The sequence below is a fragment of the Tachypleus tridentatus genome, unplaced genomic scaffold (genome assembly GCF_004210375.1).
Source record: "Tachypleus tridentatus isolate NWPU-2018 unplaced genomic scaffold, ASM421037v1 Hic_cluster_2, whole genome shotgun sequence".
In the NCBI taxonomy this organism is placed as follows: domain Eukaryota; kingdom Metazoa; phylum Arthropoda; class Merostomata; order Xiphosura; family Limulidae; genus Tachypleus; species Tachypleus tridentatus.
Genome location: NW_027467782.1, coordinates 38680984 through 38742025, shown reverse-complemented (window position 1 = coordinate 38742025; position 61042 = coordinate 38680984). Strand labels below are relative to the sequence as shown.

Below are 61042 nucleotides of genomic sequence, written 5' to 3'. Positions count from 1 at the left end.
TTTTTCTGATTCCCTCTTTGTCTTCTCTCTCTATTTTCTGTTCAGGTTAATTACCACAGATTCCAGTGGTACCAGATGTTTATTTAACATGAGGAACAATGAAACAAGTTGGTGATCAGTTATCTTAATGGTGACTCTTTAACATAGGTCCAACCATAACTGTATCTTTAGGTGCCATTTAGGTTGTCTCTTTCTTGATTGGTATCTGTAAATCATTGTGGAGCTGTAATTTCCCAACTAAAAAGGACAGTGGTTCAATGATGAACTTTCTAGAAAAGTTTATTTTTTATTATTTTACATTTAACTTTGAAAAGTGAAAATTGCTTGATTCTGCAGAACACTTTAAGGCATTATAAACAAGGGAGAAAATACAAAAGATTAATAATTGGTGCAGCTATGTGTATTTTAATAGTCAATATAGTTTCAGTTAAAAGGTAATAAATGAAGTTCATTCTAAGAATGTGTATATTTTTGCCTGCTAATTGTTCCATGTTACCTGTACCTTAGTACAGTTTTGTAACTCCGTTTTTTATTTATCAAATTTTTAGCAGATTTCTTCTGATAACTGGGGAGTTGCAGTTGGAAAAATTCTTCTTTCTGTTAAAGAAAAGGTATGAGAAACTTTTAATAACTAATATATAGTCATTTATATAACAAGTTTAATATGTAGTAACTTATGGATGACACTTTTTTGCCAAGTGCCCTTGTTTCTTAATTAGTAGTTGTAAAAATTACTAATTAAGAAAGTAAATTTTAAAGTTAGCTTATTTACAACAAACAAACATACTTATCTCACATAATAAGAACGTTTATGTTGATCTTTCCAGTGATGGATTAAAGGTTGTATGTGCATAGTGGCTAATAATCTTTGAGGGTCCTACAATGGGCCTACATTAAGACCATAAGCCCTAGGGCTGAGCCTCTTCTAGCCCCAACCTAAATGACCCATTGGATCTTTCAATTTAAATTATATTGTAGACTTTAAGAAAATGTTTATTGTGTTGCACTCTTGGTTTCACTCAGTGTCAAGCCTCTAACATATTTGTACCACACACTGCAAAAGTAATTGTTGAGCATTTTAGTCATCCTAAGTGGTGCTCAGCAATAACATATGGTAAATGTACATTTTTATTCTTTAAGTTATGTTACATTTTGAAATTTGAATGACAGTATGATTACTTTCTAACATTTAATGTAGAATATCCTGTTTGTGAAATAAAATTTGGCATCAACATTATCCATGTCTGTTCTTCTGTAATTTCAAAAGTAAATGTTGAGTTTTGTTTCTTTGTGCAACTTTTCAAACTGGAGACAGGCAAATGATTGAACAGAGACCACTATTTGCAATATATGATGTATGGTCAAAAAGTTCTAAGACTTCACTTTTATTGCACAGAACAATGTACATACATCAGTATTATATTATATCCCGTTCAAAGTAATCCCTCCAGCTAATACACACTTGTCCTGATGTTCCTGCCATTTTCGAAAGCCTTCAACTTTTGTGTGACTAAGTTCTGCTTTCACATAATTGTGGATGGTTGGAATGTCATCAAATCACCTTCCTTTCAACTTAATTTTGATTTTGGGAACAGAACAAAATCACATGTGGCAAGATTGGGAGATTACAGGGGTGTGGTATCACAGGAATGTTTCTTTCTGCCAAACGTTCTTGAACAGATACAGCACTATGTGAAGGTGCATTGTCGTGACAGAGAAACCAATAATCATTTTCCACAGCTCGCAGCAGTTTCTTCTAATTTCTTCCTTCAAGCAAATTAGGACCTTTTTATAAAATGCTTGGTTAACTGTCTGGCCATTAGGCAGGCATTCATGATGAACAATACCTTGAACATCAAAAAACACGATCAACATTGTCTTTACATTTGATCAAGACTGTCATGTTTTTTTGGAAGTGGTGATGATGGAGATTTCCACTGGGGTGACTGAAATTCCGTTTCAGGGTCATAACTGTGTACCCATGACTCAATAACCAGTGATAATGATGTTGATGAAATTTGGATCAATTTCTGGCCTTCTTTTCAGATCCTCACACACTTGTTGATGGTGAAACTTTTGGTCAACCATCAACAGCCTTGGAAAAAATTTTGCAGACACTTGACACATGCAGAGTTTTTCAGTTAAAATCACATGACATAATGCAGAGGAAATGTTCAGTTTGTCAGCAATTTCATGATGCAAAATTTGATGCAAACATGTTGCTTTTATTTTCTGTCCATTTATATTTCAACAGAAGCAAGAGATGCTTCTGTCTTTGAACACGGGTATAAGGTCTGGATAAGTGGTTTATCCGTGAGGTAGATCACTATTTGTACTTTGTACACACCTCAGTAAAGCTTACTGCCTCTGTACTGGCACCTGTAACAGAAGAAATCTTTTTGATCAGAACTCATATATAAGATATATCAAGTTGTTTATGAGTTATGTTTGGAATATTATTGTGTGAGTAAACATTCAAATAATAAATAATATATATTAAAACAAGAACACTTGAGTTCATGTCCTTTTTAAGTCACACAGTTTGAAAAATTATGAGTTCTCTTACATAGTAAAAGTTGAGCTAAGATTGTCCATTTCATTGATTCCATAAACTGTAGTGGAAAACTATTTTGTAATTTTAAAAACAAATCGTCTTTTTTTTTGCTATTACTTATTAGTCAAGAAAATATAATATCAACAAAAGTATCATATTTTGTAATTGTTATTGTATGTATGTATATATATTATCTACACTGTATGAATATTCAAGCTAAATCTACATCATGGGAAAAGAAAATGGTTCCCCTTAAAGAAATGTACATCTACTTATTGTAGTTGTTGTATATAGTTGAAATCTAGTCATTTATTTGAAAGGGATGAAAATAAGTATGTGTATCTGTATCATAGTAATAGTTCTTAGTTTAAATTTAGCTATTTATTTGAAACAGATTAAAATAAGTATGTGCATTTGTTTATCCTAGTTATGGCTTTTATTTTAAATCTAGCTATTTATTTGGAACAGGTGACATAGAGATTTGCATCTGTTTACCTTGTTTGTTGTCAGGGTGTTTTAGTTTATTGTATATATAAATATATATATGTATATATAAATATATATATGTATAAATATATATATGTATATATGGGCTGGATTCTTTGTAGTTGGTGTCTGGGACTTGGCAACAAATTTCAATAACAAACAAACAGCATACAGTTCTCTTGTTTCAGGTAATAATGTATTAAAACAATTAAAATGTATAAACAAATGTTTTTTTCATTATTTGCTAGCACAGTTGTATCTAGAGCATTAAATACTTATCTTCTTTTCATCAAAATCCACATAGCCTGGTCCAGTTACTTTAGAATCCAATTCACAAAACAAATTAATTCTTGTCTTCTATGTTGTTACAATATAGTTTGTGATAATTTCAAGTTAGAAATCACCAATATATGCTTTTTATGGCTAAACTCACAATCACACAGGCTAGATCTATCTGTTCAATCAAACTAACCCAAACTACATTTTTGACACACATTTATAACCTCACAGAGGTCTTAAACATTCTTCACATTATGAGTTATTGTGATAAAATAATATTCAATCAAAACAATGAGAAAAATTTTGAAGTTTCAAGCAAAATAATGCAATAGTACAGCAAGTATAAATCACAGTCTGTGATTCATACACAGAAAAGTAATTATAAACTACTGCTACTAAAAATAACTAAATTGAACACTCTCTCTTATACTACTTAAGTAATAACACTTACATTAAACTTAAACACTTGTGTGGATATAACAATAAGCTTCTCTTTAAGAAACGTATTTACAATTATTTTTTGTACTATATACAAAGACTGTTTCCAGTTCATCCAAAAAGGTCTACTCATACAGTCTTGCACCAACATTTGCAGTCCTCTTGTTGGATTCAATGTGGGACCAGAAGTTCTTGGGGTACAATACCTAACTCATGATTATTGCACAGTCAGTTTTATACTTCTGGATCTTTGCAAGTGGTTGATGATTCATTTGGGTGATGAACTCCTTCCATACAGACTGTTCAAGAAGTTCCAAATGTCAGTATGGTGGCCAAACACTTCTTGAGTCACAGATCTCACTGCTCAGTGTCTTTCTGAACAGATCCTTGAGTTTCTTCAGATGGTTACATCATACACGATGTTGGTGTTTTTTTTTGCAACATTTTTCTCATCAAGAAGTTGAATGCTGCTGCTGAATTGATTAATCCAGATGGCATCTTTCTTGAATTGGTGCCATTCATCAGGTGTCAAAGAGGCTGTCTTCTCTTTAAACTTTGCCAATACACTTTTCTGAGACTGACCTTAGTGAAGAACTTGGGCCCATTTATTTTCACTGCAATAGCATCTGGGTTGCCCATAGGTTTGGAGCCAAATTCTGTCATAAAGTTTATTTTCTGGAAATCTGTACAGATGGTTGTGAGACATTCATGGTCTTCATGATTACCACCAGTGAATAGTAAACTTAATTTAAAGGCCCAGTTATTCCAGCTTCTAACATTACTTTAACTTCTAGCTTAATCAGGCTTTTATTATGTAGAACATTTGGTAGGGCTTCACTTTGACTGAGTTCTTGGTCATGGTCACAGTCTGTCTGGCTTTATCTGTCTGTGGAGACAGATGCACACTGCTACTTCTTTCTTCAATTTGTCATTAATTTCTTCATTGATGTTGACACTTTTGTACATGTCATCTACACCCAGTGGTCTCAGATTTTCATTTTTTTTGTGTGTGAAAATTACTAACCTTCAGATGAGTTTGTTGTGTCTTTAAGGAACAGAAACCTTCTTTCTGAAATGTTAATCCTTGGACTTCTTATCATAGAAGCATTTCTGTCTGACATCGGCTGCATACAAACTTGTTTGAGTGAGTTGACAAGTCGTCTACAGTTGGTTTCTTAGGTCGAACACATATTGGTATATGTGCATCACTTCTGACTCTTCTTCTTCTGTGAACAGTTTTCACAGTATCTGCATTGGACCTCATACTGCTCTTCCATGCAGTAACATGAATACTGAAAGTCTTATATTTACGTACGAGAATTATTAATAAGCAAATACTACTGCCTTGAGGTACTTGTCCTGGTCACGTGGTCTTTTCTCGAACATTTTCATCATGCTCTTTAGGACGTCATCAACTGTCTTGCAAAGAACTGCTTAGTGCTGATGAGTCTGCACACCTCTTGAATCAATTTTGAGGTAAACTAGGTCCCTCTGTCACTTGAGACTTCTTTTTAAAACCCTTCTCTGCAGAACACTTATAAGGAAGGTTTCTGCGAGTTTCTCTGTCTTTGGTAGTGCTATGGCTTCTGGGTAATGTGTTACATAGCTACTATCATCACATACATATTGCTCATGTCAGGTGTAAGTTGTCCAATCAAGTCCATGGCAACTGTGTTGGATAGCACTCCCATAAGAGACATTTCATCTCATGGCTCTATGGCTACATTCATTCTAGGTAGAGTCCCTTTATTTTGTATGCCATCTTCTTTATTCCTTGGTGTCATTTCACAAGTTACTTGTTGGCCATTACTTGAGTCTAGTGCTTTGTTGGTACAATGATCTGTTTAACTTCTGGTAGAAGTGCTTTGATAGATCTGATACAGCACTTTCTTCTGATTCTCTGTTCTGTATATCCTTTTTTTCCTCAGTTTTGTGCTCAATTGTCTCTTAGACATTGTTTCAAAGTTTCATCATTGAAGGGTCTTTCTTCTGTGCTTTCTTCAATTCCCATAGACATACATACACAATGTCACTTTTTGAGATTTTCAGAGGGTTGATGTTTTGCTTTTATTTTTTGAATTCTTGTGGTGACTGCAGATACTTCATCAGTCTCCTTTCTGTCTAGTTCTTTCAAATTTCTGTTGTCAGGTATATTGCTGATTACCATGTCATAGATGGGTGCTTTCTTATGTGTTGTCTCAAGGTCTCCCACATAGTATGGAGTTTCCCCTTTATTGTTACTATAGGAAACTTTCTCACTGCCCCATCAGTCAGCACACATATATGTACTTTTGCCATTATCTGGTCATTTGATACTAGAGTAATTCTCATTACTGCTCCCAGTGTTTCATTTCACTGTCATGTTCTTGTTGCCAAACATAGTGTTCACCTACTGATAAGTTGTGATTGATCCGTTTGTTAATTTGAACTGACTGTCATTCAAGTACTGTTTAATCATGAATTATTTTATGTGATTTCTGGCAACAGTGACAATCATTCTTCTCTAGTATCTTACTAGCACCATCTTTGTAGGTAACTCTAACTGCTTGATTTGAGATTCTTGTTGGTTGCAAACTTGCAATCATATCACAATATGTCTCATTTTCTAACAAGTGTAGTATCTCCCATTTGTCTGACGACTTCTTGTCACCTGTGGTGGCATCCTGCTTGCAATCCCTCTTCTTGGCTTTGAATGGTTATGATTGGATTTGCCTGTTATGTTCTCCCCATGGGCTTCCACATTCTATTTTGCCAGCTTGATCATCTTTATCATGTCATTTGGTGCTCTTTCTGGTACAAAAAATGACATGTAAGTGGAGTACATGATAATGAATTATTCATCTGTTAGTAGGATTACCAGTCCTTCAAAACTATCTTCACACTTGGCCATGTAAATTCACCTTGTGAAATATTGCTGTAGACATGCCACAAACTGAAATATAGTTTCTCTAGTGTCAACTTTGCCTTTTCTAAATTCTAACAAAAACCATCCTATGTAATTTCATTGCATTTCAGCAAGGCAATTTTTAACATATTCTAGTCCATGGCATCTTCTGATATTACACCTACACACACTTGTAGTCCTTTTACTGTGAAAAGGATTGTCCCAGTTTTGACCTTGAGGGGTGAATCTTTCACTTCTCATTAGATCATTCATGTTGTCTTTCTATTCATCAAGTTTTGTCAGCCCATTGTTAATGATCCTTCAATTTGCTTGTTAAACTTAGTGACTTCAAGTTGTACTGTTATATTCTCTTTGTTTTTTAGTCTCTCCTCTCTCTCAGTTTCCAGTTTTTCATTTCTTTTTTCAGCCTTTCTTTTTCTTCTCTTTTTTGTTGTTTGTTTCTCTCTTTATGTCTTGTTGTTGTGTAACAAACTCTCATATATCACCATCTTTAAGGCTAAGTTATTTGCCCTTCACCATCCACTTATCAAAGCCAGTTAAAATGGTGTATATGTGGCCTCTACAATATTTATTCTATTGCTTCAGCTGTGAATTTATAGGCCTATGCTTTACAGTAAGTGTCTGACTTGTTGGCATTTCAACAGTGAAGAAACAGCATAGAGTTCACTTTTTTTAAATAATAGTAAATTAAAACAAGTCAAACATATTCAAATGTTCATTACACTGTTGGCTATTACAGTTGTATCCAAATCTTTAAATTGTTGTCTCCTTTTCTTAAAGCTCGCACAATCTTGTTCATATTATATAATTTTTACTTTGTTGTTACAATACAGTCTGTGATAATTTCACTTCAGAAATAGCCAGAATACACTCTTTATGGCTAAACTCCCACTCAGACTGTCTAGATATATCTAAGTGACCAACTCAAAGTGCATTTTGGATGCATATTTGTTGTCTGAAAGAGGCCTCAGTTGCTTTACACAATGGTTTTCATGGGATATTATGATGCAATAATTTGTGATAGTGTGAAAATCTTGGAAGGTTCTACTGACATGATTCAGCAATATACAACAAGTGCCAATTCACAACAATTTAATCAAAATATGATACATGCACAGCTACGTAACAAACCTGTGGTAAACCATCTCCACAAAAAATAAGTGAATTTAACACCAAAGATGTATTCAAACTGTTTAAATCTACCTGTTCATTGAGAGCATATGAAAATAAGTTCATACCATGAATGTGATGTTATGTAGAAGATCTTGTAACATAAATTTTCAATTAATTTTGATTTTTGCCATTGGTTATAATCATACACAACATTATAGCAAAGTTCTTGAGAAAAACTTAGTTTCTTTCCTGAGTTTTAAAGTATAATCATGGTATAAATAAACTTTTGTATCTCCATAAGAAAATAAATGCTTTAATTAGCAAAGATGTATTTCCAACATTCAAGTGCAATACATATTTTTTTATATGTTAGTAATGTAAATGTATTTGGAAGAAGTGAAGAGGCATGTCACTTAAAGATTATTCATGTCTCTAGGAAATATTCAAAATGCTTTTTGGATTGATGTGGTAAATTTTGTTCCACCATTGACTATCTCACATAGGAAAATGAGAAAATATTGGAACACCTGAAAATTGTAAGAACTCAGCAGATGGGACCTTTATCAGCAGCCTCCATGGAAAATGGTGCATACCAGCGTGGATGCAGTCACGTTCTCAGGTAATTATATTAAATCTCCATTTATATAAAAGTATAAATCACCATACATGTTATCATGTTCTTCAGTAATTTTTTATATCTACTTACAAGGGAATAGTTAATACCAGTGTGGATTCCACCATGGTTTCAAGTGATTGCAATTAATTTTATTTCTATTTACAAGATAAATTGTGTGTACCAGGGTAGATATAATGTTCTCACGTAACTGTTTTATCAAATTATAAGAAAAGTGATGCATTTCATGCTTACAGAATTAAGAAATAAGAGTTTAAATGAAAGTAACTAACAAAGGATTAATAATCATATTGACAAAAGTCTTAAAGTAATGGGGACAAAATAAACTGAAGAAGCAAAAATATAAAAGTTCTGAGGTTACATGGAGAATGGTACATATCATTGTGGATATCTTTGAAGTAATTGTTTTAATGTCTAATTACATGGAGAATGGTACATATCATTGTGGATATCTTTGAAGTAATTGTTTTAATGTCTAATTACATGGAGAATGGTACATATCATTGTGGATATCTTTGAAGTAATTGTTTTAATGTCTAATTACATGGAGAATGGTACATATCATTGTGGATATCTTTGAAGTAATTGTTTTAATGTCTAATTACATGGAGAATGGTACATATCATTGTGGATATCTTTGAAGTAATTGTTTTAATGTCTAATTACATGGAGAATGGTACATATCATTGTGGATATCTTTGAAGTAATTGTTTTAATGTCTAATTACATGGAGAATGGTATATCATTGTGATATCTTTGAAGTAATTGTTTTAATGTCTAATTACATGGAGAATGGTACATATCATTGTGGATATCTTTGAAGTAATTGTTTTAATGTCTAATTACATGGAGAATGGTACATATCATTGTGGATATCTTTGAAGTAATTGTTTTAATGTCTAATTACATGGAGAATGGTACATATCATTGTGGATATCTTTGAAGTAATTGTTTTAATGTCTAATTACATGGAGAATGGTACATATCATTGTGGATATCTTTGAAGTAATTGTTTTAATGTCTAATTACATGGAGAATGGTACATATGTGGATATCTTTGAAGTAATTGTTTTAATGTCTAATTACAAATGGTACATATCATTGTGGATATCTTGAAGTAATGTCTAATTACATGGAGAATGGTACATATATTGTGGATATCTTTGAAGTAATTGTTTTAATGTCTAATTACATGGAGAATGGTACATATCATTGTGGATATCTTTGAAGTAATTGTTTTAATGTCTAATTACATGGAGAATGGTACATATCATTGTGGATATCTTTGAAGTAATTGTTTTAATGTCTAATTACATGGAGAATGGTACATATCATTGTGGATATCTTTGAAGTAATTGTTTTAATGTCTAATTACATGGAGAATGGTACATATCATTTTGAAGTAATTGTTTTAATGTCTAATTACATGGAGAATGGTACATATCATTGTGGATATCTTTGAAGTAATTGTTTTAATGTCTAATTACATGGATGGAGAATGTACATTTGTGGATATCTTTGAAGTAATTGTTTTAATGTCTAATTACATGGAGAATGGTACATATCATTGTGGATATCTTTGAAGTAATTGTTTTAATGTCTAATTACATGGAGAATGGTACATATCATTGTGGATATCTTTGAAGTAATTGTTTTAATGTCTAATTACATGGAGAATGGTACATATCATTGTGGATATCTTTGAAGTAATTGTTTTAATGTCTAATTACATGGAGAATGGTACATATCATTGTGGATATCTTTGAAGTAATTGTTTTAATGTCTAATTACATGGAGAATGGTACATATCATTGTGGATATCTTTGAAGTAATTGTTTTAATGTCTAATTACATGGAGAATGGTACATATCATTGTGGATATCTTTGAAGTAATTGTTTTAATGTCTAATTACATGGAGAATGGTACATATCATTGTGGATATCTTTGAAGTAATTGTTTTAATGTCTAATTACATGGAGAATGGTACATATCATTGTGGATATCTTGAAGTAATTGTTTTAATGTCTAATTACATGGAGAATGGTACATATCATTGTGGATATCTTTGAAGTAATTGTTTTAATGTCTAATTACATGGAGAATGGTACATATCATTGTGGATATCTTTGAAGTAATTGTTTTAATGTCTAATTACATGGAGAATGGTACATATCATTGTGGATATCTTTGAAGTAATTGTTTTAATGTCTAATTACATGGAGAATGGTACATATCATTGTGGATATCTTTGAAGTAATTGTTTTAATGTCTAATTACATGGAGAATGGTACATATCATTGTGGATATCTTTGAAGTAATTGTTTTAATGTCTAATTACATGGAGAATGGTACATATCATTGTGGATATCTTTGAAGTAATTGTTTTAATGTCTAATTACATGGAGAATGGTACATATCATTGTGGATATCTTTGAAGTAATTGTTTTAATGTCTAATTACATGGAGAATGGTACATATCATTGTGGATATCTTTGAAGTAATTGTTTTAATGTCTAATTACATGGAGAATGGTACATATCATTGTGGATATCTTTGAAGTAATTGTTTTAATGTCTAATTACATGGAGAATGGTACATATCATTGTGGATATCTTTGAAGTAATTGTTTTAATGTCTAATTACATGGAGAATGGTACATATCATTGTGGATATCTTTGAAGTAATTGTTTTAATGTCTAATTACATGGAGAATGGTACATATCATTGTGGATATCTTTGAAGTAATTGTTTTAATGTCTAATTACATGGAGAATGGTACATATCATTGTGGATATCTTTGAAGTAATTGTTTTAATGTCTAATTACATGGAGAATGGTACATATCATTGTGGATATCTTTGAAGTAATTGTTTTAATGTCTAATTACATGGAGAATGGTACATATCATTGTGGATATCTTTGAAGTAATTGTTTTAATGTCTAATTACATGGAGAATGGTACATATCATTGTGGATATCTTTGAAGTAATTGTTTTAATGTCTAATTACATGGAGAATGGTACATATCATTGTGGATATCTTTGAAGTAATTGTTTTAATGTCTAATTACATGGAGAATGGTACATATCATTGTGGATATCTTTGAAGTAATTGTTTTAATGTCTAATTACATGGAGAATGGTACATATCATTGTGGATATCTTTGAAGTAATTGTTTTAATGTCTAATTACATGGAGAATGGTACATATCATTGTGGATATCTTTGAAGTAATTGTTTTAATGTCTAATTACATGGAGAATGGTACATATCATTGTGGATATCTTTGAAGTAATTGTTTTAATGTCTAATTACATGGAGAATGGTACATATCATTGTGGATATCTTTGAAGTAATTGTTTTAATGTCTAATTACATGGAGAATGGTACATATCATTGTGGATATCTTTGAAGTAATTGTTTTAATGTCTAATTACATGGAGAATGGTACATATCATTGTGGATATCTTTGAAGTAATTGTTTTAATGTCTAATTACATGGAGAATGGTACATATCATTGTGGATATCTTTGAAGTAATTGTTTTAATGTCTAATTACATGGAGAATGGTACATATCATTGTGGATATCTTTGAAGTAATTGTTTTAATGTCTAATTACATGGAGAATGGTACATATCATTGTGGATATCTTTGAAGTAATTGTTTTAATGTCTAATTACATGGAGAATGGTACATATCATTGTGGATATCTTTGAAGTAATTGTTTTAATGTCTAATTACATGGAGAATGGTACATATCATTGTGGATATCTTTGAAGTAATTGTTTTAATGTCTAATTACATGGAGAATGGTACATATCATTGTGGATATCTTTGAAGTAATTGTTTTAATGTCTAATTACATGGAGAATGGTACATATCATTGTGGATATCTTTGAAGTAATTGTTTTAATGTCTAATTACATGGAGAATGGTACATATCATTGTGGATATCTTTGAAGTAATTGTTTTAATGTCTAATTACATGGAGAATGGTACATATCATTGTGGATATCTTTGAAGTAATTGTTTTAATGTCTAATTACATGGAGAATGGTACATATCATTGTGGATATCTTTGAAGTAATTGTTTTAATGTCTAATTACATGGAGAATGGTACATATCATTGTGGATATCTTTGAAGTAATTGTTTTAATGTCTAATTACATGGAGAATGGTACATATCATTGTGGATATCTTTGAAGTAATTGTTTTAATGTCTAATTACATGGAGAATGGTACATATCATTGTGGATATCTTTGAAGTAATTGTTTTAATGTCTAATTACATGGAGAATGGTACATATCATTGTGGATATCTTTGAAGTAATTGTTTTAATGTCTAATTACATGGAGAATGGTACATATCATTGTGGATATCTTTGAAGTAATTGTTTTAATGTCTAATTACATGGAGAATGGTACATATCATTGTGGATATCTTTGAAGTAATTGTTTTAATGTCTAATTACATGGAGAATGGTACATATCATTGTGGATATCTTTGAAGTAATTGTTTTAATGTCTAATTACATGGAGAATGGTACATATCATTGTGGATATCTTTGAAGTAATTGTTTTAATGTCTAATTACATGGAGAATGGTACATATCATTGTGGATATCTTTGAAGTAATTGTTTTAATGTCTAATTACATGGAGAATGGTACATATCATTGTGGATATCTTTGAAGTAATTGTTTTAATGTCTAATTACATGGATAATGGTACATATCATTGTGGATATCTTTGAAGTAATTGTTTTAATGTCTAATTACATGGAGAATGGTACATATCATTGTGGATATCTTTGAAGTAATTGTTTTAATGTCTAATTACATGGAGAATGGTACATATCATTGTGGATATCTTTGAAGTAATTGTTTTAATGTCTAATTACATGGAGAATGGTACATATCATTGTGGATATCTTTGAAGTAATTGTTTTAATGTCTAATTACATGGATAATGGTACATATCATTGTGGATATCTTTGAAGTAATTGTTTTAATGTCTAATTACATGGAGAATGGTACATATCATTGTGGATATCTTTGAAGTAATTGTTTTAATGTCTAATTACATGGATAATGGTACATATCATTGTGGATATCTTTGAAGTAATTGTTTTAATGTCTAATTACATGGAGAATGGTACATATCATTGTGGATATCTTTGAAGTATTTGTTTTAATGTCTAATTACATGGAGAATGGCACATATCATTGTGGATATCTTTGAAGTAATTGTTTTAATGTCTAATTACATGGATAATGGTACATATCATTGTGGATATCTTTGAAGTAATTGTTTTAATGTCTAATTACATGGAGAATGGTATATCATTTTGGATATCTTTGAAGTAATTGTTTTAATGTCTAATTACATGGAGAATGGTACATATCATTGTGGATATCTTTGAAGTAATTGTTTTAATGTCTAATTACATGGAGAATGGTACATATTGTGGATATCTTTGAAGTAATTGTTTTAATGTCTAATTACATGGAGAATGGTACATATCTTTGAAGTTATTGTTTTAATGTATAATTACATGGAGAATGGTAATTGTTTTATATCATTGTGGATATCTTTGAAGTAATTGTTTTAATGTCTAATTACATGGAGAATGGTACATATCATTGTGGATATCTTTGAAGTAATTGTTTTAATGTCTAATTACATGGAGAATGGTACATATCATTGTGGATATCTTTGAAGTAATTGTTTTAATGTCTAATTACATGGAGAATGGTACATATCATTGTGGATATCTTTGAAGTAATTGTTTTAATGTCTAATTACATGGATAATGGTACATATCATTGTGGATATCTTTGAAGTAATTGTTTTAATGTCTAATTACATGGAGAATGGTACATATCATTGTGGATATCTTTGAAGTAATTGTTTTAATGTCTAATTACATGGAGAATGGTATATCATTGTGGATATCTTTGAAGTAATTGTTTTAATGTCTAATTACATGGAGAATGGTACATATCATTGTGGATATCTTTGAAGTAATTGTTTTAATGTCTAATTACATGGATAATGGTACATATTATTGTGGATATTTTGAAGTAATTGTTTTAATGTCTAATTACATGGAGAATGGTACATATCATTGTGGATATCTTTGAAGTAATTGTTTTAGTGTCTAATTACATAGAGAATGGTACATATCATTGTGGATATCTTTAAGTAATTTTTATGCAAAAAAAACGTCTCCTTTGGGTTGAAAAATATTTTACATGGAAGAAACAACGTTTCGACCTTCTTTCGGTCATCATCAGGTTCACCATATATAATTACATCTTTGAAGTAATTGTTTTAATGTATAATTACATGGAGAATGGAAGATATCACTGGATATTTTTGAAGTAATTGTTTTAATGTCTAATTACATGGAGAATGGTACATATTGTGGATATCTTGAAGTAATTGTTTTAATGTCTAATTACATGGAGAATGGTACATATCATTGTGGATATCTTTGAAGTAATTGTTTTAATGTCTAATTACATGGAGAATGGTACATATCATTGTGGATATCTTTGAAGTAATTGTTTTAATGTCTAATTACATGGAGAATGGTACATATCATTGTGGATATCTTTGAAGTAATTGTTTTAATGTCTAATTACATGGAGAATGGTACATATCATTGTGGATATCTTTGAAGTAATTGTTTTAATGTCTAATTACAAGGAGAAAGGCACATATCATTGTGGATATCTTTCAAGTTATTGTTTTAGTGTTTGATTGCATGGAGAATGGTACATATCATTGTGGATATCTTTGAAGTAATTGTTTTAATGTCTAATTACAAGGAGAAAGGCACATCATTGTGGATATCTTTGAAGTAATTGTTTTAATGTCTAATTACAAGGAGAAAGGCACATATCATTGTGGATATCTTGAAGTAATTGTTTTCATGTGTAGTTACATGATGAATAATATTTACCATTGTGGATTTCTTCAGGTAGTTGTTCCCCTCATTCTGGATTCCTGTGATTTGTGAGGGGACCTCCCAGGGGAGGTTCTGTTCTTTTAGTTTACCTCTTTTGGGATCTAAAGATCCACCAACATGTGTGTTGTGCATGGTGACCCATGAAGAGGAGGAGAAGATCCTGATGGTTGAGGGGTCCAACCTTAACATACCACTGTGGCCTTGAATTTCTGTAGATGGGCAATCCCTGGGTTGCTCCCCTTGGGTCAGTTGGCTGGTTTACTTGGCCTAGGGTTAACCAAGTACCAGTGTTGGATGTTCTCAGCAGGTGTTGTGGACATTGTACCTGATGCTGGTGTTTGGGTATAGTGCTCATGAAACCCTGGTGTTGCTGCAGTGTTCTTGTTTGGCATTGTAATGCATCCACTCATAGGGCTTTATGGTGGGTGGGGACAGTGGACACCGAAAAATTCTTTTTTATTATGGACCATCCAAATAAAAAGTTAACCAAAATAGTGAAAAACAGTTTATGAGTAAACAATCACATTTTGAAGATTCTGAGCAGCAATCTTTAACATTTGTAACTTCTGTACCTTCTTTTATTATACTACATTTTCTTTCAGACAAACCTTTAGGGCAAATGTCTCCCTTTTTCATTCAGAAGGGACCAGAAGGTCTCACTGGCTCTCCAAAGTTGGTCAGAAGGATTCGCTCTTGTGACATATTGGTAGAAATATCCACATCTCGAGCACAGTGAATTCCTTTTACATTCCAAGGCAATATACCTATTGAGGTTATGCCTCATTCAACTTTGAATTCGTAACAAGAAGTTTTTGTTGATAAAAGGAGTTGAAGAACATCCTGAGTCAGAGATTCCCACTGGTTTCTCCCACCACAAGGAGTTTCTTCAGTAAGGTGTATCTCCACTCCCAAAGATGGAATTATGATGCCGATCAATGTCCTCATTTTAACATTTACATCACAGCATCCACCTGCTACCAACAAGGCAGGTTATTTTAACTGCAAGGTACGGCCATACATTCCAAACCCTCTCGGATAGTTCCAGTGTCAGCCATTTGATCACTCGGAGACATCATGTCTTGGTTCCTTTACATGTGCTCGTTGCAGTGGCAAGGATTATGGTGTCTATGAGTATGAAACAGACCCTTGTTGCATCACTTGCAATGGCTCTCACCCATCTTACTTTTATTCTTGCCTAAATGGTTGGAAGGAATAAAAGGTACAGTGTTTAAAGACGATTCAAAATATTACTTGCCCTGAGGCTTGAAAATTGCTATCTACCACTTTATGTTGGACTTATGCTGATGCACTTCATTCCACTACTACAGTGGGAGTACAGACAGATCTCTCTGTACCTCCAAAAGAATCATTCTCAAAACAAACAGAAAGTCTTCTGACATCCATGGTTAAAAAAGTTAATGAATCAATGTCAACACCCATCTTTGTCTCTAACATTAATTTCAGCAAACCCCAATATCTGCTTCCTTTGGTTTTGGTTACACTTTCTTCTCCTTTCCCAAGGTGCAAAATGATCATTTGTTTGCACCCTAAGTCACTGGAATCCTCTTCTAACAACAAAGACTTGCCCAATCAACCCAGGGTAGGATCCATTGAGGTTGGTAAACCTCCCTCGAATAAAGACAATAAAGAAATAAAACATGGTCTGCACCCAATTTGCCTACACGTAAATAAAAGTAGCCACCTTGATACAATGGAACTGTTGAAGTTTACATTCTAATCTGGGTGACATCAAAACACTTATTTCTTTCTACCATCCTGTATGTCTTTCCTTACAGGAAATCTTTCTGAAACTTGCTGATACAATCACCTTTCAGCAGTTTTCTTTGTACAGAAATGACAGGCTGTGTGATGGACAAGTGCATGGAGGGGTAGCACTGTTGGTTGATCAGCATGTGCTTACCCTGTCTTTGTTACTCAACACACCCTTGGAGGCTGTAGCCATTTGTGTTTCTTTGTGTCGTACCATCACTGTTTGTTCTCTCTACCTGTTGACTAGAGAGACCTATGATCAATCAGACCTTGATGCTCTCATTAAACAGTTGCCATCTCCATTTTTTAATGCTGGGGGCTTTAATGGAAATCGTCCCCTCTGAGGAAGTGCTGATATTGATGGGAGGGTCACTCCATAGAGTGTATGCTCTCAGATCACAACTTTTCTCTCTTCAATAGTGGTTCTTATACTTATTTTCATGCATCTAGTCAGTTCTTTACTGCTTTTGATCTCTCCATTTACTCCCCTTCACTATTCTCCCACTTTTCGTGGAGGGTTGACAATAACCCATGCAGCAGTGATAATTTTTCTACAATTTTGAGAGAGACTGGCTGTGGTCAATGCCACCCAACCCATGTGCACCAATGGAAAAAGGATCAAGCAAACTTGCTCTCTTTCACTGTTCTTACAGAACTTGATCCTGCCATCATCTGTATGCCATCAATAGACGACTGTGTGACAGCAATAACTGACTGTATTGTACAGAAAGCTGCTCAAAGTATTCCTAAAGCCTTGACATGTTTTCCACAATATCATCATCTGTGGTGGAATCTTGCCTGCCACATGGCACAGAAGACTCAAAAATGGACGTGGGATACTTTTCATAGGTATCCCACATTCTCGAATCGCATCGCTTTCCAACAGGGCCATGCACATGCTTGGTGGGTAATATGTCAAAGCCAGAAGGACTCTTGGATTAAGTTCACAATCAACATATCACCAGTTGGGCAGAGTGATTACTTCTTTCCTTTGAGCTGATTGTCTCTGTGACTATAATCGTCCCCTTACACTGGCTCTTCATCAGTCTGTCAGTACATTCGGTTGGACCTGATGATGTGCTCTATGAAATGCTGTGCTATCTCTCTCCTGCTTCTCTTGCTGTTTTTCTGATTGTTTTCAACCAGATGTGGCAGGAGAATGTTTTCCTGATGCCTGGCACTGAGCTATATTCCTATCTTTCTCTAAGCCTGGGAAGGATCCGAAGATTCCTTCAAACTACCATCCAATTGCTTTGATGAAATGTCTCTGTAACACCTTAGAGAGGATAGTTAAAGCTCGTCTTGTTTGGTTCCTTGAAGACAATAACCTCCTTTCGCCCACCCAGTGTGTGTTCTAACGACAGTGCTCCACCATGGACCACTTGATTCGACCTGAAACATTAATCAGAGAAGCTTTTCTCAAATGACAAAATCTTGTATCAATATTCTTTGATATTGAGAAGGCTTGTGACACAACATGGAGGTATGGCATTTCGCTAGACCTCCATATATATGGGTTACTTAGCCATTTACCCATGTTTATTAAAAAATTTTTAATGGACAGGTGATTCCAAGTTCATGTGGGTTCAACACATTCCAGTTTTTATCTACAGGAACTTGGAGTTCTTCAGGGCTGTGTTTTGAGTGACACATTTTTCAGTATAAAGATTAATGCCATCACTGAACTACTCCCTCTTACTGTTGCATACGGTCTCTTTGTCAATGACTTTCACATTTCATGTCAATCATCAAACATGCAGTATATTGAGCGACAGCTACAAACTGCCCTCAATTGTTTTCTGAAGTGAATCACTGCAAACAGTTTTAATTCTCTCTCTCTAAAACTGTTTGTATGCACTTTTGCCACCAATGGGGTATTCACCCTGATCCTGAACTCAATATTGGTGAAGTTGTGCTTACTGTGGTCCCTGAAACAAAGTTCTTTGGGCTTATCTTTGACTGTAAGCTAAGCTTCATACCACACATCAAACAGCTACAGGTCAAATGTACAAGAGCACTGAACATCCTCCATGTCCACTCTTTCACATCTTGGGAAGTGGATCAATGTTCTTTGCTAAAGATATATCAGGCTATTACTTGTTCAAAACTGGAGTATGGATCACTGGTCTATGGCTCTGCCAGCACCTTGGCCTTCAAGATCATCATCAGGGACTTCAGCTCTGCACCAGGGCTTTCAGCACTTCCCCTGTTCATAGCTTATACGTAGAATCTCATGAACCTTCTTTGCACCTCTGCCGTTTGCAACTGTCTTTACTGTATTCTTCAAAACTTCAGTCCTTACCATAACATTCCACCTGGGATTATGTTTTCCTTCCTCAGTGGGCCATGCTTTTGTAAAACAGACAGTCAGCCATTGCTCCTTTTGGCCTTTGTATCCAAGTACAGTTGGATGAATTGGGTCTATCCTTGGATAACATTTGCTGTATCCACTGGTCAGCTCATCCTACCATGGCTTATTACAGTCCCAAGATGTAACCTTTCTTTAAGTCATCTGAGAAAAGCAGACACTCCTGATTGGAAATACTGTATGTTATTTGCAGAACATCTTTCAAACCACCCTTCCATTCCAGATGGTTCAAAATCAGGTGACTCTGTGGGCTCAGCCATGGTTTGGTGGTTGTGCACAGAATCCTCTCTACAGTTTCTGTGTTCACTGCTGAACTGTATGTCATTTCTCTTGTCCTGTATCACACAGAAGCTAAGCAGTACTCAAATTGTACTATTTATACTGACTCGCTTAGTTCTCTACTGGTCCTTGAATTGTTTCATCTTAGTTCTTACTGATATTCAAAATCGACTGGCCCATTTCTCTTTAACATCTACTTCTGTCCAGTGTTTCTAGATACTGGGCCACATTGGTATTTGCAGGAACGAGCTTGGTGACACTGCAGATAAATCTGTCTGCTCTGGCTCTATCACTGCTGTTTCTGTTCCATACGTGGACTATGGTCCTGTATTCAAGGCTCAGCTTCATGCCAGTTAGCAGTCGACTTGGGTGAGCAACGTGAAAACAAGCTTTTCTAAATAAAACGTGCTATTGGACTTTGGCTATCTTGCTTTCTTAAGGACCAAAAATGGAAAGAGGAAAATGTCCTAACTAGACTACACATTGGTCACAGTTTTTTAATTCATCGTTTTCTTTTATCTGGGACTGATGAACCAATGTATTGTCTGTTACATTAAGCCACATTTTACTGTTTCGGTGTCATTACGACTTAATTATGGCACCATTTTAAACATGTTTTGTCCCAAGGTTTATTTGTTAGACATTGTTATTGGCAATGGTGACATTGTCCACCTTTGAAATGTTTTTAGTTGTTTAAAGTCTATTAATCTTTTAATGCTATTTAAGTTTGTTTTTTTTTTTTACTTTATATATTTGACATTTTTTGATGTGATTCACTTTTAAGAATCAAAGTACATCTAGTTCGATCTAAAATTAGAAAATGGCCATAACATCCAATAACTTGAAACCAGGAATGGAAAGACCAACTTCAGGTGACTGATGCTACTTTTTAACTACCTGTTGGTCATTCTGGCAAGTTATGATAATTATAATTATGCTGTAAAAGTCCTTCACAACTTGTATTACTGTAGTTTTTTTTCTTACTGCTGTAGACTAGATGTAAAAGTTGGATTTAATGCTATTTGTGTTTTTAATTCAAAATGTAACTTTGTTTTGTTTTATTTTAATTTCCTTTAATGAATTTTAATAATTTTACTTTACTTTTAACTTTTAACCAGATGTTTGGTGCACATAGCCTGGTTGCTAGAACACCAAATCAACCAGCCATCCATGTAATTGTTTCCATGTCTAGTTGCATGGAAATGTTACATTATATTTGGGGGTATCATCATATCATCAGATATTATTCTTTTATCTTAGTAACAGTGAATTAGAAGTATGTTTTTTTATTATGCTGCTTTCAGCTGTGTTTTCTTTTCATGCTAAAAAATGTTTAAATGGTTTAGAAAGATATTTAACATGATTCTCTATCTCAGTTGTGTTTTTCTTTTGTTTACTTTTTTTATATATATATATACTAGTTTTTCTGTATTCGTCAGACACTGAAATGTAGTTTGTTAAGATTTTAGGGAGTATGTGTTTGTTTTTCTTCCAGACTACACATGTTGACAGATATGGAGAAAGCAGTCTAAGTTTTTACAGGTCTCTGCCCTTCATTTCAAGGAAGCTACTCCTCAGTCAGTAGATTGAACTCCACTCTTAGAAGAGTGGAGAGGAAGAAGAAAATTGGTTCAAGTATGTGTTTCAGGTTTTACTTTTATTGCAAATAGAATATATAAAACTGCAGTCTCAAAAGCTAGGAATGATTTTTTTATCTAATGATATTGATAATTTAACTTATAGTTTGTATACATTACTGATTATTTCTTTAAAGCTTTAAAGATACCAAATGAGATGTGAAGAGAAAAATAGAAAGCACTTATCATTCTTGTTTTTAAAAAAAAGTGTCTCATTATATATCGGGAGCAACTACTCTAATGATAAGAACTTCAACATTTATATCTTTGATATTGTACATTTTTTAGGTACGAGAACACATTTCTGAGTTTAAAAACATAAATTGTTTAAAGCAGATTATACAATATAAATAATAAAGAATCATTTAATGATCATATACACAAACGTTTTAAAATAATTAGTATACTAATAATCAAAGTCTACATTAAAACAAAGATTAAAATTTTATTAATCTAACCTTGAACAGGCACTTATAGTTCTGTTTGTCTCTCTAGAAATAATTAAAAGTAATATAGAAATGAAATTTACTGAAATACCATGACCCAAACTTAAAGATATACCATTTTAATTATAACAACTGTTTCATTGGTTTTCATATAATATTTGTCTATTTTTACTTAATTCTTTATTTTAAAGGCTAAAATTTAGATGAATTATATTTTATGATTATAAATGTTTGTTAATTGTAGTTAACTTCCCTTTAAACAGTACCTAGTAGAGGAGATCTTGAATTAGAAATAATATTTTGTATTCATGAGTGTTTTTTTTTTTTACTTCTTTGTTTTACACTTCTCACTTCATTATCAGGAACCTCTTCTTAATCTGTACCGGGTTCTCCTTACAATAGCCAAGAACCACATTCCTGAGCAGACCAAAAAGATTGATTACGAAATCGTAACTTGCTGGTTACAAAGTGCAAAACTTGCCAGAAAGTAGGTTTTATTACACTGCAAATAAATTCTTGTAATCACCTCATCTGTACTGTTCCTTTAACTTTTCAGTCAATTATTAATCTGATCTATTCTTTCATTAATATCATATAGTAACATACATTTCTCTGAAATGTGTATGGAGTATTTCAGAGGCATCAGACCTGGAGGTGTTGTAACATCCCCACTTTTACATATTTTACATGCATAGCAACTGTAAATTATTATATCAATTTTCTGGTGAGGACATGCCCTAAATCTTTACAGACTTAGCTGACTTTGACAGCAGGGGGGAAACACTTTTAGCAGCTTCTTATACTTTAAATTCCTCATTGTACATTTTGCGTGTCTAGTCAAGCACTCCACCTATTTCTCTCCTTCCTGCGCCACTAATACTGAAGATATCACATTGATAAGTTCCTAAACCTGTCAGTGCATGCATGTAGAAGTTATTACTCATTTCTAATTCTTTGTAAGACATTATTGAGCTTTTATGTACATTCTCACAGAGAGAATATTATATAATGTGTTTATGGGGTATCATTTTCTTTTAACACTTTGTTCACATTAACAGAATCATTAATGTTTATTAAAATATTTTAATTTATAATCACAGTAAAGTTATATATTAGTCTCACAATTTATACAAGTAGCACACCTTGGTTGTAAGCTTCTGATGAAAATTTAAACTAAATGCAGTTTTGAAAAAACAAATTCGTAATCCAGTTTACTGAGTTAAGTTGGGGGAGTATTTCTCATCAAAATCTGACTTTTTGATTCTGTTGTTAGTGTCACATAGTAAAATGTTAAAGAAATAATTTATGATCCATGATGGTGAGAAAAACCTGCTACATAGAGTTTTTCTCTGCCCATACCAGCCGTTTTTACATATATATTTTAATTATGCATTGTCACTTTAGCCTAAAATTATGTCAAGTTAAAAGACATGTATTATTTGTAACCCAGTTATAAGTTTGAAAGAAAACTTCATATTTAAAATGATTCTATCTTCATAGATAAGGTCCATAAGTTTTATACAGGAATGATCAAACAAAAGAGGACATTACAAACCAAATCATACTGTTTCAAAAATAATTTTGTTTACCATCTGGCATTGCTTTTATTTCTCTTTTTGTCAACAGTATGATAATGGAGATTTAAATGTGTGCCATTACTCAGAATATTGTAAGAACCATTGAACTTTGTCTAGAATAGATTATTTATGAAGTAGCTTAATTTTTAGGGATTAGCTTGATACCAGAGTAGCAAAATGTCCAAAATCGTGAGGGTACAGACCTCAAACTTTACAGAAATATGGAGGCCTACTGATGGATGTAATGAAACTAAAGCTTGTTTCAGTTGATCTGATAGATATTTGATTATGTTCTTCTATCTCACATTTTCTGTACATAAGTGAATAAATACAACATACATGTTTCAGGGGACTGTAAGTCTGGCATAAGAGGTGATGAGGATAACATTTTGTGTGTGTGGATTGATATGGTTCTTGTGCAGAACTGGGTTTGAATATGAAAATGATATTGTATTGATAATTTGACAATTACCCCACTAGCAGTTTTCTGAACTTTAAGGTGGAATTATTCTGTGGCATGGTGGGCTTTTATAATAGATTACTTTTACCAGTTACTGTGTATCTCTTATATTTCTGAATTCTAGTGTTTTTTAGTCTTGATGTTTCTACAGCATATTGGAATCCACAGAAGATGCTGTATATGATCTCTCTCTGTTAGGTGATTTGATGCAAATTAATTACAGTTGTTTTTGGCTTCTAAATGCTTTTCTGACTTAATATTGTGTACATATCCTGTATATGTGTTTTTAGAGAAATCTCTGACATATAGTTTTCTTCTTAGAGTAATGCTAAAATAATAGGACTTGAACCCCATATAACAAAAGGTAATACAAATAAATGTATACATCTGGTTACTACTGATATCATACATAATCTACCTAGGATATCAATCAATCTAAACTTGTATACCCCTATTAAAAATATTCAAACACAGAGAATGAGTCAATGATTTTGTTGGAGTGCTGCAGCTCATGTTGCCACATAGTTGTGTTCTGTCTTACGATTGTACATCTTGACAATATTCTGACAGCACAGTCTCCATTACAGAAGGCTCTTTCATGCAACTGTCATGTAGAAATTACATCTGAAACTTGATAATTAGGCTTTTCAGCTCGTAATCTACAGATTACAGGATTGAACCTCATTACTGAACATGTTTGCCCTCTCAGCTGTGGGAACATTATATATTGTGACAGTCTGTCCCACTATTCAGTCTGACAAAGGTTAGTGGTGGATGGTATTGACTAATTGCTTTCTATATAATTCATCACTCAAAATTAGAGAAGGCTAGTGCAGATGGCTCTTGTGTAGCTTTGCATAAACATTCAACAACGAGTCTCAGGACACCATGCTTTCTATAATTGATTTAATTTATGGGGACATTAGTTTCTCAGTGCTTGTTTTGGAAGTTTGTTAGCACAGGAATCTGTAAGTGCTGTATCTAGGTTTGTTTTTTTTATGATAATAAATGCTCTTTGTTTTAACTCGTGTATTTTTATAGCCACTTCAAGTTCTTGACATGCTTGAAGCTTTCATGTGTTCATCAACTAATCTTGTGCATATTAATAGCTTGTATTCAAGTTCACTGCTAAAGTCCAGAACTGGTACTAGATTTGAATCATTAGCATAAATATTATATTTGATAGTAATTCATCTGATAACTGTAGAATTAGTACCATACACTAAGTGAAGAATTTATTTAAGAATGAGTTGTAATTAAATTATATCATTAGATTTAACTGTTATTAAAAACTAAGAAGTATCTGTGTAATAATTAATTGCATAATTATATTAATTATGTAATAATTAATTGCACTATTATATTGCATACATTATGATTAGAACCCATTAACTGTACAATGAATCATGTCCATTAATTTTCAGAATAGTATTTTCAACCTGTGTTTTTTAGAAGTGGTCATCAACAGAGGGCTTATAGTTGTCTGCTAGAAGCTTCAGTATTAAACATACCTGAGACATTTGTGGAAAAGTCTAAGTGCAACTGGAATAAAGTAAATATAAATCTCAGTGGTAATATTTTTTGTAATTATTAAAGCAGATACTGTTCTTAGTTTGTAAAACTTTTGATGAAATTATTTAAAGTACCTCTTTTTAATATTTTTGAAATGCCAAAATTGTGAAATTGGAAGCTCCAGGATTTTGCTGTGATTTAAAATTTTTGAACTATTATGTTATAATGTAGTAAATTTGAAAATTATTAATTTATAAATGTCACTTTTTTTAAACTTTGAAACTGTTAAATTATGAACATTGTATGTTCTAAATGTATACATTTGGAAGTACAAGATTCTGGAACTTAAAAGCATTAAGAATTTAACCTTGGAAGTGAAAAATTTTTATATTTGAGGCAGTAAAAAATGTTTTCTCATCAAACACCATAACATTTGGTATTTCTAAACTGTAATATTTACTTTGAATCTGAGTTTTTGTGAAGATTATAATGATGAATTTGTAATTAACAAAAATGTTACAGCAGTCTATTTATTTTGGCACTTTACTGGCAAATTTTAGTGTTTAGTTATAACAGTTTTCTGTCAACTTGCATTTTTTGAACTAATAGTAAATAAATAAATTTTATTTATGCATATGATTGTTATCTCAAATTAGAACCACATCAGTGCAGTATTAGTATCTTATACCTCTTAAAAAAGAAACAATTAGTTCAAATGTGAGTTGCATTACATCAAAAATAAAATTTCCAAAATATATTTATATCTTCTTACCTTACAGTTATTATTCAGCTGCTATGGTTTCTTTTCCTTTGTCCATCTAAGTATAGGTCTGATTTTTTTCTCCCTTGCTCCAGTGTTTTATTTCACCTTTAAATCTGTCTCATCACACTTTTCACCTACATCAATGTGATCTCTGTTTTAAAACTGTATATAAGCATTTTGTAACAGGTGCATGTAGTACAGTTGTTGAAGATATTTTATGCATTTTTTCAGGTTATATATTTGACTTTCGTGAAGTAAAAAAAAAAATTGTTTGGTATGTACGTTTACAGCTTGAATTCATGAATTAATGTATCCAGCATGGAAACAAATTAGGCCTCTCCTATCTCACCTCTGATATATAACATTGCTCCCAAATTGGGAAAGGAGTCGCTCTTAGTTGAGGCTGTCCATGACCTTATCTGTAGTAAGGTGGAAACATAGGTTTGATGTGGTGGTCTCCAGGGGACTGTGATGCTGAACTTTTAGGTGATCCTGGACATTCTGGAGAGAATTTAGATTTGCTTTTTCTTGTGCCTTCCTTTCATCTGTTTGCTTCTAATGAGGCTAATTTTGATCACCTTTTACCAACTTCTTTTCTTTACTTAGTTCATTCAGTGTGTCATGTTTTTTGTCATTACTTGGTGGGTTTTCCTTGGGGGTGGAAAGGTCTGAAGGTGAGTACTTAGTCCTCCCTCCATTCCCTAATACTGAGGCTCATATAGAGATGTTTACTGCTCAGTTTGGTGAGTACTTAGTCCTCCCTCCATTCCCTGATACTGAGGCTCATATAAGAGATGTTTATTGCTCAGTTTTGTAAAGGGACAGCTATGTCTTGTCTGCCATGTTTGTCAGAACAGCATGTTTAACTCATTATCATGAGGTAGATACACGTTTAGACTCTCAGAGAATAGATCAGCTCCTGAAAATGTGAAGTTCCATAAAGAAGTTTATGCTTAATCTGAATATATCACAGTTTTGTAGGATTTGTTTGACCTTAACTAACACTGTAATATTTACTGTATGGACACTTTTTTTTCTCCTCATTTCAGTTGTCGACTTCAACACTTTCCTGAATTTCTTGGCTGGTATTTCATTGAAACATATTAGAGGGCATTTGTCTACTTACTGACAACCTCCATGTGTTATATGAGTCCTTTTTCTCAAACTCTTGATTTTTGCAGGCATTCCAGACCCTTCATATTCAAGGGCTTATGTCACCCATCTGCATTCGTCTTAGTTGTTGGTTGCTTGACTTTCCTCAGCTCTTACAGGAGGTCTAGTTCCAATGTTGTCCTGACCCTAACAACAACCCCTTGTTTCATCATTACTTACAATATTTTATGCCCTTATCTACAGGGTTCCATGTTCAATTGATTGGAGTATTGCCAGCAGTGTAAATGACTACTGTATTCCTTTGTGTCCTGTGGGGACTCATCTACATTAATTTTTGTACATGTAGAAAACCTTTACCACAGATCCATGGGTACTACAGGCCCTTGCATCAGAATTGATCATTCATTTCTCATATCCACTACCATTTTTTCATCATCTTATAGTATTTCACTTCCTGCAAGTCCTCAAATGTTTTAACTTCATTCCATCCATGGTTATCAGAGATGTGTTGGTCATTGGAGTGATTGAGAGAGTTGTTTCAGTTCTTACTAAGGTTTATTTCTGTATATTTGTTGTGCCCATATTGTCATCAGTCTTTTCATTTAAATCAATTCCTAAATCTTCCACAGTTCACGGTGGAGTCATTCCTCATTCTATATTGGTGTTTTTTTGTTGGGAATGTTGTTGACCATGTTTAATGTTGCTAATGCCTATCTACACATTTCCATGGTGAAGTCATCCTGCTACTATCTATGTTTTGTGCACAAGGGTTTGGTGCTGCAGGTCATCTCTCTGCCCTTTAAACTCACACTGGTTCCATATGTTTACAGTTTATAGTTCATGTTATTTTCTTTATCCTATCTCAAAATGGAATCAGTCAATATTAGCTATCTCGTAAGCACCAGAAAAAAACAACCAAAAAAGCACCCATCTTTTCTTTCCAGAATGACTTCAAATTGTAACATAAACCTACATTCTTTAATCCCAAGAAGTTTTAAGCTCATAGCAGAATAAATATACTTATAACTAAACCATTATCCCACCATTATAAGATGTTAATCACCTGGGAAACATGCAGCTCACGTTACATTAATAAATTAAATTTACTCGTGAGTTGCTTGCTCATGAAAAAATATTATTATTACTTATTTTGCCTAAACTAAACTAAAGGATACTTATTTTTACACTTTAGTTACTTTTATAAATATACATAAAAATAAAATGATTAACAATTTTCATTTTTTCTTGCTATTGACTATTAAAGTTTACAAATCTTTTTAATTAACCCCATACCCTGGGCCTGTGCACACACCATTACATGGACATCTTGCTACTAGTAGCAGCATCACAGCACAGTCAGATACTATTTCTCTAAAGCAAAAAAGATAGAATTTATTATCAGAGCTAAAACTTCTCATTTTCTTTGGAACACTCAACTACCAGCCTTTTGGTCTCTAGTAACCCACCCTTAGGCATTGACAATAGTTCTATTCAGTCATAACTGGACTGGATTGTGCTTATACACCTACCCACTGATTGATCTGTTACCCAGCTTCCTAGCAATGATTTCTTCAATCTCTTGTCGTATTCTGTTGATTGCACGAGATTGGCCTAATCAACCCTTATCTCATATACCATGTACCACTTTTCCCTTAGGGTTTATTTTATGTTGCTTCTGGCCTGTGGACATCACCAGTCAGAGTTATTTGCATTACACTTACAGAGGACACTTTTCATTCTACCCATGTTTTCTGTACCCAGATAGGTCCTCCTTACCTTACCACTGGCAGCCAGGGAAAGGGATAAATACTTTTCACTGATTCATCTGACCTCTTTATTTTCACACATATAAATGATGGGTCCCCATTGTTTCTTATGTCTAATGAAGGCCTTGAGGTGTTAGGTTGCCTAAACTAAAGGTTTTAGTGGTGCTGGACAATGGCTTTTTTATTTATTGTGTCTCTTTAGTTTCCCAGGGCTTATTTACCTCAATGGGATGAGGGGTAGTGATCCATCTTCTCTCTGAGTTTCCCAGGGCTTACCTCTGGTTACCTCAATGGGATGAGGCTTTTTATTTATTGTGTAGAATTGATCCATATTGATTTTCCATATGGGCTCTCTCTGAAGGCAAGGAAAATTCTACAAGTCTCAACTTATCAGATTCATCACATTTCTATGTTCATCGTGGCCCAGTTGAATTGCTCACTGGAGGACATTCTGAGCTTGTGTGTGAACCTTCCCCAATACTTTTATCTCACATTATTTACATAATCTGGCATTATCTTTCTTTGAGGGTTTTTTACTACCCCTACATCTATGTTAACCTCATCTGCTAGGTTATACTGAAAGGTGAGTATTTTCATCACTAATCTTCTCTCTTTTTTTTTAATTTCAAAATTCTACTTTTTGGTGAGTGTTGCCCAATCAAGTGTGCTTTTATCAAACCAAATTCACTCTAGCAACTACTGACACAGTATACTTTATCTAGGTTGTTACAGGTTCTGTGGAAATGTGGTGTCACATACAACCACACAGAGACAGACTGAGTGGTATTACTCTACTATGCTGGATTACCACTCAGAAAATATAATGAATAAAGCATAAGGGGTTCTTCCCCATCTCTGCATCAGTGGATTGAATAAATCAGGGTCAGTGTGCTTTTAGAAATTTAGGAAATTTGGTTCACTTACTTTGCTGATTCTAGAGCATTGTTTTTTAGGACTTCTCTAATGTGCACTACCCCTGCCCCCAGTTAGAAACCTTTCTACTCAGGATTTTGAGTGTTGTTTTTTTTTCCAGATTTTGGTAGGAGCAGCACCAGCTTAAACAGGAGCTTACTCGTAAGAGTAGTTCAGTTTCGACGCTCAGCTATCCAGTTGGGTTTGGTGTGGTCTTTCTTCTTGATTAATGTTGGTTCAGTACATTGTTCATTGTCACTTCATAATTGTGGATGCAGTGTAGTCCCATTCTGTGTTTTTGGTTCATCACAGTTTGTTCCATATCTTTCCAGTAATTCCAGGGACAAATGGAATTTATGCTGCCCACTTGGCTAGGGAGAGAGGATGAGTGTCTGTAATTTCAGGTTGGATAAGTTCTGTTTCCTCAGGTTAAATATTGCATGCAGTGTCATGTTATTCCAAATCTGTGGTTTTGCTTTTGGACTTCTTCAGTTTGAGGAAAGGGCTTGTCCACATTGGTGTTATTTATTTACTTCTTATGATTCCAGATGCATCACTCTGTAGCTATGGGTTTGGATCCATCCTGTCTCACACACACATATATATATTATGATCCAAATGCCTTATCCACCAACATGGGATTTAGGAACCATGATCCTGTGATTCCAACCCTGAACAGTGATACCTTGGATATGTGGTTGGGGCTTGGCCAGTGATTATAACATATCATTTCAAGTTCCACATCCACTGCACAGTTTAGTTTCTGAGTGTGTAACATGCCTGTTGTGGCTGTGGTGCAGTTCCTCACTATGTTGTTAGTATTATATATTTCTTTTAGTATGTCCACAGTCTATGCAGACATTCATGTCTGAGGGAGGGACTGTGGATTGGGTCTATCTCGAAAAATGTCAGTATTGTGCGGAGGTGTTTATGAACACTATCAATATAAGATAGAGGGCACATTGATGTAGGTATTAACTTCAACTTACTTTTACTTGTGAACAAATTCAACACTGTAGGTTTTAGATTACATGAAAGTTAACAATTTCCAAATGAGTGTTGCTCTCTTGAATTGTAAGATTTATAGTTTAAAGTGAGTTTGATTTGTTTTGAGTATTTAATGTTATGTGGTTTGGGTTAAAATAATGAACAGTAAGTTTTCTGTGAAAAATCTTACATTTTAAAATATTATCATATATTTCTGATGTACTAGCTTTCTATATATTTTTTCCCCTACTGATTGAAAAGTTATATCTGACTTTTAAACTATAACACCTCAAATTGAATGATCATGTGTCACTTTTCTTAACCTAATATTAAATTGTACTTGTGATAATATAGTCTTAGATCACTGTATTAAATGATCCTGTTTCCATTCAACTGTGCCTAATGTTGAACTGTACTTGTGATAGTGTAAACTAAGATCTCTGTATAGAATAATCCTGTTATTCAACTAGTTCTTTTCTTGAACTGTACTTGGGATAATCTAGTCTTTGATCTATCTGTATAATATTTTGTTATTACTCATCTAGGCCTAATACTGTATTTTATTCGTGATAATGTAGATTTGTAACCACTGTACTGAATGACCCTGTTACATCTTACTGTGGTCTAGTATTAAAGAAAAATGGAGAATAAAAATTTATACCACAAAAAATGATAAATAGCCTGAACACTCTTCCTCTGGTGATATTAAAATTTAATGAAACAGAAGGGTTGATAACACAGTGTTATCAAGTAAAGAATCTTCAAAATGGATGTTGTACAAGATATTTGTAGAAACATACATGTGAATCAGTAGTAAATCAATATTATTTTAAAATTATGTCAAAATTGATATGTATATAAAAATTGAGGTTTTAAATGTTTTTAAGTTTTCAGTAGATATTGATATCAGTTATATGATATGCAAACTTGTCATGTTTCTAAAATTTTAATAGCCAGCTAGTACTCTGGTACCTGTATGCTTATTTTGTGACTTGTTATACAGAATGAACAGGAACAAGCTATCAATATTCTTCAGAAAGGAATTCAGGAACATTTTCCAGATGTTTCTCAGTTCAAGAATAACCCATCTCAAAAACAGAAAGAGGCTGCTGCTTGTGCCAAGGTAATAATGGATGCTACTTATACAGAAGTTTTAACACTTATGTTACATTACTTAGATACTTTTTGCTGATGATAATGTAGAAAATATTAAACATGTAGAACAGAGGTATACAACATGTGGCCTGCAGGTCAGATTTGGTTCACCAACTCACTATACAGCTCATGACATGAAATTATAGTGCTTAAATTTGATAGTTTTTGTTTTTTATCTGATGAATTATTTTTCATCTGTTATTAAATTTAAGAGTTTCTATATCACAATTTAATAGAAATTTGATTAGTTTTATAGTTGGTAGAAAATATAAAGGACTCTTTTTTGCTTATTTTATAGAAAGAAATGTTATGGCCTGCCAACTCTCACACTTTCAATTGGCCCCAACCAAATAGAGTCAACATTTTATAGGCTGTAGGTTGGCCTGAATTTAAAATGTGATTGATTGTTTATCTATTTTAATATTGTGTGTTATTCTTTAATGTATAAGATACAAAGTTTAAGTGTCTTACATTCAGAAGTTTATTAAACTACTTCGTGTTTGTGTTATACTAATTACAATAGCATAGCTAATAATCCATATTTTAATAGTGTATAAGTTTTAAATTCTACAATATTTAAAATCATGTATTTCTTCTGTTCTGACACCTTTTCTTCTAGCATGTCATCTTTCATATTTTATCAACCACTATTCAGAAAAGTAAAAAATTCAAAGTAAATTTCTCTCTATAAACTCATCATGACTCAGACAAACCAGATTTTTTTATAGCCTTCAATTCTGTTTGGTTACAGAGCTATCAAAGAGAAAATCAGACCCTTCCTGTCACATCATGCCTTTCATAATTCATCAGTTGTTCTCTCTATATTTAATGATATGTTACCTATGATCAATAGAAAGTCAAGGTTTTTATGTATCAAATGGCATATTGTACAATGTTCTGAAATGTTGATGTCATTTCGAGTACAAACGTCGTTCTTACAAGAAAGTTAACAACTACGTTGAATGAATTTGTAACGACTTTTGTCACATAGCCGGAAAGCCAGGGAAAATTTTGAGAAATCTATATTGTTTGGTGCATTATTTAATTAAATACAAATTATTAAATGCATTACTATTAGGAGTCTAGCATAATTAGGATGAAGTCTCTTTAATAGTCAATAGCAAGAAAAAATGAAAATGATTAAGCATTTTATTTTTCATGTTTATTTTTATGTTTATTTATAAAAGTAACTAAAGTGTAAAAATAAGTATCCTTTTAGTGTAGTTTAGTTCAGACAAATTAAGTAATATTTTTTTTATGAGCAAGCAACTCACAAGTAATGTAATTCATTAATGTAATGTGAACTGCATGTTTCCCAGGTGATTAACATCTCATAATGGTGGGTTAGTGGTTTAGTTATAAGTAGGTTTATTCTGCTATGAGCTTAAAACTACTTGGGATAAAAGAATGTAGGTTTATGTTACAATTTAAGTCATTCTAGAAAGAAAAGATGGGTACTTTTTTGGTTGTTTTTTTTCTGGTGCTTACAAGGTATCTAAAATTGACTGATTTTATTTTTGAGATAGGGTAAAGAAAATAACATGAACTATAAACTTTTACTGGAACAAAAATTGTTTGAAATGTATTACTTAGGAGATTATAGGGACTACACAAAGGAAATTTGAGATTCTTGAGGTGACAAAAAGTATTTTTTTTATTTTAATATGAAAATTACTTTGCCTGTGGACTATTCAAAGTAAATGCTCAATAAATTCGTGAAAAAATCTCCATTGTATTTTTTTTTAATTCTTCACTAAAGATATGATTTTTGTATGTGAATGACTTGGAATGTTAACTGAAAGTATGCCAAATTTTGTGAGGACAGATACACTGTATTGAAAGTTAGAAGTATTAAATATAAAAAGAGTAGAAATGAGTGCAAAGAGGTCTTGTGGTCAGTCAAGTCAACCAAGCCCATGTTGAGAGAGTTAACAATGGTATTTCTTTTTTGGGTATTTTAACAAAAGCAAAAATACATAATAAGTGCTTCATTTTTAACTTTTCTAATGGTAAGTTATGATTTAAGAAAGCTGAAGTTTTCCATTCTCATTTCAAAATATCTAATATTTTTGTGAAATATATACTGCCTTTGTTACACTGTTAAATCCTCCAGAGTTTTAATAGTTTATTCAACTGTAAAATTTGAAGCTTCAGTCTGATCAAATAATGTAAAATATTATTCCATCACCCTAAACTATTGGTATCTTCTCCTTCCATTTGGGTTATTAGTGTGTAGATATAAAATCATAATGTAGATTGGGTGTTTTGACTAAATTCAAATCTGAATATTGTGGTAGTTCCATCTCTGTATAAATTTTGCTTAGGACCACATGAATAATATAGAGCATATGAAATAATTTAAGATAACTAAGTTCATTTATTGTAATACCACTTTCTGTTATCTTTATTAGGCAACATTAATGCTTGCCAAATATAGTGAAGAATCGGCTGTCTTGGAGAGTAATGCCCTTATTCTAATGTACCGAGATGTGGTTGCCATTCAGCCTGAATGGGAAGAAGGTCACTTCCATTTAGCCAAGTATTATGACCGAGTTATGACTACATTAGAGAAATCAGAAAAGAAAAGGTGTGTGTGCCTAGGTTGTTTATTTCACAAAATATTTTATTGCTAAATTTCTTACACAGTATAAGTATATGTTTTTCACACTCAGAATTTTTCTTCATCGAACAAATTCATCATTATATCATATACATCTATGCTGAATGACTTTGCTTGACAATTTCAGGGTTATGTTGCATTTTACAAACACTGTTGAATTAACATCTTCTGATAAATTTTACTATTTTTTCCTTTAAATCTAATTTGTCTTTATATTTTTTTATGTTTAACATTTTCTATACAAGCACCCTTTTCTGCACTTTGCAACCCTTTTACAGAATATCATGATAGTAGTATCAACATCTTCAAATAAAGATGGTCACAAATAAAGTTAATAAATCAAATGTTAAAACATGTAATATTATGTCAGTTTGAGTTCTTAATTTTATACAGTATGAAAATTGTGATGTCTACTCCCTAAGTCTCCTCTCTAATTAATTTACTATCCCTTCAAGGAATATGGAACTGATGTAAATTACTTATTATAATATTGTTACTACTCAGGCAAAGCATAATTTTTGTAGTGATTAACCCCATGGAGGCAAATTTTCCTATGGATTGGAGGCAGAGGGCATGTTATCATGTTTGTAGAGTTATATTCAAAATATTATTGAACTACTATTTTATAAATTCATGTCAGTAAATTTGGCATAAAACTATACATTATTTAATTTCTTAATTTGAAAATAAATATCAAAATAAGATTGCTAAATATCAGTTTTTTTTGTCATGTGATGTGTTTGGTCATATTACATTTTATAAAGCTCACAATACAACATCTCTAGTTTCTTATGAGTTACAAACTCAAATTATTAATATTGCAAGCTGGAATATAAAATAAGAACCTCTTATATTTTCTGTGTCCTGAGATATCATTCTGTTCAATGAATCCACCATAATTGCTCTGTCTCCTTTTCCATTTTTGAAACCATATTTTTACACATAACCCACTGCACTTCATGAGGTATACATAGCAAATCAAAAGCTCAGACTTCTCCTTCACATTCTTTTCTCAGCCTTTGCAAGGCTTAAGTACTAAAGAACCACCTTTTTTAAATATAGACAAAATGGAGATTGGATGTATTTTTTAGACCCAAATGCTGCTTAGTTGGTAGCCTTGATACATTGCAGTGAAATTCTATGGCATTTACATAATAATTTATATATTTTTTGTCATTTCAAAATGCATATATAAAATTTAAAAGATTATTTTGTTTTATATTTTTCTCGTGCCAAATTTAACAATGTTTACAGTTTATGCCAAGCAAGTATAAACCTTAACATTTGTAGGTAGCAAAGATAATTATTTTCTATATTTGTTCACATAGTTTTCTGTTTTATGAATAATGACTGAAATTTAAAATTAATTTGAAAATAGTAATAATATACATACATACATAATGTAACTGAAATGTGATTATATTTTACAAAACACTAGGTGCACTATTTGTAAAAAACTAAAACAGTTGTACTTTTTAAGATCACTGTTGGATATGATAACATGAGCTGCTCATGTGTCACGTGATTGCAACTTTTGTGGCATTACTGTTATTCAGACACAGCTGAAAGCTCAATAAAAGATAATAAATGTAAATAGATGAATAATGTTAAATTTAAATTATGCTTTGTTCATTCTAAAATTACTGTAATATGTTAATAGGAAACTTCAAATGTTTATTTTAAGTACAGGGTGTTCGGAAAGTCACTGCGCAGGTTTATAATCATGTACATGTTTTGACTGTTTTCTTTGGCTGTGATATGTAATTAAGCAATACAGGGTTTTATATATATAAGTAAAAGACAAGGAAAATAAGGGATTAATGTCGAGAAAAATTACACCAGTGACAAGTTTATATAAACTATGTCAAGTGTGTGAGTGGTGAATAAACTTAGCTGAATATGTCTAATGTTACTATACATCATGCATGGCAATTTTGAATGAGAGTGGGAAACATTTGTCTCTGTTGCAGTATGTGGTGGAGGGAGCATGAGGAAAAAATATATCCAAGCTGCAGTAAAAGTAATGACTGGTTTGCAGAGGTCCAGTGAATGTCTTGTGTAGACATAAATACACTTGTGTAGTTACAGTTATACTGTTACATAGTGATACTATTATACAGTTATAGTTATACTGTTACATAGTGATATACTTATATAGTTATAGTTATACTGTTACATATTGATGTACTTATAAACTGTTTTCTTCACTGTTCTGGTAACTAAGATATGTTCCATTCTTTCATTTCATTGTTTTCTGCTGGTTCCCTGGAAAGCATGTTGTTTGGTCATCTGCTACAGATATAAGTGTTAGTGATATGTTTAACAGATTTATATATTGAAGTTCACAGTTCCACACTATTTAATAATACAGTGCTGTCATATTATAAGACTTGTAGGTGGAGGAACATATCATAGGCCTTTCATTTCATGTAATGAAATTATTAAATGATATAGTGCCAAAACAACATTAACATAAGGAAGGCAGTTTTCACTTTTCATCAGTGAAGTATAGAAATTTTTGTGACTAAACAATTAGGACAACAACAGACTCAGAAACTACACCCTAAACCAATTGGAACAATGCTATCATCTGCAGAACAGGGATTTTGATTATCAAAAGAACCCTAACCCAGATGATCACTGAAACAAATTTTATTGTACCACTAGCTAGATAATAAAGAAAGTTTGAGGTTGAACAAATCTCATTAGCCAAAAGTTTGCAAATTACCAACTAAATTTCAGAATCATATAATTTTTTTGAAAAAAATGGGTAAATAAACTCGAGTCACACTAATTCCACCTGATCACATATGTATAAAGAGTTCATAAAAGTTTAGAAAGTTAATAAATTTCAAGCCAGAAGCCCTTATTCTGAAAAGTTCTTAAAAAGTAAGGGAAAAAAAATTGCCTTCCAGTATGGTACATTATACCCTCTCAAATGTTGCTCCCCATACAGAAATGTTTTTTTCATATGCAACACGTCTTGAGCATTTACATACCTTATAATCAACTGATTCAAATGCATCTCCCCTGTAAATCATCATGCAACATCCCTCTAGCAAACAAAAAGTAGTGTGACACACACTCTAGACACATGTGACACTCCTATTGAATTTTGCCAAATTATCACTTCTCATTTGACAGTACTCATGTCAAGGTGTATTTTGTCATGCTTTTTAAATTTGTCCAATTTTATGATTTTTTTTAATATTATTCTCAAGAGACTAGGTTGTGGTTGGTAGTTCACTTACCAGTGGTATGATCCTCATCTTATCCCTCCCCCCTTCCACCTGTGTTATCAAAAAAAATAATAGATATGTAGTATCTAGCTACTTCCATTCTGTGTTTATTGGTATTTAATCTTACTAATGTGTTTACAAATTCAGAGGATATTTCTATGTTAATCAGCCATTGTATAAATAAACATCATTTCAGTTATAGTATAGTCAGTGAGGCACAGTATCACCAAAATGATATAAATCAAGAGGTGTGTCCCAAATGTAAAGTGGGATTTTTTCTTTATCAAATTCAGAAAAGTACAAGGCTTTTGAATATTGGTTCTTATGGACTTAATATAGTCCAGAATGTTTACAAAATATGAGATAACTGAATAGAACTATAGCTTTGTCATGCTAGTACTAACTCATTAATAAATAGCCCAGCTATAAGAGAGAGGATGGTTTTACTTTTTTTTATTAAAGTTTGTGGTACATAGAAGTCTTAATAATAATCCTGTCTTAAAAAAACCATACAAATTTGGAATAAAAGACTTTTGTATAATATTTAGGTGTTAAAACAAAAACTGACTGAGTCCAAATGTAAATGGTTCAAAAGTTGTTTGTTAACTCATAATTCTGGCTAAAGGTAATTCTGTAAGTCATTTCCAACTGTTCTGTAACCACTTCTAGTTTTGTATCAATCGACAGGCCTATGTCTGGTTTTTGGCAGATAAAATGATAAAATTTCTAATAGGTAGATTTGTAAAGTCTTGTATACTTTCTGCTGCTGACGTATGTATTAAGTTAGTGAATATAAATATAATTAGCAAAAGAAATCACTGCCAACCTTTCTAAGTAAACTAATATATTCAAACTGACCACTATAGCTGAGCAGTTAGTGGTATTTTAATCAATTAATTAATTAGTACATTGTTCTAGAAATAAAATCAAATGGTGGTGGGTGCTAACAAACAGTTGCCTTCTCTCTGATCAGCAGTTCAAAAACAGTAGCACTGAGAAATTGCCATAACAGAGACAGGGCCAACAAGTTTGGTGGAAGTATGAATCAAACTCCAGATGTTTGAAATGTGAAAACTGAACAAGCTTGAAGTAAAATAAAAAAGACAACGACTTATGAAGCAGTAACTACCCATATTACAAATAGTTTGTCCTGCAGATTTGTACTTAGCAGTAAACAAACAAATATAACATTAGTTTTCTCAGTTGGATGTTTGATATTATAAAAAATGGTAATAATTAAAGTTGTTTTGGATTTAATATTCAATTTCCCATAATTCAGCTCCACTGGTTTTAAAATAATATTATTTTTTTTTAGTTTGTTTGTATTTTTATCCATTATCATAAACAAAATAATAATTTGATCTAAGTAAGGGTTTTTCTTCTTCCTGATTTGTAAAACTTATTTGACAGAAAAAAATGAATATTATTTACAATGAATATGCATTCTCATTCTTCCTGATTTTTTTAGTGAAGTGTACATCTTTTAGTCTCAAAACTATGGGATGTGGTCTTTTATATGTTGCTTCTGGCTATTTTATTTCAATTTTCAGCAATAATCAGCCATCATGCTGATGTTCCACCTTCCCTTAAATCTTGCCCCCCAGTGGCTCAGCGGTATGTCTGTGGACTTACAACGCTAAAAACCATGTTTCGATACCCGTGGTGGGCAGAGCACAGATAGCTCATTGAGTAGCTTTGTGCTTAATTCAAAACAACAACCTTAAATCTTTGTGCCAGCAGTGAAATGGACATGAGATACAAGAAATTAAATTTGAAATTCATATTGCAATCTAACTCTTTGCATTTATTGAATATGCTATAGAAAATATATTCATAATTTGGGTCCTTGTTGTACTCTAACAATTTGTTAATAACCCTTTCTGTACAAATTGTGAAAATTGCCACATGTAGCGTAAAATGATTTTACCCACCTACCAATAAAATAATTAATTTTTATACACTTTGTTTTTATGAGTGTATTACTTATATAATATGTTCTTGAAAAATATGCGAGTATATTAGTATATAACTTTATTGAATTGTAATACTTACGTAAATGGAAGAATCCTATTTATTATGCCATATTTCAAAGTGTCTGTACTGCATTGACCTGGTTTTTCAGAGCATTCATTACAACACTTTCTTGTTTCCTTCCATTTTGGATATCACACTCTGCATCACTTTTTTGGATGCATATTTCAACCACCAGGCAAGGGTGGAATAGAAACTAAAGCATGGACAGTTTTTTTCCAGGCTATTGCTTGCAACCTGCATGAGGATTGCTAGCAACAAATTTCTTTTTAGTGGCAATTCCATCTGAATTATGCATTTCCACCAGTTGCTGTGTGACCATTACGACATACCTCTTGAAAGTAAATATTTTTTTGCAGTATTTTTGTAAACATGAAAACTATTTAGCAGCATACATGTCAGCAAGTGTAGGTCTAGCTTCTTAAACCATGCGTGGGGTTTATGACTTGGCTCATAAAGCTTCAGCAACTGTTCTGCTTTATCAACTGCTCCCATGTTTTCATTAAACTTTTCTATATAGCATAGTTTTTTTGTAAAATTGTCTGGTTCCCCAAAGTAAGTTTTATCCTTTTCAACAAAATTAGCTGAATATTTTGTGGTTATCACATATACTGCTCTTCTGTCTTCCCATTTTACTATCAGAGCGTTGTCATTACGAACAAAAGCTGTGTCATGACTCTCCAGATGCTCATTAGCGAGCTCTTTTGGGATTTCTCTATTAGTGTAAATAGTAGTCATCCTCATTATATTTTGAGTTTTCAAAAAATGTGCCAATCAAGTACTTGTATACCAGTTGACTACAGTTACATGACACCCTTGTTCAAGAACAGATTCTAATAAATGGACAGTTATTTATTTTTCACTAGATGTAAGCTTATTTACTCCTTCAACATCAAGTAAAGAATATTGATTGTTGGGTATTCTCTGTAGTACGCCCTTAAGCTGTATTCACACCAATTGTTTTCACTGTTGCACATGACAAATAATTTGATGCCTTGTACATTTAGTTTTTATGAATTGGCAAAAGCCTAGTCATCCTTTCCATAGAACTAATGCTTCATCAATTAAAATATGTTCTCCTACATCCACATTTTTCATCAAAATTTTCTGAAAAGCTCACCAATAGCATCCAAGCTTGTATAAGTTACATTTTTTGACATCATTTATTTTAGTAAAGCATAAAATTTTACAAATGACATGCACGTCTCTACTTGTTATGGCAGCCCAGAAAAAAATGAATACCTGTTTCATAGGGCATTCTTGCCCAATACTGGTTCATATTGTTATATTTACATATTCTAGTTTAAAAATGAAGAGTAAAAAATGTAAATATATCAATTTAAACGACATCTTTACACTGGATGCCATTTACAAACAGTGATAGTACGACCCAAGGAAACACGGATGGCAACGCCCTTGAAGGGTGTGTAGAGTAGCATATGTCAGGCAACTATGATGTGACGTCTTTAAGTGACTGAACCTCTGACACTGGAAACATCGGAGAGGGTTTGGAATGTACGGCCATTCCCTGCAATTTAGATAACCTGCCTTGATGGTGACAGGTGCAGGTGGTTATGTAAATGTCAGAATGAGGATATTGTTCGGTATTGTAACTCCATCTTTGTGAGTGGAGATACGCCTCACTGCAGAAACTCGAGTAGAGAACCCAGCTTAAATCTCTGACTCGGGGATGTTCTTCAAATCCCTCTCAACAATAACTGTTGGATGTTTCCACTGATATGTCTCCAGATCAAAGCTTCTTTTCTGACTTTGGAGAGCTAGCAAGTCCCTACAGTCCCTTCTGAATAAAAAAAGGAGGACATTTGCCCTCAAGGTTTCTCTGAAAGAGAATGTAGGATAATAAAATGAGGTACAACTGGTGGTACAGATGTTGAACATTGCTGATCAGAATCTTCAAGACGTGATTGTTTTCCTATTGACTGTTTTTTCACTATTTTATTTAAATGTTTGTTTGGAGGATCCATAAGAGAAAAGAAACATTTGGTGCCCTCTGATCCCACCCACCATAGAGCCCTATAAGGAGACGCACTACAATGTCAAGCAAAGACACTGCAGCAACGACAGGGTTTTGTGAGCACTACACCCAAACACCTGCATCAGACACAAAGTCCACAACACCTGTTAAGAACTTTCAACACTGGTACCTGGTTGACCATAGCCCAAGTGGACCAGCTGATTGATCCAAGGGGGGCCACCCCAAGGCTGCCTGTCTATAGGAATTCAAGGTCAAAATGGTGTGTTATGGTTGGACCCCCAACCAACAGGATCCTCTCCTCCCCTTCACGGTTCACCACACACGGTAAACACGTGGGTGGATGTTTAGATCCCAGAAGAGGTAATCTGAAAGAACAGAACCTTCCCTGGGAGTTCCCTTCACCACGTACAGGAGTCCACACTGAGGGGTGAGAATAAGAAGTGCAGTAAAAATTAAAATAAAGAAATAAAGTTGTTGTATGGAATAAAATACAGAATGTGAAATATCAATTTTTCAAATCAATTATATACGAGTGTGCGTGTATAACAAATATTTAAAGAAACACATTAGGGATGCTGCAAACACGAAAATTGTGACCATAGTGATGACTACCAGAGTACAAAACTTTAATGATACTGAGAATTATCACAGGGAATATTAGGTAGGAAAGTAAATAACGTTTTTTGCAAAAAGTTGTCATTCGGTTTGAGGAAAAGAACTTGCAAATTTATGCTTTTTCCCAATGTCAATATTTTAATATTTGAAGCAATCCAAAGTTGACTATGTGAGAAATGGCTCAACAGCTCCATGTAACAATCATTACCTACATCTACGAAATTGGAAAAGTTTCAAAACTTGGACACTAGGTTTCGGATAATTAACATGTTGAGAGAGTCACTATTTGTTAATCTTTGACAACAAGAAATGCTCATGAACCAATTCTGGAAAGAATTGTTAGTGGCAACGAGAGTGTTTTTTTTTGTTTTTTTTGTTATGAGCATACTCAACGTAAGAGACAATTGTTGAATCTCTGTTACACACCTGTACCAACACCGAAGAATGGCTGATATCCAAAAAAAAAAGTTTTGCCTTGTGTTTGGTGAGATCTGGGAAGTGCAGTTTATCACAAACTTTTTGATCCAAATCACAGCTGAAAGATATTGTCATCAGTTGGAGTGATAACACCAAGCACTGGTAAGGAAAAGAACTGCATTAATCAATATAGAAGACTAATGTTTTTTCACGACTTAAGATTGTGTTTTGAATCCTACACACTTCATAAATGACCCTAGAAAAACTTCAGGCCTTAAAATGGGAAGTTGTGCCTCATCGATCCTATTCACTAGATACTGCTCCATCTGATTATCATGTTTTAAGATCCTCACAGCATTACTAAGATGAAGAAAGGTTTGTAAAAACGAGGAACTCAAAACTGACTTAAGATTGTTTTTTGAATCCAAATTCAAGGAATTTTGTTCACGTGGAATCCATAACTTACTTAAAATATGGAATAATGGCATATAAAATGAAGTCAAATACAGTGGTATCTTCTTGAATGACTCCATTCCTGAACTATTTGGTTTTCAAACATATTGTTTGAGAAAAAATGTCTTGGTTGTCGAACATAAACTCGGTTCCCGAACAAAGTTGTTTAGCCTGAACCCCTGAAATAGCCCGACTGATGAGCTGAACGACCGTTCGACCATTTTCGGCCCATGCCAAGTTTGCCCAAAACATTTTGCTCACACATGTCGCTCAGTCCACACCCCCACTAAAATCTGTTGTGAACGTTTTCGTTTTTTTTTCTAAATATTCTGATTAAATAAGTCATCATGAAGTCAAAGAAGGATAATGAAAGCGGCAAACCAAAAAGAAACGTTGTAAGAGCCACAATAAAGGAGAAAAAAGATCTTGTAACGAAGTACGATATTGGTGTTCGCTTGTCTGACCTTGCTGCACAGTTTGGAATGGCAAAGTCTGTGGTCTGCACCATGCTGAAAAATAAAGGAGGTGATGTTGCAAAAGGAGTGACAGTGCTTACGAAACAAAGATCACAAACAATGGAAGAGGTGTAAAAAGTGTTGTTGATTTGGGCAAACAAAAAACAGTTAACTGGTGATAGCATTTTTGAGACCATCATTTGTGAGAAAGCAAAGCAGTTTTATGCTGACCTCCTGAAAAATACTTCTGGAACGAGTGCTGATCCAAGTGATGTCTTTAAGGCTAGTAGGAGTGTTTTGAAAAATATTGGAAGAGAAGTGACATACATAGCTTCGTGAGACATGGGGAGGGTGCTCATTCTAACAAAGATGCTGCTGATAAATTTGTCAGGGAATTTAAGGACTATGTAGAAGCTGAGGGTTTTATTCCCGAACAAGTGTTCAACTGTGATGAGACAGGCCTTTTTTGTAAGAAAATGCCAAAGACAACCTACGTCACCAAGGAGGAGAAGTCACTGCTAGGGCACAAGCCAATGAAGGACAGGCTAACTCTATTGTCATGTAATAATGCAAGTGGGGTCTTAAAACTTAAGCCTTTGCTTGTTTACCATTCTGAGAACCCAGTTGTTTTTTTAAAAAATAATTTTCTGAAAAGAAAATTAAATGTCATGTGGAGGGCTAATAGTAAAGTATGACACAGAGTTAACCCTCAGAGAGTTCTGGAAAAATCACTTTAATAATCTCCATTGCTTGAGGATCATAGACAAAGCCTGGAAGGAAGTGTCTTTGAGGACCATGAACGCAACCTGGAAGAAATTGCAACCAGATTCAGTAGCAGATAGAGATTTTGAAGACTTTGAGTCTGAGCCTATTGTCGAGGATATTGTCTCACTAGGCAAGTGTATGGGCTTGAATGTGAGTGGTGATGATGTGTAGGAGTTGGTGGAAGACCACAACACTGAGCTCACCATGGAAGAACTCAAGACCTTCAGAAGGAGCAGCAACAGAAGGCAACACTGAGGAAGTGTCTTCAGATGAGGAGGAGGGAAGGGAGGGTGTTCCTAGTTCATTAATCAAGGAAAGTGTGGAAAATAGGGAGAGTTGCAAAGTTTTGTGGAAAAATTTCACCCTGACAAAGCGGTAGCAAACTGCAGCATAAACCTTTTCAATGACAATGCCATGTCTTACTTCTGAAACATTTTAAAATGCAGGCAGAAACAAATCTTATTAGACAAGTTTTTAGTGAGAAATAGGTCCAGTGAGTCTCAATCGTGTTGTAGTGGTGCAAGGAGAGAGAAAAAAGAGAAAAAACCCAGAAGGAAAGTCACCTGACGTTTTTATGGAAGGTGACTCCCCTTCCAATAATCTTATAACCTTTCATAAGATCACTTCTTACTCTTCTTTACTCAGCATTTCCCTGCATGCAACCTAAAATCTTGTTTTCCTTATGATTAACTAACATATATTGTCTAGAAGACCTTAGGAACACTAACAATTATGCCTCAATCTTACTTACTTGATTTTTACAATGTCTTAAATGCAATATGAGGTCCAGAAATTTATTAACTTCACCTTATTTTAGTTCTTTTATCCTCTGTTCTCTTACACTCCTAGGTATGTTTTAGTATTGTATATAGAATCCAGGTTAACTGGGTAACAACTAAAATATTCCTGGTTGACCAAGTATGATAATGACTGAAAATGTCTGATGACCATTGCTGTCAGTGAACAAAGGTAATGAGGTGACCTTATTCACTGGACAAAGAATGTAAGTTGAAATTCTTGATATGAGCCTACTTTCTTTGTTCACACTTTTACTAAATGATCAAAAAGAAAGATGCACTACTTTGAAGAGCTAAATATTTAGCATTACAGATATCAATCTTGAAGTAAAGAGGACTGGAAGGTTAAACACCAACCATCTTGTAGAAGAGGAACATTGTATTGTTTGAAATGGTAAGTGAGCTGCATCAGCTATTCCAATTTATCAGTACAATAATGAATTTTAGTAGTCTGTTCTCTTTATTATACTTTTAAAATTAAACAATAAGTTATTCTCTTGTAAACACTCTTAAACTCCTATATTTTGTTTGTTTTAATTGATTTTTTTCCTAGTGTTTTCCTAGCATCATTACAATATGTACCTGATTTGCATGTTTGTTTGTTTTTCTTTAATTAATTTTTTTACCTAGTGTTTTCCTAGCATCATTACAATATGTTACTGATTTGCATGTTTGTTTGTTTTTTTCTCTTCATCATTTAGTACTGAAACTTATGTTAGTGAACTTTCTATTTGTCTTTCCTACAAGAAAACATCTCTTAAACAGCAACTTCTATAACTTTTTTAAGAAATAAAAATTCATCCAATGTTTTTAGGTAAAAATAAAATATCTTCTATTTCTAAACTATTTGGTTCAGAGACATCTCAAGAAATATTTCTAAAAACAGAGGGTTAAAGTCAGAAGCAATGAATTTGCCATTACAGGCAAGTGCTTACAATCAGATTCGATCATTTATAATATGTAAGACTCATTTAAGTCATATTGTAGATTTGCAGCTATATATACACCATAATAGTAAATGTTGGTTTGTTCTTTTAGCTTCTTAACCCTGCAGGAGAATTTCGTCCCACATAAAACAGCTGCTCAAATAGGTACAGTAATCTGAAATTACACAAAGTCCATTATTTCAATGGCATTTACTGTATATGTATACTAAGAACAATACATCTCTTTGGTAACCTGCTGCTGATATTACCAGCAAGTGGCAACAAGTTAATCCCAATCACATTATGTCAGGGCTTACAGAATGTTATCAAGACTGCATAGATTTCTTTGAAGACCTGACTGACAATTGCCATATTTTATATCCAAGAAGCTGCTGTGGTAGTGACATTTTCCATTATTAAGCTACAAGGTAGGTATCTGGAGGTTTTAAATAAAGCTGCTGATAAACCTAGCAATTTTTATTAGAACTCATAATCAAGTGTTCTTCATAAACCCAATATAGGAGAACTAAAATTAATTTAGTACATCACTTCTTAGCTTGCAGCCTGAGCAAATATAATTATTGTCAGAAAACAACAAAATTATAAACCCTGTCATTTTGAAAATCCTTCAAAGGTAATGAGCACATTGTTTTTTTGTAACTTACAAGAGGGTAAAAATTGTAGATAATGGAAAAGTAATTAAAAGTTTTAATGACATTATAAAATCTAAAAATTATCAAATGTTTATACCCTAGTATTTTAGTAGTATTAAAAAGGATAAACAAATTCTTGCTTTTATGACCTTGATGTTATGCACATAAAACACTTTTACAGGGGCATAAAAACTGTCAGTGTTGAGTTCCTTTAGATTTTTTTATGAGTAAAAATTTCTGAAGACAGTGATTGTATAGACTTATGAAAAGTTAACAAATGTTTGAAAACGTCTTGATATTACTATTTTTGACTACAATTTTCATGATAACAAAACACTGCATTTACATCTCAAAAGGTCCAAAATCAAATTCTATGACTACATGATGCACTAAACTCATACCTCACTGAATAACAAAATATACAACATGATTACTCCAGTTATGTTTTACCAGATAAGGAAGATCATCAACATCTAAAGGCTATAATTACCTTTCTTCAGAAATGAAATTCACAACATAATCACCAAATCAATGTAGTTAAACCCCACTATGTAATAAAGCATGTATCAAAACTACTCAAAAAACATAACTGATTATAACCAGAAAAAAAAATACATACCAGCACTGTTTGTACACTAAGTCCTGTCTAATCAGATAAAACATTGTACAGTGGCCAGCTGTGGTTTTGTGCAGAGAAAACCCATACAATGGCTCTCTGTGGAGAGCATATGTCAGCTTCCACTTGATAAATCCACTACTGCTGCTACATAGCACATGAACACATTAGCAAATTTTTTTATATGTATGGAATTTTTCCATTGTCTTGTGACTCCTAAAAATAACCCTCAAAGCTGATAATGAAAACATAAGGATATGAGCTACCTCAGATATAATTTTTTTTCACCTTTAAGAGATTGTAGATTGACCAAATGTTATTATTTTACCTGAATAATAAATATAAAAAGGTTCAGTCATAAAAGTGACATATTCTGATAAAATATAATAACTTTTAAATAGTTGTGTGAAACAAAATGAAGAAAAATTGCAAATATACTTTGAGAATGTAACGTAACAAGCTAGAAACATAAAATCCCTCTGAATGCATTAATTAATATAAAACTACATGTACTTTGGACTTCAAAGGTTTATTATATGCATTAATGATCTAATGATTTCATTCATAAATAATTTCAGTCAGACAATATGGTGAGTGGATGGTAGATAATATTCTAGACATATCAGACAGAATGCGTTTGTTTTGTTATAGCAAAGCAACATCAGGCTATCTGCTGTGTCCACCAAAGGGAATCAAAGCCCTGATTTTAGCAATGTAAATTCAAAGACTTACCTCTGTCCTACTAGGGAACAGACAATGAACACTTGTATAACAGTTGTTATGGAGTGAATACCTTTTCTAAGTTAACATTCACAAACTTCATATTATAAAACTGTTGTTATAACAAACTACTTACATCAATTGTATTCCAACCACTACTGTAGTTGTTGTATGCCAGTGAGCCTTATAAGCTGTTAAATGCAATGGTAGCCCACATCAAGATCTTATATCAAGGTTAAAATAGCCTTCTTATTTACAAATTATAAACTTCTCTAAAAAAAAAGATTCCTAATTCTTTTAGCTTGTTTCACCACAGTCAAATACATTAGACTACTGAAGGTTTTTCAATGTGTGTAAATATTCATACTTAAATAATTTTAAACCTTTACACCACTATTATTTTCCAATGGGATTCCAAACATATTTATACATGGTGTCTTTGTTGTTAAAATTTGCAATAATTTTATCAAGATACAAATAATAGTTGATACTATGGAATAAGAACCAGAATCTCATTTGATTAAGTAAGTGGTTCAAAAGTTGTATGAAGTTCAAAGTTAGAAAATTGAAAACAGATGTTTAATTTCAAAGAGAATGGCTGATATTTACCTGTATTTTTGCAGTAAAACAATATTTCATGGTTAAGAAGGCTCCAATACATACAAAGATACATTAACAAATCCACCATCATATCATATTATTTACAGTTGGTGGCCCGGGATGGCCAGGTGGGTTAAAGCATGCGACTTGTTATCTGAGGGTCTCGGAAGAGCAACGACTTAACACTACCTATTGCCAACCCTAGGTTAGTCTTTTACCAAACATGCTTGACCTTTCAGCCGTGGAGGCGTTATAATGTGATGGTCTATCCAACTGTACGTTGGTAAAAGAGTAGCTCAAGAGTTGGCATTGGGTGGTGATGACTAGCAACCTTCCCTCTAGTCTTAAATTAGGGACAACTAGCGCAGGTAGCCCTCGAGTAGCTTTGCGCAAATTCAAAAACAAAACAACAATTTACAGTAGGAAAATAATTAAATGTATAAAAACAATTACCTTTTAAAATTATGCAAGAGTGTACACGTTATCTTATATAATTATAGATAACTCAATTGTTAAAATATTATGCTAAAAATATTTTTAAAATTGTTTTACAAACTGCGAAAGTTTATGACTGTATATATATATATATGGCCCGACATGGCCAAGCGTGTTAAAGTGTTCGACTCGTAATCCGAGGGTCACGGGTTCGAATCCCGGTCACACCAAACACGCTCGCCCACCAAGCCATGGGGGCTTTATAATGTTACAGTCAATCACACTATTCGTTGGTAAAGGAGTAGCAGTCTCCATATAAGGCAAACACCGAGGTGGATATTCAGGTCTCAGAGGAAATAACATAAATGTAGAACCTTCCAGGAGTACAAGAGAAGCAAAATAACAAAATAATGTACTTTTAAGTCTATCCACCTAACAAAACATATTTTGTTGTGTTACTTTTCGCGTAATGTTTCTGATACAAAGAAACGAAGACAACATGTAGTATTCAGTATTCAGTTTCCTTTATTGAGTCATTTGTACTTCGTGGATTATTTCTGAATTTGAAGTTTCTCACTCCACCTTATCACCAGACAGAAGAAATATTTTCTAATACCTGTAATTACTTTGAGAGTCCCGTCACATTAAACATGCTCGCCCTTTTAACCGTGGGAAGGTTATAATGTGACGATCAATCCCATAATTCGTTGGTAAAATATTAGCCCAAAAGTTGGCGCTGGGTGGTGATGACTAGCTGCCTTCCCTCTAGTCTTAAACTGCTAAATTAGGAATGTCTAGCGCAGATAGCCCTCGAGCAGTTTTGCACGAAATTCAAAACAAACAAACAAATATATACATATATAAAGTATAATCAGTACATGTGTATTTTTATCAAATCAACACTGAAATGGTGAAAATGTTTTTATATTAAATTTGTATAAAATACGCAAATATTTGAGATTTAAGTAATAATCTTTTATTGTGGAAATTATATGTATTTTATCCAAAAACGTCACAAGCATAAGCAAAATAAGTAACTGAACAGTTTAAGAACTTTTTTCATCTTCATTAATATCAGACCCTTTGGCTTTCTATTAATGGCCAGTGATCCCAAAACAATGTATGTATATATGTGTGTGTGTGTGTGTGAAATTGAATGCTTCGAATGAACATCCTTAATGAGTTGTGTTATATGCCACAACAGCAGTTTCTTTGGTACTACATTGTCAATCAAAGACTATAGCTTTAAGAACTAATATTTTATTCTTAATCTGCTAAATGTATTATTTCTATTGCTAATATTCTTAAGGTTACGTTTTAGGACTTAATTGACACCTAATGAAATACAATTTAGATTTTAGAAAGGTGCTCATACTGATGTCCAAGCCTCAAATGGTACAGCGGTTTGTTTGCAGGCTCACACCACTAAAACCCGGGTTTCGAAGCCCATGGTAGGCAGAGCACAGATAGCCCATTGTGCAGCTTTGTGCTTAATTCTGAACAAACAAACAAACAAACTGATGTCCAACGAATTTTCACTCGGAATTTGAAAAGTTTATTACAAAACTATACTGCTTTGAAAATGTAAGTCTTTCTATTCGAAATTTTGAGTAACTTACAAGTTATTGTATCACAAAACATTATGAACTCAAATAATAAATGAGCCATTTATCCCAATCTCATATACACTTTGAAGTACTTTAATTAATAGTTTGTAATTGCAATAATAAACTCACAACTACCGCTACTACCAGCTTTGATCAACATCCGACGTAGAATTTTAGTTTTACACATTTCGTGGGCATGAGTACCAGTTTTAGTACTAATGCAATATTAAACATTACAGATTAAAATCACATTAATTACTTACCTTAGGATCTGGAGACAACTATTGTGATATCATCCAAGTCCTATTTGTCACCTTTAACCTCATAATACTGTTAGAATTACAAAATATTCCATTCTGCTAACAATGACAAGAATATAAGCATACATGTACGCTTTTAATATTCTTAATATGACGAGAATTTTTTGCAGATTCGCTTGGCACTTTTTTGGAATTGTTGAAGTCGCTCGATAACACATGTAGCTTACTACGCAGGTCACTGACAATTTGCAAGCAAAATATTGCATTCAATACGTTGGGGTTAAAAGATATGATGCAGTAAAATGTTTATAGATTTATTTATGTGAAGTGATGCCCCAAGGAAAAACCAAACGAATCAGGAAAGAAAATTTACAAGAAGAAAAATTATCAAAGTGAAACATATTTAAATTTTATTGTCGTGTACAAGGACATTGTAAATATTAACCAGTGCAATATTTGTACTTGTAAAATGTACTGTAACTTGAATTTACTGTAGCTGCTAAGCCTAATGCTAGTCTGTGAGGGTTAATACGAAAACGAGTTAGTTAACCACATAATTAATAATTGTTCATTCTCATTACAAGTAGTGTCTGCCGAATTATGTAAGTAGATTTGGACAACATTTTAAAATGAAATTATTAGTATATAACTTATAAGTAGGGACTACATAAATTGTAAATTTACAATTTTAGACTTTAAGGGCAATGGTGAAAACGTGCTTTGAATTGTGGCTGTATTGTAATAAGAAAAAAGGTATTTCTAGTGGTTGAGTGAGTCCTACAGGTTATTATGGTTTTATTCTTACTGTCACTTGTACGTGAAGCAACTAGTAAAGCTTCAAGAGCACTTAACAGGGCAAGTACTTCTCTTTATAACTTAATTGTATTAATGACTCTTTATGTGCAAGTTTTAAACTATGAAAACTAGTTTTATAATATTAAATAGTTTTTCATTATTAAACAAATTCAGATACAAGACCAAAAACAGCATGGGTAGATAATTGCACTTTGCAGTCACTTTGGATCTTTAGTTAATTGGTTGATACCTTTACCAAAACCTGATTGGCCAAAAAATACAGATAACTGTTGCACACTTTTGTGAAAATTTGATCTACAGCTGGCCACAAAACAGATGTCAACATGCTACAACATTCAGTGATTAAGTGTGCTGATCCTGTATTGATAAAGTAACATTGATACAGGAAAAGAAGAAAGTGACAGTGTAGATGTAATGGTTCAGACTTAGAGGTCAAAATTGCATAAAAAACAGGTGTGAAAGAACTGCAAGGTAAATTAAAAGTATGAAGAAAGAGAAAATGAAGGACTGATTCATCTATTCCACGATGGGTCCCCATTGTTTCTTATGTCTAATGAAGGCCTTGAGGTGTTAGGTTGCCTAAACTAAAGGTTTTAGTGGTGCTGGACAATGGCTTTTTATTTATTGTGTCTCTTTAGTTTCCCAGGGCTTACCTCTGGTTACCTCAATGGGATGAGGGGTAGAATTGATCCATATTGATTTTTATGGGCTCTCTCTGAAGGCAAGGAAAATTCTACAAGTCTCAACTTATCAGATTCATCACATTTCTATGTTCATCGTGGCCCAGTTGAATTGCTCACTGGAGGACATTCTGAGCTTGTGTGTGAACCTTCCCCAATACTTTTATCTCACATTATTTACATAATCTGGCATTATCTTTCTTTGAGGGTTTTTTTACTACCCTACATCTATGTTAACCTCATCTGCTAGGTTATACTGAAAGGTGAGTATTTTCATCACTAATCTTCTCTCTTTTTTTTTTAATTTCAAAATTCTACTTTTTGGTGAGTGTTGCCCAATCAAGTGTGCTTTTATCAAACCAAATTCACTCTAGCAACTACTGACACAGTATACTTTATCTAGGTTGTTACAGGTTCTGTGGAAATGTGGTGTCACATACAACCACACAGAGACAGACTGAGTGGTATTACTCTACTATGCTGGATTACCACTCAGAAAATATAATGAATAAAGCATAAGGGGTTCTTCCCCATCTCTGCATCAGTGGATTGAATAAATCAGGGTCAGTGTGCTTTTAGAAATTTAGGAAATTTGGTTCACTTACTTTGCTGATTCTAGAGCATTGTTTTTTAGGACTTCTCTAATGTGCACTACCCCTGCCCCCAGTTAGAAACCTTTCTACTCAGGATTTTGAGTGTTGTTTTTTTCCAGATTTTGGTAGGAGCAGCACCAGCTTAAACAGGAGCTTACTCGTAAGAGTAGTTCAGTTTCGACACTCAGCTATCCAGTTGGGTTTGGTGTGGTCTTTCTTCTTGATTAATGTTGGTTCAGTACATTGTTCATTGTCACTTCATAATTGTGGATGCAGTGTAGTCCCATTCTGTGTTTTTGGTTCATCACAGTTTGTTCCATATCTTTCCAGTAATTCCAGGGACAAATGGAATTTATGCTGCCCACTTGGCTAGGGAGAGAGGATGAGTGTCTGTAATTTCAGGTTGGATAAGTTCTGTTTCCTCAGGTTAAATATTGCATGCAGTGTCATGTTATTCCAAATCTGTGGTTTTGCTTTTGGACTTCTTCAGTTTGAGGAAAGGGCTTGTCCACATTGGTGTTATTTATTTACTTCTTATGATTCCAGATGCATCACTCTGTAGCTATGGGTTTGGATCCATCCTGTCTCACACACACATATATATATTATGATCCAAATGCCTTATCCACCAACATGGGATTTAGGAACCATGATCCTGTGATTCCAACCCTGAACAGTGATACCTTGGATATGTGGTTGGGGCTTGGCCAGTGATTATAACATATCATTTCAAGTTCCACATCCACTGCACAGTTTAGTTTCTGAGTGTGTAACATGCCTGTTGTGGCTGTGGTGCAGTTCCTCACTATGTTGTTAGTATTATATATTTCTTTTAGTATGTCCACAGTCTATGCAGACATTCATGTCTGAGGGAGGGACTGTGGATTGGTCTATCTCGAAAAATGTCAGTATTGTGCGGAGGTGTTTATGAACACTATCAATATAAGATAGAGGGCACATTGATGTAGGTATTAACTTCAACTTACTTTTACTTGTGAACAAATTCAACACTGTAGGTTTTAGATTACATGAAAGTTAACAATTTCCAAATGAGTGTTGCTCTCTTGAATTGTAAGATTTATAGTTTAAAGTGAGTTTGATTTGTTTTGAGTATTTAATGTTATGTGGTTTGGGTTAAAATAATGAACAGTAAGTTTTCTGTGAAAAATCTTACATTTTAAAATATTATCATATATTTCTGATGTACTAGCTTTCTATATATTTTTTCCCCTACTGATTGAAAAGTTATATCTGACTTTTAAACTATAACACCTCAAATTGAATGATCATGTGTCACTTTTCTTAACCTAATATTAAATTGTACTTGTGATAATATAGTCTTAGATCACTGTATTAAACGATCCTGTTTCCATTCAACTGTGCCTAATGTTGAACTGTACTTGTGATAGTGTAAACTAAGATCTCTGTATAGAATAATCCTGTTATTCAACTAGTTCTTTTCTTGAACTGTACTTGGGATAATCTAGTCTTTGATCTATCTGTATAATATTTTGTTATTACTCATCTAGGCCTAATACTGTATTTTATTCGTGATAATGTAGATTTGTAACCACTGTACTGAATGACCCTGTTACATCTTACTGTGGTCTAGTATTAAAGAAAAATGGAGAATAAAAATTTATACCACAAAAAATGATAAATAGCCTGAACACTCTTCCTCTGGTGATATTAAAATTTAATGAAACAGAAGGGTTGATAACACAGTGTTATCAAGTAAAGAATCTTCAAAATGGATGTTGTACAAGATATTTGTAGAAACATACATGTGAATCAGTAGTAAATCAATATTATTTTAAAATTATGTCAAAATTGATATGTATATAAAAATTGAGGTTTTAAATGTTTTTAAGTTTTCAGTAGATATTGATATCAGTTATATGATATGCAAACTTGTCATGTTTCTAAAATTTTAATAGCCAGCTAGTACTCTGGTACCTGTATGCTTATTTTGTGACTTGTTATACAGAATGAACAGGAACAAGCTATCAATATTCTTCAGAAAGGAATTCAGGAACATTTTCCAGATGTTTCTCAGTTCAAGAATAACCCATCTCAAAAAACAGAAAGAGGCTGCTGCTTGTGCCAAGGTAATAATGGATGCTACTTATACAGAAGTTTTAACACTTATGTTACATTACTTAGATACTTTTTGCTGATGATAATGTAGAAAATATTAAACATGTAGAACAGAGGTATACAACATGTGGCCTGCAGGTCAGATTTGGTTCACCAACTCACTATACAGCTCATGACATGAAATTATAGTGCTTAAATTTGATAGTTTTTGTTTTTTATCTGATGAATTATTTTTCATCTGTTATTAAATTTAAGAGTTTCTATATCACAATTTAATAGAAATTTGATTAGTTTTATAGTTGGTAGAAAATATAAAGGACTCTTTTTTGCTTATTTTATAGAAAGAAATGTTATGGCCTGCCAACTCTCACACTTTCAATTGGCCCCAACCAAATAGAGTCAACATTTTATAGGCTGTAGGTTGGCCTGAATTTAAAATGTGATTGATTGTTTATCTATTTTAATATTGTGTGTTATTCTTTAATGTATAAGATACAAAGTTTAAGTGTCTTACATTCAGAAGTTTATTAAACTACTTCGTGTTTGTGTTATACTAATTACAATAGCATAGCTAATAATCCATATTTTAATAGTGTATAAGTTTTAAATTCTACAATATTTAAAATCATGTATTTCTTCTGTTCTGACACCTTTTCTTCTAGCATGTCATCTTTCATATTTTATCAACCACTATTCAGAAAAGTAAAAAATTCAAAGTAAATTTCTCTCTATAAACTCATCATGACTCAGACAAACCAGATTTTTTATAGCCTTCAATTCTGTTTGGTTACAGAGCTATCAAAGAGAAAATCAGACCCTTCCTGTCACATCATGCCTTTCATAATTCATCAGTTGTTCTCTATATTTAATGATATGTTACCTATGATCAATAGAAAGTCAAGGTTTTATGTATCAAATGGCATATTGTACAATGTTCTGAAATGTTGATGTCACTTTCGAGTACAAACGTCATTCTTACAAGAAAGTTAACAACTACGTTGAATGAATTTGTAACGACTTTTGTCACATAGCCGGAAAGCCAGGGAAAATTTTGAGAAATCTATATTGTTTGGTGCATTATTTAATTAAATACAAATTATTAAATGCATTACTATTAGGAGTCTAGCATAATTAGGATGAAGTCTCTTTAATAGTCAATAGCAAGAAAAAATGAAAATGATTAAGCATTTTATTTTTCATGTTTATTTTTATGTTTATTTATAAAAGTAACTAAAGTGTAAAAATAAGTATCCTTTTAGTGTAGTTTAGTTCAGACAAATTAAGTAATATTTTTTTTATGAGCAAGCAACTCACAAGTAATGTAATTCATTAATGTAATGTGAACTGCATGTTTCCCAGGTGATTAACATCTCATAATGGTGGGTTAGTGGTTTAGTTATAAGTAGGTTTATTCTGCTATGAGCTTAAAACTACTTGGGATAAAAGAATGTAGGTTTATGTTACAATTTAAGTCATTCTAGAAAGAAAAGATGGGTACTTTTTTTGGTTGTTTTTTTCTGGTGCTTACAAGGTATCTAAAATTGACTGATTTTATTTTGAGATAGGGTAAAGAAAATAACATGAACTATAAACTTTTACTGGAACAAAAATTGTTTGAAATGTATTACTTAGGAGATTATAGGGACTACACAAAGGAAATTTGAGATTCTTGAGGTGACAAAAAGTATTTTTTTTATTTTAATATGAAAATTACTTTGCCTGTGGACTATTCAAAGTAAATGCTCAATAAATTCGTGAAAAAATCTCCATTGTATTTTTTTTTAATTCTTCACTAAAGATATGATTTTGTATGTGAATGACTTGGAATGTTAACTGAAAGTATGCCAAATTTTGTGAGGACAGATACACTGTATTGAAAGTTAGAAGTATTAAATATAAAAAGAGTAGAAATGAGTGCAAAGAGGTCTTGTGGTCAGTCAAGTCAACCAAGCCCATGTTGAGAGAGTTAACAATGGTATTTCTTTTTTGGGTATTTTAACAAAAGCAAAAATACATAATAAGTGCTTCATTTTTAACTTTTCTAATGGTAAGTTATGATTTAAGAAAGCTGAAGTTTTCCATTCTCATTTCAAAATATCTAATATTTTTGTGAAATATATACTGCCTTTGTTACACTGTTAAATCCTCCAGAGTTTTAATAGTTTATTCAACTGTAAAATTTGAAGCTTCAGTCTGATCAAATAATGTAAAATATTATTCCATCACCCTAAACTATTGGTATCTTCTCCTTCCATTTGGGTTATTAGTGTGTAGATATAAAATCATAATGTAGATTGGGTGTTTTGACTAAATTCAAATCTGAATATTGTGGTAGTTCCATCTCTGTATAAATTTTGCTTAGGACCACATGAATAATATAGAGCATATGAAATAATTTAAGATAACTAAGTTCATTTATTGTAATACCACTTTCTGTTATCTTTATTAGGCAACATTAATGCTTGCCAAATATAGTGAAGAATCGGCTGTCTTGGAGAGTAATGCCCTTATTCTAATGTACCGAGATGTGGTTGCCATTCAGCCTGAATGGGAAGAAGGTCACTTCCATTTAGCCAAGTATTATGACCGAGTTATGACTACATTAGAGAAATCAGAAAAGAAAAGGTGTGTGTGCCTAGGTTGTTTATTTCACAAAATATTTTATTGCTAAATTTCTTACACAGTATAAGTATATGTTTTTTCACACTCAGAATTTTTTCTTCATCGAACAAATTCATCATTATATCATATACATCTATGCTGAATGACTTTGCTTGACAATTTCAGGGTTATGTTGCATTTTACAAACACTGTTGAATTAACATCTTCTGATAAATTTTACTATTTTTTCCTTTAAATCTAATTTGTCTTTATATTTTTTATGTTTAACATTTTCTATACAAGCACCCTTTTCTGCACTTTGCAACCCTTTTACAGAATATCATGATAGTAGTATCAACATCTTCAAATAAAGATGGTCACAAATAAAGTTAATAAATCAAATGTTAAAACATGTAATATTATGTCAGTTTGAGTTCTTAATTTTATACAGTATGAAAATTGTGATGTCTACTCCCTAAGTCTCCTCTCTAATTAATTTACTATCCCTTCAAGGAATATGGAACTGATGTAAATTACTTATTATAATATTGTTACTACTCAGGCAAAGCATAATTTTTGTAGTGATTAACCCCATGGAGGCAAATTTTCCTATGGATTGGAGGCAGAGGGCATGTTATCATGTTTGTAGAGTTATATTCAAAATATTATTGAACTACTATTTTATAAATTCATGTCAGTAAATTTGGCATAAAACTATACATTATTTAATTTCTTAATTTGAAAATAAATATCAAAATAAGATTGCTAAATATCAGTTTTTTTTGTCATGTGATGTGTTTGGTCATATTACATTTTATAAAGCTCACAATACAACATCTCTAGTTTCTTATGAGTTACAAACTCAAATTATTAATATTGCAAGCTGGAATATAAAATAAGAACCTCTTATATTTTCTGTGTCCTGAGATATCATTCTGTTCAATGAATCCACCATAATTGCTCTGTCTCCTTTTCCATTTTTGAAACCATATTTTTACACATAACCCACTGCACTTCATGAGGTATACATAGCAAATCAAAAGCTCAGACTTCTCCTTCACATTCTTTTCTCAGCCTTTGCAAGGCTTAAGTACTAAAGAACCACCTTTTTTAAATATAGACAAAATGGAGATTGGATGTATTTTTTAGACCCAAATGCTGCTTAGTTGGTAGCCTTGATACATTGCAGTGAAATTCTATGGCATTTACATAATAATTTATATATTTTTTGTCATTTCAAAATGCATATATAAAATTTAAAAAGATTATTTTGTTTTATATTTTTCTCGTGCCAAATTTAACAATGTTTACAGTTTATGCCAAGCAAGTATAAACCTTAACATTTGTAGGTAGCAAAGATAATTATTTTCTATATTTGTTCACATAGTTTTCTGTTTTATGAATAATGACTGAAATTTAAAAATTAATTTGAAAATAGTAATAATATACATACATACATAATGTAACTGAAATGTGATTATATTTTACAAAACACTAGGTGCACTATTTGTAAAAACTAAAACAGTTGTACTTTTTAAAGATCACTGTTGGATATGATAACATGAGCTGCTCATGTGTCACGTGATTGCAACTTTTGTGGCATTACTGTTATTCAGACACAGCTGAAAGCTCAATAAAAGATAATAAATGTAAATAGATGAATAATGTTAAATTTAAATTATGCTTTGTTCATTCTAAAATTACTGTAATATGTTAATAGGAAACTTCAAATGTTTATTTTAAGTACAGGGTGTTCGGAAAGTCACTGCGCAGGTTTATAATCATGTACATGTTTTGACTGTTTTCTTTGGCTGTGATATGTAATTAAGCAATACAGGGTTTTATATATATAAGTAAAAGACAAGGAAAATAAGGGATTAATGTCGAGAAAAATTACACCAGTGACAAGTTTATATAAACTATGTCAAGTGTGTGAGTGGTGAATAAACTTAGCTGAATATGTCTAATGTTACTATACATCATGCATGGCAATTTTGAATGAGAGTGGGAAACATTTGTCTCTGTTGCAGTATGTGGTGGAGGGAGCATGAGGAAAAAATATATCCAAGCTGCAGTAAAAGTAATGACTGGTTTGCAGAGGTCCAGTGAATGTCTTGTGTAGACATAAATACACTTGTGTAGTTACAGTTATACTGTTACATAGTGATACTATTATACAGTTATAGTTATACTGTTACATAGTGATATACTTATATAGTTATAGTTATACTGTTACATATTGATGTACTTATAAACTGTTTTCTTCACTGTTCTGGTAACTAAGATATGTTCCATTCTTTCATTTCATTGTTTTCTGCTGGTTCCCTGGAAAGCATGTTGTTTGGTCATCTGCTACAGATATAAGTGTTAGTGATATGTTTAACAGATTTATATATTGAAGTTCACAGTTCCACACTATTTAATAATACAGTGCTGTCATATTATAAGACTTGTAGGTGGAGGAACATATCATAGGCCTTTCATTTCATGTAATGAAATTATTAAATGATATAGTGCCAAAAACAACATTAACATAAGGAAGGCAGTTTTCACTTTTCATCAGTGAAGTATAGAAATTTTGTGACTAAACAATTAGGACAACAACAGACTCAGAAACTACACCCTAAACCAATTGGAACAATGCTATCATCTGCAGAACAGGGATTTTGATTATCAAAAGAACCCCTAACCCAGATGATCACTGAAACAAATTTTATTGTACCACTAGCTAGATAATAAAGAAAGTTTGAGGTTGAACAAATCTCATTAGCCAAAAGTTTGCAAATTACCAACTAAATTTCAGAATCATATAATTTTTTTGAAAAAAATGGGTAAATAAACTCGAGTCACACTAATTCCACCTGATCACATATGTATAAAGAGTTCATAAAAGTTTAGAAAGTTAATAAATTTCAAGCCAGA

General features: G+C 32.7%; 2 protein-coding genes and 2 long non-coding RNA genes across 12 annotated transcripts in view; all 4 read left to right on the top strand.

Moving 5' to 3' along the window:
* Window positions 1-511: 511 nt before the first annotated feature.
* On the top strand, window positions 512-21317 carry LOC143242569 (uncharacterized). The gene is made up of 3 exons (XR_013022952.1): window positions 512-611; window positions 8279-8394; window positions 21296-21317. It is a non-coding gene; the product is annotated as an uncharacterized LOC143242569 (long non-coding RNA).
* Window positions 21318-22191: 874 nt separating this feature from the next.
* On the top strand, window positions 22192-39905 carry LOC143242281 (serine/threonine-protein kinase ATR-like). Its single transcript, XM_076485647.1, has 5 exons — window positions 22192-22370; window positions 25373-25472; window positions 31977-32096; window positions 34540-34715; window positions 38961-39905. Exons 1-5 carry the CDS (start codon window positions 22192-22194, stop codon window positions 39049-39051), a joined length of 666 nt encoding a protein of 221 aa, XP_076341762.1. The 3' UTR covers window positions 39052-39905.
* Window positions 39906-41209: 1304 nt separating this feature from the next.
* Window positions 41210-51344, top strand: LOC143242567 (uncharacterized). Of its 4 annotated transcripts, none has more exons than XR_013022938.1 (2): window positions 41210-45910; window positions 50821-51344. It is a non-coding gene; the product is annotated as an uncharacterized LOC143242567 (long non-coding RNA). The 4 variants fall into 4 exon arrangements; XR_013022937.1 differs by lacking the exon at window positions 50821-51344 and adding an exon at window positions 46753-47162; XR_013022939.1 differs by lacking the exon at window positions 50821-51344 and adding an exon at window positions 46555-47162.
* A 4047-nt stretch (window positions 51345-55391) lies between these two features.
* LOC143242566 (uncharacterized) overlaps window positions 55392-61042 on the top strand; it is an 18898-nt gene continuing 13247 nt past the window's right edge. For 5 of the 6 annotated variants that reach the window (XM_076486038.1, XM_076486037.1, XM_076486039.1 and 2 more), the window contains exons 1-2: window positions 55392-55530; window positions 57969-58144. In XM_076486038.1, coding sequence (XP_076342153.1) covers window positions 55411-55530; window positions 57969-58144 — 296 coding nt within the window. In that variant the 5' untranslated portion in view covers window positions 55392-55410. The remainder of the gene's footprint in view (window positions 55531-57968; window positions 58145-61042) is intronic. The other variant, XR_013022935.1, reaches the window with a different exon arrangement.

Excerpts from the sequence above, each read along its gene's own strand:
- LOC143242281 (XM_076485647.1), top strand. The coding sequence starts at position 22,192 with ATGAGTGTTTTTTTTTTTTACTTCTTTGTTTTACACTTCTCACTTCAT. Across the intron at positions 25,473-31,976 it reads CTAAGTGCAACTGGAATAAA|AATGAACAGGAACAAGCTAT; the intron begins GTAAATATAAAT and ends CTTGTTATACAG. Across the intron at positions 32,097-34,539 it reads AGGCTGCTGCTTGTGCCAAG|GCAACATTAATGCTTGCCAA; the intron begins GTAATAATGGAT and ends TATCTTTATTAG.